The sequence below is a fragment of the Pinus tabuliformis genome, chromosome 3_1, assembly GCF_031772625.1.
Source record: "Pinus tabuliformis cultivar Carrire ecotype Pingquan chromosome 3_1, CPIR1, whole genome shotgun sequence".
NCBI classification, from domain to species: domain Eukaryota; kingdom Viridiplantae; phylum Streptophyta; class Pinopsida; order Pinales; family Pinaceae; genus Pinus; species Pinus tabuliformis.
In genome coordinates, this window is record NC_142301.1 from 866,957,457 (window position 1) to 867,029,545 (window position 72,089).

The following is a 72,089-nucleotide window of genomic DNA, read 5'->3' on the forward strand; positions in this document are numbered from 1 at the left end:
CAGGCGGTGTCTGTATATAAGGGAGCCATTTATTTCTCTTCAGAGCTCGGGGCTTTGCCTTTCTTTCCCATAGTATCCTGCGTTCTACTTTGTATCATTCTCTATTCTCCGTTCCTGCAATTTACAAGTGAAGTGAGAATAATGATAAGGAAAGGTGATGGGAAAGTCTTAAATGCCGAAGACATATAAAATATACCACCTTACGTGAAATGAATTCTTGATAAGCACAAAACCCTATTCCATTAATGGCTGGCAACTAACTCATTAATTAGCATTAAAGCACATAACCAGGTCTCGGTTAATGGAAAATACTTTTTTGAACAATGAGCCCGAAAGATCTACGATGATCGATTTTGCGATTTGCTTCGCAATATTGTAGATTGCAACATTGCAGAATCATGAAATCACTTTCTCGATATATCGCAAACTCACAATATCGCTTTATTGCACTATCGCATTATCGCTTTATTGCATTGCTGCTTTATCACAAAATCAGAATATCGCAATATCGCAGAAGCATGGCACATGAAAATTTTCGTTAATCGGTTTTCTGCGAAATGCGTTTTGTGATATGCACAATCGCATATCAGTAGCTTAAAGTTTTTCAATGTAAGCGGTATTTGATGCATGCGATGCGACATATGTTCGTAGTCCCGTATAGCGATCTCGAAATTTTGGAATTCGGCTTGCAAGGAGGTATCCATAATCCTTTTGCGATGTGATATTTCCTAAGGAATAATCCTACTTTATCATAAAACTTAGGCTTTTTTGATTTTTTCAAGGGTATTCTCCTAAGCTTATGACGGCAAGTTTTATTGAAAAAGGAAATACAAGCACTAATTGATTTTTTTAAATTTTGACTAAGGGTCCCCACTTATTTAGTATTAGTAATAACACTAATTAAGAAGGGGGTTGTTGCTAGCCACAACAATTGGCGATTCAATTGGAAGAACTAGTTATCTCTGCTTTTCTTTTGAATTTTCTAAACTTCCAAAATAGAAAATTTTCCAGGAAATTAAACTTTATTATAGAAAGACAAAGTACATTATGCTTTTACCTATGAATGATATTTTGTTTCTTCTATTTTTAACTTTGGTTATTTACTCCCTCAAGCTAGTCATTGTATCTACATCAGTCATTACTTGGTTTATAAAGATAAAAACAAATCCTTCTCTGTAAATCAGTTTTGAATATGCTCATTTGTCGTAGGTAGAGCCTCTGATGCCAACAGGCGTTTATAGCTTCGACAGGGTTACCTGTTACCCAACACAGATCTTGTATCCTACTTAGAGAAATTTACAACTTTCAAAGAGAAATCCACATCCACACTTATTGGTTTCTTTTTCTTTTTATCCTTAAAGAACAATGTCTTGGTTTGATAGCCAATTTATGACACAGTCATTTACTTGATTTATAGCTTTGCTGAACAAGCTGGCTCATGATGAGACCCCTTGTCTTCTGATTGCAACAATATTGAGTCATTTCCCTATTGTGGTATGTAGTATTGGCAAAGTCAGCAAGCTATAATATCTATGATCATGATAAGCCGGCTCGTGATGAGACCTCTTACTCTTTAAGTTAAAGTGTATCTTTGGATCATTCTCTGAACATCGTAGTTTCCTAGGTGGGGAGGAAGTCATTGTTTCCTTAAGATAGCTCTGGACGACAATGATAGAGTTTTTGGAAAGAGCTTTTCTACAGAGAATTTTCATTTTTGTTATTGATACCTTTCATTTGATTGATACAAAACAATTTCTTACTAAAAGTTGTTTTTTTGTCAAAGTTTATATAGTTGAAACTAGTATCATCTCTAGGCCTAGAGTCTTTAATTGTATCTTTCAATAATAATGATTAATTTTCTAAAATAATTCTATTTATACAAGTGAAAAACAAAATCTAAAAGAGAATTTGTGTCTTTTTCATGAATTCCTAATGTAACCATTTACAACTGGTTTTATTATAAAGCTAAAACAACTACTCTACAAAATAGAAGAATGATCTCCTATGGAAAATATTTTTTTGAGGATCTGACCGTTAACAGGTAAAGAATCTCTTTTTCCTGTTAAATCCTGTAACATAAATGTAGATGGACCTATGACTTCTATGATTTGAAAAGGGCCAAGCCACATTCATTGAAATTTTGTATATTTCCCTTTTTCCTCATGAGCCTTGTCCCATTTTAAAACTAGATCTCCCATCTGAAAATCTTTTCTGGATATTATGTTGGAATCAAAAGATGCTTTTACTAATGCTTGATGACGAGCATGAGTTATTTTGGCCTGTTCTCGTTGTTCTTCTAACTTAATTATTTCCAGTTGCCTTAGTTGTAAGGAAGAAGTTGGTGCTTCATCAATATATTGAACCAAGGCCAAAGAGGGGATTACTAAATGAGTTGGAAGAACCACTTCTTTCCCATAAACTAAATTGAAGGGAGAAGTGCCAATAGAGGCTTTCTACATTATTCGATCTGCCCATCAAGAATATATTAAAGATCTGTGCCAATTTTTGTGATTTTGATCAATGGTTCGCTTAATAATTCTGATTAAGTTTTTATTTGTAGATTCAACTAATCCATTCCCTTGTGGGTAGTAATTGGCAGAGTATTTAAGCTTGAAACCCCTTTTGAGTGCAAATTCAGTCATTGCATTACCAGAAAAATATGATGCATTATCAAACATTAAAGCAGAAGGCAACCCAAACCTGGTGATTATGAACTGATCTATGAACTCGATGATATTTTTAGCATTAGCCGTCTTGAGTGGAACTGCTTCTACCCATTTAGCAAAGTAATCTATTGTTGTAAGTATATATCTATGCTGTTTAGAAGAGTGAGGAACGATCTCACCTATTATGTCCAATCCCCACTGATCGAAAGGCTGCTCAATGTTAACTGGTTGGAGTGGCAAGGATGGTTTCTTTTGTCTCCCAGTAGTGGTTTGACAAACTTGAAATTTCCTCATGTAGTTATGTGAGTCTTTGAATAGTGTGGGCCAGTAATAGCCTGCGCGTAAGATTTTATGAGCAGTAGCGTCTCTAGCATAGTGTCCGCCTGCTAGCCCATCGTGGAGTTCCTGCAAGAATTTTTCAGCTTCAGATTTCTCAAGACATCTAAGGAGAACAGAATCATAATTTATTCTAAAAAGAACATCATTCACGAGCTGATATTGTTTGGCTTTCAACCTTAGAGCTCTTTTCTTGGTATGATCGAGGTTTGAAGGAGTGTATCCATTATTTAAATAATAAATGATATTAGCGTATAATGACTCAACATCGTTTAGGCTTACCTTGTACATTTGTATCTCTGCAGATGGAATTTCAGACATCAGCGATGCTCCGAATAGCATTTAGCAAAAGCCTTGACCTTTTACAATACTTGCTGGTTTGATTTCTACGTCATATTCCTGTAAGGCAGTAACCCAATTGGCTCTTTTCTCACCCACATCTTTCTGTACTAGAAGATTTCTTACCGCCGTAAACGGTACTATGATTTTCGTATGTGTTTTGAGTTAAAAAGGTCTGAAATATTTAATTTCTTTGAAAAAAACATAAGCTTGTTTCTCCACATCTGAATAGTTCAACTCAGCCCCTTGTCAACTGGAACTGAAAAAAGCAATTGGGGCTTCTGCCTTTTCTTGATTTGCTTGAGTGAGTATCGCATCATATGATCTATCAGAGGCAAATGTATATAAAACAAAAGGATCGGAAAAATTTGGAGTTACTAAAGATGGAGCATTAACAATTGCTTGTTTGATCAGATTGAATGCGTCATGTTCATCTTGGCCCCATTTAAAGTTTGAGTTCTTTTTAATCATTGCTTCTAAAGGAGACACGATTCTTGAAAAATATGGAACAAATCTCTTTACAAAGTTAATCTGGCCAAGAAAAGATTGCATGGCTTTCTTGTTGTGAGGTGGGGGTACTGCGGAAATCTCCTTGATTCTGTCAGGATCAATGTGAATTCCAGATTTTGACACTATGAATCCGAGAAGTTTTCCTTCACTTAATGCGAAAAAGGATTTTTCGGGTTAAGTGAAATTCCATATCTTTGACAACGTTGGAAGATTTGTTTTAAATCTCTAAGATGTTTGTTTCATTTCTTGGAATATACAGTTATATCATCCAAATAGATTACTACTGATTTATTAACTAAACCCTTGAATGTGATGTCCATGGCTCTTTGAAATGTGGCACCTGCGTTATTCAGACCAAATGGCATCTTTTGATATGCGTATGTGCCCCATTTAGTTCTGAATGTGGTTTTTAATTGATCATCAGGATGTACCGACACTTGATTGTATCCTGAGAATCCATCCAAGAATGACATTAATTCTGACCCCGTGACTGCTTGCAGTATTTGTTCCATGGGAGGCAAAGGAAAATTATCCTTTTGGCAGGCTTTGTTAAGATTTTGAAAGTCAATGCAGATTCTAATGTCTCCGTTTTTCTTTCTAACAGGGACCATATTGGAAACCCATTTGGAATGTCAAACGGGAAAAATTCTTTTGGCTTACAATAACTTATTGAGTTCAGATTTGATCTGGTTTTCTAGATTGGGATGGATCTTTCTCAACTTTTGTTGGATAGGTTTTTCATCGTCTATCATTGGAATAGTATGTTGGATGATGGAGGTGTCATACATTTTGAGTTCATCGTAATTCCAAGCAAAGATGCTTTTGTATTGTCTCAAGAGACGAATATACACTAATTTTTCTTTGAGAGCTAGACCAAGGCCTAGATTGATGTTCTGTGGTTTGGCATCAGTTCCTAGATTTACTAATTCATAGTTCAAAGTTGAACTTTGGAGTTTTGAATTGGTAGATCTTTTAAACCGATCTTTCAAATCATAAAGGTCTTCTAATTTTACTACTGACTTAGGTATGGCATTGTTAGTGCTATCTTGTTGCAATTGTTGGTCATGTTGGTCTTCGTCAATTATTTGATTGGTGTAGGATCCTTCAGATGTGAGGAAACTCACGATATCAGGATCGTCATTGAAAATCCTCCAATTGGTAATGTTATTAGGAATAGATGGTCTAAAAATTAATTCAATTGAAAATCGATCAGGGCTAAAATCTTCTGAAGGAGTGAGCTTGGAAGCTACGTTGGCTAAGAGGTCTGCACTAGCATTCTGGAGTCTGGGAATTGATGAAATATTAAATGCTATAAAGTGTTCAGTCAGATCTTGAACTAAAGATTGGTAATGTTTTAAATGGTCTGATAAACAATGTATAGTATTACGTACCTGTATGATTACAATTTCAGAATCTCCGAAAACTTGAAGGTGTTTGATGTCTAATATGATTGCTTTGTATAATCCTTGGACTATAGCCTCATATTCTATGGTATTGTTAGTGCAATCAAATTTGAGTCTGCAAGTTAGCATAGTTTTATCTCCCTCTGGACTTATTAACACGCATCCTGCTCTTGCTCCTTCGTTAGACTTAGAACCGTCAAAAAATAATTTCCAAAATAAAGATTTATTTACAGGACTATCTATAAAATTAATACATTTAGAACTTTTTTAGAATCTGTACTCGGATATTCCACAGTTTCCATTTTTTTTTGCTTTGTCGACGTTTCGAGTCTAGACCCAGACTCATCATCAGGACTTGAATTACAAAGGAGAGAGACAGAAGAGATAAATAGGGTTAGGGTTGAGATGTCAAGTGTGAGAGCCGAGATAAAATAGAATGTTCTAAGTAAGGTGAAGTATGAGCATTAAAATTCCCTAGGAAAGAATCTACTGAGTAGTTGCCAATGATGTTATTGCTGTATGCTACTGGTTCATTTCTCCCTCCAGTTTTGTTATTATGTATTTCTGATGTCTTTCCCGAACTTTTATTTGATTTGGTTTACCATTGTAAGGGAGCCACATGTGCGACCAGTCAGTTGCAAAGTATCCATGAAGTTTTTCTGACCAATCTCTGCTAAGAATTAAGCCATAAAATTCCGGAATATCAGCAACTAAACTGTTGATTACTTGACATACCTTTGGGTTGGATGACAGCCTTATTGTAACCTGATTTAATTCGCCAATCACTTCGACTTGTGATCGATCTAATTGAACTGTCCATATAGCTGATTTTTGTGGTTGAACGTTCAATTTTGCACATATTGACTTTGGTAAAATATTCGATGAAGCTCCAGAATCCACTAAGCAATTATGCAAATTTTTATTGAAAATTTCATAAGCAAGAAGAAATGGGGGAGTATGAGATCTCGATATTCCTACAATTAAGGCGATATCGTGTGGATCAACTTTATTCATCGCATTAGTTGGAGGTCTTCCCATGTCATGGGAAGCTTAAGAGATTACAGCGGCGGGCATAGGTGCAACTGGTACAGTATGTAATTCTTTCAAAAGTACCTTTTGCTGGTGTTTTAACTTGCTCAATTCGTAAAAAGTGATATTGGCCCTAGTCTTTTTCATGTCTTCTATGATATTATACTCCATTTCATCTGAAATGATCAACATTTTAGATGGAGTTGATTGGTCTGTTTGTACTGGGATGGTTTGAGTCGCTTTAGGTGACGTTTTCTTGGCTGCGACTTTATCCTTAGTCATCGAGCTTGCGCTCTTTGGCTTAGGTGTAGGTTGAGGAGGATCAAGTTGATTTCTACTGCGAGTACTAACTGGGGATGCCTCTTGATCCTCTTCATCTGGGAGGATGAAATTCCACATACCTTGTAACTCTACAACTTCTTCTTCATGATATGTTCCTCAGTAGCGATTTCCTCTTCTTCTTCTTCAGATTCAACACTTGCAATAGCGTTAGGGGGTTTGGAATCGGTTGAATGGTTTCTTTTAAAAGGTCTGTACGAATTTTTAGAAGAAGTTTCTCCCACTTGTTTCTTAATGTCGACCATCTCGTTAGACATGGTCTTCAAAACTTTTTGTAATCCTTCTAAATCAAATGGATCTTTCGATTGTTTTTTCTTGGGATCTTCCTTGAAAGTAACCTTCTTGGATTTTCATTCTCCTATCACATTTTTCTTTTCTAAGGCTATAATACGTTTCTCTACTGCTATTGCTTCTTTCATATTTTCGGCTAAAGTTGTTTTGTTAGCTCTATCAACAAAGATTGCTATGTTGGATGGTAAAGCAATGATGTACCATTCACTTCGCACTTCTTCGCTAGGCTTGGAAGCAGTAGGAATTTTATTTAAGATTTTATTGAAACGTAAATTAAAATCTTTGATAGGTTCTTTTGACTCGACCCTAAGGTTGGATAGGTTTTTGATCAATGTTGCCATAGACCTATCATCACCAAACTTAATAAGGAATTGTTCTTGGAAGATATTCCAACTAGTGATAGATCCAGATGGTAATGAAAAATACCATGATCCGGCTGTTCCTTGCAGAGTATAAGGGAAAAGTCGAACAACAGTGTCTTTGTTGGTAAATCCATTAAGATTTATAGATAGCATAATGTTATTTATATGTTCTTCCGCTAGCATGCTTGCCTCAGGGTTAAACTTAGGCAACCATTTTTCAGGATGGGCCTGTAATTGACTCAAGGGTGTAGGAATTAAGACTGCCCATGGGTTATTCCATGGAGATTGGGCCATCGTTGATCTATTAGCAGAGGAAAATGTAGAAGATGATCCCTGCGGTTGAGAAGATGAGGATATTATGACTCCAGATGATTGAGAAGGAGATGTGGGAGTACCAGTGGACTGATGGACAATGATCTGAAGTGGAGGAGTGGTTGATTGACTTCACGGTGGAGAGGTTGAGATGGATGATGATGATGAAAGAGTCTCGCTATTGGACCCTTTAGGAGATTTCCTTGCTCTCTTCCTCATGGGTAGAGGTAACTCGGTTGGCTGAACACCAAACTTTTCACTCTTTAATCTGGTAAGAGGGTGAGCAGGGTTATATTGCGAAGTCATGCTGCCTTGAGATTTATCAGATTTTTGAGGAGATATAGAAAATCGTTGAAGTTTGTGAATCAAAGATTCAACTTCAGGAGGTTCAATAGTAGATTGCTCTAAAATGTCAGGGTTTGTAGCAGCGCCTGTTGCTCTAGCAACTTCTGGCTCTGGATTTAAAGATTCTAAATGCAATGGAGAAGTTGGGGGAGACGGTGAGGGAAATTTACTCTCAGAATGGTATTTAGATTTGGACTTGCTTGCCATTCACAGTTCGGGGCCCTCCTTCTAGCGCCAAATATGTTGAAGCCCCGAAAATTGGGTCTACAACAAGGGGGATACCCACCCGGTCCGGACCTTGGTTAGCAGCTCCTTTTCCGTTTGGTATAGTGGGTCCAACTAGGGATATGTGACTAGTTTCCCAATTTATGTGTGTGTGTGTGAAGAATTGATATTTCCCTTCTAAAAGTTCCTAAGTGAGATAATCTAGTTCTAATTCTAATCTAATAACATGCAAATTGTATTCTAATAAGCAGAAATATCTAAGTCTACACTAACCTGGGGTGTAATCCTTCTGTATGCGATCTAAAATGATTTCAGATAACAATTGGTAATAAAGATCATTCAACTGTTATGAGAAAAGAATTTAGTAAAGATGAACCACTTCGTATAAAAAGTTAGACGAAACAGTTGTGAAAGGCGTATCGCATAATAAGCTACTCATACATTAAGCATAAATAAATAGCTATCACTGTACAAAAGTGCCAAATGATAACTCAAGCATTCACGCATCAATATATAAACAACTGAACATGAATATCACTTTTAACACAAAGGCAGAAATAGTTAAGAGATAGAAGTACCATTTATAACTAGTCCTACTCATGAGCTTCAAGTGATAATGATTTATCTCTTCTTCATCCAACATCCACTAAGAGTACAGAAGTGCAACATCAGTAGCAGATATTAAATACAGATATCAATAAATCCTGTTCCATTCATTCATCAAAACCTCCTCAGAGGGTACAAAAGTGCATGTTCTGGGGATAAGTTTTTGATAAATTTCAGGACCCTTCTCTAAATGCATGAGAAGGGTTTAAATACTACTAACTAAATCTAAAAATAACTTATTACAAAAATGTAGGATATGGTTTAAATGACCGTCCTCATTTGAGGCAAAAAATAAAACAAAATTAAAATTAAAACTGAATCTAAAATTAAAATTACTAACTAACTATTTCTGCATCTGCTCCTTGAAATCACACGCGTTCAGCATCTGTTTGAGAAGAGTCAGCTAGCTGACTTCCGATTTTAGCTGTGCTGTGAAAACAAAATCAGCAAGAGCTGGCGCCATCTTCTCGGCAGAATTGATGATACACTTGAGAGTCATGCACTGGCTGTGTGGTTTTACCAAGTACATCCAGTAAGAATCCCAATTCAACTTGGTTAAACTTTGGATTGATTCTGCCTTTTCTTGAGCCTTATATCTCCAGTTTGTTTGTAATTGATGTACTTATGTACATACCATTTTGAAGATATTTCTGACAAATACCACTAGTTTTAGGATTGAAGTTTTACTTTTTACCTCTATCGTTGCTTTCTTACAAATTTTTGGGCTTACAGGTGACCGAGCAATTAGAAGCTTTGGCTAATCACGCATCGGAAACTGCCTCCGTTTCTTGATCTGGGCTTCCTTGGTGCGTTTTTTGCCTTTTGCGCTTTTTCTTTTAGTAGATATAAAGCTCAAAATTTGTGAAAATAATGATTCCTTAAGCTTTTGACCCTGAGTCTTAAACTGTGTATCTCCGATATCAGCACTATCCAATATCCATTTAACCATGTCTATGTATGGGAGAATTTTGGGCCTCGCCGCCATCCTGTGTAAGAACGAGCAAGCTAGATCTATAATGGATGTCTCGGAAGAACCATGTGAGCCTGCAGTAGCCTCAACCTCCATTACTCTGGGATTCGCTTCTTCAAGTAGATTATACATGCCTTCCCAAGTAGAAATACCAGTGTCTCTGTTGCAGGCGGTGTCTGTATACAAGGGAGCCATTTCTTTCTCTTCAGAGCTTGGGGCTTTGCCTTTCTTTCCCATAGTATCCTACGTACTGCTTTGTATCGTTCTCTGCTCTCTGTTCCTGCAATTTACAAGTGAAGTGAAAATAATGATAAGGAAAGGTGATAGGAAAGTCTTAAATGCCGAATATGTATAAAATATACCACCTTACGTGAAATGACTTCTTGATAAGCACAAAACCCTATTCCATTAATTACTGGCAACTAACTCATTTATTAGCATTAAAGCGCATAACTAGGTCTTGGTTTATGGAAAATACTTTTTTGAACAATGAGCCCGAAAGATATTCAATTTTGTGATTTTGCGATTTGTTTCGCAATATCACAGATCGCAACATCGCAGAATCATGACATCACTTGCTCGCTATATCACAAACTCACAATATCGCTTTATCGCACTATCGCATTATCACTTTATCACATTGCTGCTTTATCACAAAATCGGAATATCACAATATCACAAAACCGGAATATTGCAATATCGCAATATCACAGGAGTGTGGCATATGACAATTTTTGTTAATCGGTTTTCTGCGAAATGTGATTTGCGATATGCGCAATCGCATATCAGCAGTTTAAAGCTTTTCAGTGTATGCAGTCTTTGATGCATGCGATGTGACATATGTTCGTAGTCCTGTATAGCGATCTCGCAATTTTGGAATTCGGCTTGCAAGGAGGTATCCATAATCCTTTTGCGACGTGATATTTCCTAAGGAATAATCCTACTTTATCATAAAACTTAGGCTTTTTTGATTTTTTCAAGGGTATTCTCCTAAGCTTATGATGGTAAGTTATATTGAAAAAGGAAATACAAGCACTAATTGATTTTTTAAATTTTGACTAAGGGTCCCCACATATTTAGTATTAGTAATAACACTAAATAAGAAGGGGGGTTGTTGCTAGCCACAACATGTCCATACACACTTGAGAGCACAACAACTAATTTTTAAAAATGCCAAGTGTTTTTTGCTGGACAACGACCTGTGATTTGTAAGGGTTTTTGAATTCAAATTCGACCATTCCCCCCACATTCGGCCCATTAATGCTAGATTGAAGACATATTTTCAAGAATATAAGCCATAAATTTCACCTTAAATGCCTGCCGCCCACTCCATTTGGCCATATTTTGACCATAAAATCATGAACAGTGACTTTAATGGTCACTTTCCGGCGGCCCTGCATGTTAGCGCAACTGTCTTCGCGCTGTCACAGACCCTGACACTTCGCTACTTCATGCAGTCCTGAAATCGCAGCTCCCCAACTTGGGCAGTGTAGTTTATAGTCCCGCGCCTCCTTTCAGCTACCTGGAGCACTAAGACTGTGCTTCTGTCACCTAGTTAGATGGACGGGCCACCTGTGTAGGGCTTCAATCGACTTCCATTCACCTTTCCTGGGAAGGGATCTCCATTCAACTTAACCAGCTGGACTGATCACGCCACCATCGGTAATCTCCTTAATAACATAGGGCCCCAACCAATGCATTTTGAATTTCCCTAGAAATTTATCAAAATTACTATCATTCAACAACACCAAGTCATTCACCTTAAAGGTGCACAACTTAATATGTCGGTCATGCGATGCTTTTTCATGCTGTTTTTTGACCTGCTAGTGAAATCTAGCCAAAAATATTTCTTCTTCAAGCTCATCCAAATACACGAGCCTTTCTTCTAGGGCTTCGCTATCTATCAACCTATGAGTTCTACTATCCACAAATTAGGCACGATGTATTCTATAGGCATTACGACTTTCACACCATAGACAAGCGTAAAAGGGGTTTGTCCCATCAACTTTTTGCATGTTGTTTGATAAGCCCACAATACTGCAGGTATGTGTAGGTCCCAATCACTTCACTGAGCATTGAAAACCTTGGTCATCTCATTTTCAAGCACTTTTTTGAATGCCTCCACTGTCCCGTTAGCCTGTGGGTGATAAGGTGCACTCTTCTAGTGATACACCAGAAATTCCTCCGTTAGTGCGCTCATCGTCTCATTCAGGAAGTGCGTACCACGATCACTCATCAAGATCCTTGGACATCCAAATCATGTCAGAACATTTTTAAATATAAATTTTGCAGCTGTTGCACCTGTGCAATCCTTCACCGGATGCGCTTCTGCCCAACGAGTCCAATACTCCATCGTAGTGATAATGTACCTCGCGCCTGTCTTCCCTTAATGCTGAATGGGTCCTATAAAATCTATTTCCATCTTTTTGAAGGGTTGCAACATTATTTGTGGATTCAAAGGCATGTCATCCCTTCATGGTGGCCTGCCTGTTCTTTGAGATACATCACATGCCTTGCAATATGCTTTTGAATCCTAATGAAGGGTTGGCCACCACAACCCTATGCGTAGAATCTTCTGTGCAGTTTCTCTCCCTGCATAATGTCCTCCTGCGGCACCCACATGAGCGTCCACAAGGATGTTTCTTCTCTCAAACTCCGGTACATATCTTCGCAATATCTCATCAGTCCCCATCTTGTATAGATGCCCAGCAACGACAGAGAAATCTACCGCGTGCACCACTAATTCCTTCTTTTGCTGGACAAAGTATCCTTCTGGTGCAGTTCTTGTTGTTAGGAAGTGTATTATATCCTCGAAATTACCATCCGTGACATGCACTACAAATAGTTGCACATCAGGTAATCCTTCATCCAAGTTAGTGGGTTCCTCCCTTGTCTCGATGCGCGACAGGTGGTTACGTCCCACGTTCAATTGTCCAGGCTTCACAACAACTTCAAAATCATACTCTTGGAACAATAAGAGCCATACACAGATTCACCCCCACAACATAGGTTTATTGACCAGGTACTTCAGTGCGGAGTGATCTGTATACATCTTAAAGTGACCTCTTAACAAGTAGTGTCGATACTTTTGGAGTGCATACACCATAGCTAGCCCCTCGCGCTTAGTGGTGGAATAGTTATTCTTTGCTTTGGATAATTTGTGGCTTGCGAACGCGATAGGGTGGTCCAAGCCTTCTCCACCATCCTGTGTTAGTACTACCCCCAGCGCTATACATGACGTATCAACATGTACATGTAACTCTTTCTTCGAGTTCGGGAAGACTAGAATCGGTGCAGTAACCATCTTTTCTTTCAAGATATCTAGGCTTTTCTTACAATCATCTTTCCAGCAAAATGAGACATCCTTCTTCAACAATTATTCCATCAGCATGGTGATCTAGGCATAGCCTTTGATAAACTTTCTGTAATATCCTGTATGTCCCAAAGTAGTGTGCAATTGTTTCACACTCCTGGGTGCTTCCAAGTTTAGAATCATAGCGATCTTCGCGGGGTCTACCATCAGCCGTTGTCTACAACCCACATGACCCAATAGGTTCCCAAAAGGAATGAAAAATAAACACTTCTTGAGGTTGAGCATGATCTGGTATCTTCGACAGGTATCCAACATCAAGCAAGCTCGCTACATGGCGCTTAACTAGCCCAAATACAGTCCAATCATCAAAATAGACCTCCAGGAACTTATGAATGAATTCGTTGAATGCCGTGACAACCACGCGCAAAAAGATAGCAGGCGCATTCTTCAACCCAAATGACATTAGAGTGTATTGAAAACAACCCCACTTAGTCATGAAGGTTGTCTTGCTCGTATCCTCCGGCATGATTTTTATTTGGTTGTACCCAGAGAACCCATCAGTGAAGAAGTATGCTTCCTGGCCACCTACATTATCCAACACTTCATCCATGAATGGAGTTGGGAAAGGAGCATGCACATAAGCGTCATTCAGTTTTTTGAGATCCACGCATATCCTTATTTCATCCTTCTGCTTCTTCTCTTGCACCACCATAGGGCTTACCCAATCGGATTCTTCCATAGGCTCAATGATTCCTGTTGCTAGCATTTTGTATAGCTCTAAGTGGACCTTCTCCTTGTATTTCAGATTTAGGTGGTAAGGCCTCCTCTTAACTAGCTTCGCATCGGGCTTTAACGTGATCTTCATCACTCCTAGATCTCCGATTATTCCTTTCAAATCTGTAAACTTGGTAGGGAATAAATCTTGATATTCACGAAGTAATTCAACGACCTTGTCCACTATCGCATCATCCCAGTAGTCTGCAATCTTCACGAATTTGGGTTCTGCCTCCGTACCAATGTTCACCTGTTTAGTTCTCATCGGTGCGGTTATATCTGGGTTCTCAATTTGTGGTCCTTAAACTTCACGGTGGCCTTCTATTTCTGGAATGTTAATCTTTTGTGGATCTTCATCCTCCTCTTCAGCAGTTACATTATAACATTCGAATGCGCGACTCAGCTGAGTAGCCCATTCAGGCTACGTCAGGTCTAAAGGATCCTGCGGTATCCTAAAGATGGCTGCCTTCACCTCTTGTAGCACTTCATCAATACTGTCAAACCCATCCTCAAAACTGAATTTCATCATGAATCATTTGCACAGGATATCCCATTCACCTATCCCATGGCAGAGCTCTATTTCTATATACCAATTCATTGGAATAACATCCAGGGTATGGTAGAACAGGTGCACCCACTCAGGGTGGGGCTTTTCTCCATAAGCCTATGTCCATTTGGCCAGATGCATGCGCAAATAATTCTACCCATCATACTTGTCTATTAATTAAATATTAAGTTTCCCAAATCATGCCTTCATCATCCTCCTACATTCGCGCCAATCATCAAAACTTCCCTTGTGCGTACCCCACCATCTTGCGGGCGTAGAGTGCAATGCCCAGTCCAAGGCCTGGAAGCTTTGAATTTTTGGAACGTCCCTTCAAATACATCCAAAATGGTATCTACCTCATTTAGACCATCATAAATAGGTAGATTTCTTACCTCTGACGACACACAGCGCAGTGACTGGGTCATCATGTTGCAATTCAGCGTAGTTACTTCATGTAACCAATTCTGCCAACATTCTATTTCTTCATCGGAGTCTGAAGTGTAGGAACTCTCGCAATCCCATGTAATCCACCCATCTGCGGTGGGAATCACCCAGTCTTGGCCTCACACTGTTATCTTATATATGCATTCCAAATCATCATCACTCTCATAATTGCGGACCGATTCCGTATAACGCGATCCTTCAGCAGGATCCAGGGGTATTATTACGCGCAGTGATTTCTTCTCAAATATCATCTTTTGCTTCTTCAGATTGATTACCCTGTTCATACTAGTAGCCTAGTCAATTCCCAAGAGTGCAGGGTAGGGATTGCTATCATCAACAATCTCTATTACTTCAAAATATGTCAGCACGCTCACTCCCTCAATATCCATGGTCACTCCCTGTAGCCACCCCATGGGTTTTCTGCTGATTCGCCATCCTTAGCTGAATTGAGGCCATTGTAGTGTAGGTCTCCCCATTCGCTCCCATGTTTGCCTCGGTAGAACTTTCGCATCTGACCCCAAATCTAGAATGACTTGATCCATTTCGTATTCTCCGATCTGCGCGGTGAGTCTCATTTCACGCCTCATCCTTGTCTTATGCTTATCGATCTTTCGAAGTATGCATGGTTCACCTGGCGTGGTCCCAATACATCTATTGATGAGTTCTTGTAACCCTTTAATAGCCTTACTGTCATGTAGTAACTTCATATAGGTTTCCAGGAAAGTTGTGAGCATAGAGGGGTCCATCTCTGGCTCAGCCTTATCCTTGCTTTCTAAGGTGGAGGCCTCAACATAGATCTTCTTAGCTTCCATGAAGGCTTCTTGAGCACGCTCAAAGTTGAACTCAACCTCTTTTGCTAGGGCTTTGCGAACCCATGTACTGTATTCCGGCTGTTTCCCCTTGTCATCTCCCGTCGCGATTCCACTCCGGAGCACTATATTTATGTTCGGATCTTCCTCGTCTGGCTCAGACCTCATCATATACAGGTTTTTAGTCGGGGGACGGGGTAGTGCCCCTTTGTCATGTATCCTAGATATCAGCGTAGGACAATCTTTTGTTTCATGATCAAACAATGTGCAATACTTGCATAATCGGTGTGTTGGATTAGTGCAATCGCGGGCATAATGTCCTGGTCCTTCGCAATTGTAGCAAATCAACTATCCGTGACCTCTACCAGGTCCTCCTCCACCTTGGCCTCATCCATGCCCCTAAAATCTTGTCCATGCCATCCCTGCATTCTGGTCAAGGGGCCATGTTTCGCCCTGAACCCGGTAGGCGGGAGTTCTGTTCATCATCAATTCATAGCTCCTGCAAGTATGCTCATCATGTCCTACCGACTTGTAAAAGTTACAGAACAACTGTTGCAGTGTTTGTACATACTTCTGCAACAAGTGGAAGTTATCTATGGTGTGTTTTCTGGCTACCTGGCAGATAGCACACCATAAAGTAGGTGCCACGCTAGGTCTTGCTTGAGCTTCCAGTATTAAAGGCATCGGTCCTCCTCTTGCAAGATAATTTGCAAAGAATGGGCAATAGTCTTTGTCATGACCTTGACTCTTGCATTTCAAGCACCATACCACCTCACATACCTCTGGTCGAATCGTCTTATCTTGCTTCAGATTTTGCATCTCAAGGCACATATTCTGCAGCTACGTGTGGATCTGCTGAACTCCTAGATTAGGATCTTGCATTGGAGACTCATGTAGTCTCATGGCAATCTCCAAGGCCTATGCCTGAGTTGTTATGTTTTGCTGCAACATCCCACTCCTTAAGTGTGGTAGTAGCAAAGCCACAAACCACTCACAATGCTGTCCATCTGTCAAATTCATATTGGCTTAGCGGATTTGACACTTCAATCTTTGATCCAATTCCCACGGTGTCTCTTCTAGTCACATCATGATCTCTTTGAAGCCCACAATTGACCGCGCCTCGGATTTAGGCCTGCTAAATTCCCTATTTAGTGTTGCTTGGATGTCCGCTACTCTAGCATTCGGGTTATCGTTGGAGTACTTAATGTACCAGGTTAGCGTGTGATCCTGCAGAGCACTAACCATGTCACTTTCTTTATGTGATCATCTGTAACACCTTGAGCTTCCCATACAGCCCTTACAATGAACCAGAATTGGTCCGGATCCTCATTTCCCAAGCCTTTGAACAAAGGTAACTTCCCTATGTTTTCCATACTGAATTGCGATGGAGGTGGAGGTGGTATGAGTGAAGTTGGAGGTGATGGTGGTGAAGTCAGAGGTGGTGTGGGTAGAGGTGGTATTCACAGGAATCCTTGCCTTATTAACTGAATAGTGCTTTGCAGAGAAACCTTTGCTATCCCTTCTTCATCCCTTCGTGGAGGTGAAATCAAGGGGCTATACTCTAGACCTTTATTTGCTTTGTTTCTGTAACATTTTCCGCTTCGTGTAGTCCCAAACATTAAGGTAGTTGCATAACCCATTTTTCACACAACAACATTTTAATCCAAGTATTCAGAGATTTTATGTACTTACCTTGTGGTCCTTTGAAGAAGTGTCGCTCTGCCTCGTTATAGTTAACTGAGGTGTTAATTGTGAACTCAGTAAAAAATCCTCCTATGATGCGATCAGGCCAATGATTGACAGCGCGGGTGATCTTATCCTCTGATGCTTCCAACCTTTGTACTAGATTTGGGGCCCACACAATAGGACCATCAAGTTTCCACCTTCCTTGGCTATCTGCTAGCTTTGCGATCCACTCATACAGCTTAGTAGGAAAGGAGTCAAAAAAGATTTCATGGATCTTCGTATACATGTATCAGTCCAACCATTGTTCTTTTGATAGTTGTGGGTTTCTATTTTCTTGTGCCGCGAACTCGTGAATCCTTCTGTCCAACTAGCCTTCGATTTCTTTCTTAGTTGGATTCCAGTGATACAACATCACACATCTATTATGCAGATTTTGGTCCCGACAATAGAACTATTTTTTGGCTTGAGGGGGCCTGACCCAGGTTCAACGTTAGTTAGCCAAACAAATCCCTACACTACCGGCCCTTTCGGCATCAGCCCACGGAGCGCGGACTGAAGTCTCACCCGAAGCAGTATGGGAGGATGTTGGAACCAAGTTTCCACACCCTTGAGATGGATGTAATGTCAGTTTATTCTAGCTATAGCTGCCTTCGTGTAGGTTGCTTAGCACTCTATTCCACCCTTTTGTACCTTTGCGAAAGGGTACAATTGGCTTTCACACAGCGCTAACCTATGGCTTAGGTACTTTCACACTGCTAGGGAAGCAAACTGTGATATCTGTCAAACTAGGCTAAGTGTCTTACTTATCTTATTAACAGATCTTTAGTTAGCTTCACATAAGTAGATGTTCTTACTTGCATTCACTTAACCAACACTATTACATATATTCGCGCATCATATAATCATTATAAATGAAATGCATACCCAACATAACAAGATGCATAAATAGGAAAGAAAGACATAGAATTTGTAGAATACTTCTCTTTATTGATAATTCTAGATAATTATAGAGTCGACCCGGTCTGCACACTCAGCTGCAGGGGTCCGCGCACTCAGCTGCAGACTTCTAGGCCTATGCGCACTCAACTGCAGCACCTATACCTACGCTACAACCTGAACTTAGACTTGTTCTTAGAGTTATCACTTTCTTACATGTTTGATCTTCTTGCTTTTAAACTACTTAGAGCTTAGCTCTATTTATACAATCCTATGGTTCGCGGACCATGGGTAGATCTTCTACAACTTACATTACATTTCTAAAATAAGGGCAGAAAACCCTGTGACTCTTTAACATCTACGCGCTCCACTGCAACAAAATACGGAGTCTTTACACTTGAATTACAAAATTTGACCAAAATATGGGCTTTAAACCCCAAAACTACCCTTGGGGATCCCGCGCCCAAAAATATTCATTATGAATATATTTCTAAAATAAAGAGAGTGAAATGATAACAATAAACAAACCTTGGTGGGAAAAAGAAGAAAGGTCAAATCCTGCAATTGGAGATATGCAGTAACTTTTGAATGTGACTTAAGTCATTATAAGAGACTTAGGGTTTGGACAATTTAGTTATTTTCTTGCTTTTGTTATGAACCAAAAAAATATTTATAAGGAATCAAAATATCTTTGGTATTTCAGATCTGGAACAACTCAAGGGTTTCAAAGAAAACCTTATTAAAAATGATATCAGATTGTTGAACCAAAGCAATCAATACCCAAAGAAATAATTTCAAGGAAAAGTCTCACGGTTCACTATGAAAATAATAACCTATTCATAGTAGATCTTGTACAACCCAGAATATACAATAATGGAACAAGGTTTTAAATATAAGAATTTCTAATGAGCTGATATCAAACCTTGGTTTTCTCATAAGTCCCTCAAACTCAATGCTACCAAATAGAGTGGGAAAAAACCTGAGTTGGAATATCTCTGTAACCAAATCTTAGAAATAAATGATTGATTTCAAGAATTGATATGTGCATAATGTAACTCAAGAAATTACATCACTGAAAGATCCTAAATATATGCAGAAACTCCTTCCCAGATCTGGGTTAAAAATACTCCAAATCACTCATAGTGTATATCTTCAAAATAAACAAAGTTGTTGGAGAGAAATGACATAGTACTAAAACAAGTTATACAAAAATACAATGTTTAATCAATAGACATGCACATCACAATGTTTTATATTCAAAAACAAGCCACACAATACTAGCTAATATAGGTGTGACAAGATGTATTGGTTGGGCCCTAACCAATCAGGTTGCACAATCTTTAAGTAAACATTAAGTTACAAAACATAGAGAAGAATTAACAAAATGTAACAAAAAAAATGAAAAAAGATACCTGCCATTTGCCTCTTTGTATTAATAGAACTCAGTCGAGATACATCATGAGCTACAATAGTCCAACTCCAGTTGATCATAGGGGAATAACCCCCAAAACGTAATTCAACAACATGAGAGTACAAAGAATGGATTTCTGTGCTAGGCTTGAAGCCATAACTCTATTTTTATAATTTATTTTTTTTACATTACAATATGAATACAAAATAAAATAAATGAAGATCCAATCAATTTTCTATTGATGGAAGTGTGTTGTAGTGATATTCCAAACCAAGAAATTGAGATCTAGTGCATGAGAAACTAAAAAATTCCATTTTCTTCAAATTTGGGCAAGATCCTAGAATTTTGGAAAATTGCATTTTTTTTACAAAACTGCCTTAAAAAAAATCATGTATCTTCCTAACAATAGCTATTTTTTGGAATTTTTTTGAGTTTTAAATAATTTTCTATACTGGGAAAAAACCCATATGCTTATATTTTTGGGATTCACCTCCATATGCATGAAAGTCGAGGTCAAAGTTGGAAGTTTGAAAACTGTGCAAATTTTGAGTAGATTTGTTGATTTGCTTCTAGAAACCCACACGTGAAACATGGGTGCATTCCAACTCATGTGTAGGTTCTAAAACATTATTTTGGACAAAAAAATTCCTTGGTTTTATTTGAAAGTGTGCCAAGATGTCGAATCCCCAAATTGGTTGCTCTTTAGTGCAGGAACAAGTCAATGAAAGATAAGTGCACCTTTGATTGTAAAAAGGATCTAGAATAGTTTTGAATAGTTTTCATCTATCAATTTCCTCTATGGAAAGTTCATATGGTCCAGTGGTACCCATATACTTCCATTTTGGTGCAAGCTCTATATGGAGTGAAGGACCTGCATTAGCAACATTTAATGAACATCAATACTAAGAAATGCATATAACGAAGGTATAAAATGCAAACCAAATGTAAATATTCACTATTGCATGAAAATAATGTATAAGTGCAAGATAAAGGTTCATAAACTAGTAAAACAAGGGAATAAGCGAGGCATCATATGGGAAAAAGATGCATTAGATACAACAATTCTGGGGCCTGACATCATCAAGAAGCCATCATCACATCAATCAATGCATCAATAAGAAATCAACACAAGATTTTGTGTGGAAACCCTTACAAGAGAAAAGCACAAATATTTTTCTTCTTCTTCTTCAATATAGTTCATATATTTTGCAAGAATCAACCCGTTGGAGGTACCCACCCCCAAGATATGCAAGCAACTACTTGCGATATGATACAACCTAATTGATGCATTAACCTCGAAAAGTGCAAGAAACTACTTGCTATAGGCCACAACATGATTAAGGAACTAACCTTAGATTTGAGGAAGCTTTTATTTATTTTAGGCTTCAACCTGGTTGAGGCACCAACCTTAGTGGAGGCACCCACCTCCTTCTTCAAATCTGTGTGGACCATGTTTCATATTGTTTCAAACTAGATCCACCTTCTCTTCAATGGAGATATTCAAAATTGTTCATGCTATTACTATCATACTACCATCATCAACTTGTCATATCTTGTCCATACCCTATTTCAACCTACTCATTAATTTGGTCACATAATATACTTCTTGGAACATGTTCTTTCCATATACACATTACACATTACACCTTTTAACCTGCTCATTAGCCTTCAGACCACATAACAATGATTTATCAAAAATACATCATCAAGGATTTTCATTCCTTTATAAATGTTCAAAACTATACACTGATCATCATGCTTCTTTCAAAATCTAATTTGGTTTTGATATGAACATAGAAACCCTCAAAAACCATTAAATTAATTATTCTACAAAATGGGACAATCTAGGCACATTCTACAAAATAACAATTTATCGTAACTACAAAAAGTATAATTGTTCGATAGAATGGAAAAATCATGCACACTAATAACCCACATAAAAATAAAAATTTATTGATGATGACCATACTTGAACCCACAACCATCACTGAACAAACCAAACCATATAACCAACTAACCTAAGAAGTGAGTCATGACCTGTGAGAGAGGCACACTTACATAATTAATATTATAGATCCTGAAAGAAACATGGGTATTGATCCTTCATAATATATACGTATGAGAAAAAAATGTGCCACTACTATAGAGCTCGACCTCAGGCTTGAGCACCGAACATAGTGTATGTAAATGAATGTATGAAGACTCGAACCATCACCAATCATCACATAATAAAATAAACGTGCCATTGCTACAAAGATTATCCGCGGGTTCGATCACCAAACATAGTCTATAAGCAACAAAAAATTCAAACCATCACCAGTATAATGAAACATGCATGCCATTGCTACAAAGCTAGACCGTAGGATATATCACCAAACATAATGTATGTAAACAAATGTATGAAAAATTGAACCATTGTCAATATAACGAAAAACATGTGTCATTAATACTAATCTCAACCTCAAGCTATATCATTGAACACAATGTATGTAAACAAACATTCAAAAGCTCAAATAATCTAACATGCCACCATCATAGAGCTTGACCTTTGGCTTTATCACTGAGATATCATTGTTCAAATCATGTTCTATTGTAGTCATGACATGGGTATATTTATATGATTTAACGTGGAACTGGGGCTTCAAGGGCCAACCTTGAGTCTAAGTAGTGTGTAGTGTGACCTTCATTCAGTATGATGTTGCCTATGAAACCTAGGACTTTAACACTTCTACGACGCTGACGATGTGACTGAACAATGTGACCTTAGTGGTTTTCCTTTTACACAATATGACCATGCCATGCGAATTTAACACTCAACTGTTCTGAAAATATGATCATGTCATGTGACCCTGTCCCGAGGTTCAATGGTTGCTTTCATGATGAAATCAACATGATGTCATCATGCACATGGTAGCCCAAGAGGGGTGCCATGTCACCCATTTTTTTATTGTTTGACCAATAAAAAAAATTTCCATTTATCTCTACCACATGGAAGACCTTGGAGATGCCATGTCACCTACTGATGACATTTACTGATGTCATCACTTTTGACCAATTAGACTGCACCACATGTCAACATCTTATTGATCCAGTGGGGGTTGTTATATGTCATGCATCTTTTTTCATTATCCACTATTTATACTTGTGATCATCATTAGATTGGTTAAAAATTACATGTTGTTTAACCCTGTTAAACAATGTGCAAGTTCACATGCCAAAAGTTGTCAATTAACTTACCAAAGATAGATCTTCCCTCAACATGTGAAACATTTAACAAATTTGGTGACTTTTGGTTTTGCCCAATAGTCTAGGCCCTCAATTAATTTTGATCTTCAAATGACCATAACTTCTCATCTAGGAGGATTCTTTTAGAGTGTGATATACCGTTGGAAATTTATTGTAGAGGACTATCCAACAATATCATTTTTAGAGTCATTAATACATCATAACTTTGAAAAAAACTCAAGGAACTTCATACCTCTTTGAATTCGCTTGATAATTTCATGCAAGAGATCATACTGTCATACTATTTCTTTTGGTCCATGAATGATACCGCTGCTACCTTGGAAATCCCTTTTAACATCAATGACACTTGTTTTCATCAATGACGACACTATGTTCAACAATATACCACTTTTTCATTCATGGAAACACCACCAAAAATTGGTGATCATTGATGGTGTTAGCGCTTGAAATTTCACCTCAGGCTGAGAAAGGTAAACCTCAAGGCAACATCAAACCACTTCGCCTCATAGCTAGCCCTACGGGGTGGGAGAGGGCTCTCTCCGGTCTATCTCGGTGGGATCTTCAATGGAATGAGATGACCAATATGGTAACACTGATTTTAGGCTAGTAAACTGATCAAAAAGGTTGATTTGGGGTTTTTAGAGTTTTTGGTGGCAAATTGAGGAATGGCAATTTTGGGTGCGGGAATAGGACACAGTTTCTGCAGGGAGTTGTTTGGGGCGAGATAGGATACAGTATTGATGCCTTAGATTGAGGTGAATGGATGAGAAAGACAGGTGAGGAGCTAAGTAGAGCAAACAATAACTTTGAATTCTCCTTAAACAGTAGAAAACATTGAAATTAAACAAACTTAAAAGCAGAGCATGACAGTCATGAATTCTACTTTAGCACTTCATTTGTTTAATGTGCAGAAGGAAAATAAAGGAAATGATTCACATAACACACTTAAAAGTACAAAGAGAAACACACCATCAATACATGTGACCACAAGAATCCCAAAAAGGACTGCAAAACCCTGGTCTTCCTTTGTCAAAAATTGCAGAGATACAGTGAATAATACAATGATAGCTTATCCCTCAAGAGTCCAACCATGAAAATGAGCAAGAAAGTACATAATATAGATCATCTAACCTCTTTCCCTGCCTCTATGGGTCGAGCTCACTATCCTAGGAGCTGTTTCAACCACTTCTAAACTAATCACTACAAACTCGACAGTCAAAACAACTTGCCTCTATAAGCTAGAAAACCAATTCATTCATTTAATTTTAACCTTTTTCATGAATGAATCTTCTAGAAGAGGTACATAAGAGTAAAAGTGTCATAAAAGTACATTAATTACATCAAAGAACATAATAATCCACCCCAAAAAGTCAAACAGGGTCAAACTGCGTTTTTCTGAGTTGTACAGTGAAATTTGGAAAAATTTGCCTGACGGGTCGCACACCTCTGCCTGACGGGTCACGCGCTTTTGGGGCCACTTTTGGGGCACTTTCAGGTGTCCAAATTGAGCAAGAGTAGGCTTGTTGGAAAGGTCTGTGAGTCTACTTTCCAACAAAACTGGAATTTCTGAATTGGGTGGTCATTTTCCCCTCCAAAATTGCAATCTCCCAAGACTGCTTTATGTGTCTCAAAAATGTGGCAGAAAGTCAAATTTTGCTTGTTTTTTGACTTTTTGGAGGCCCAAAACTTCATAAAATCTCAAGTCCATTGATGAGCATATGTAAATTCTCTTGAAAAAACTGGAAATGCTGAGTTTTTGCAAAATGGAGTTGCCAGGATGAAGGGTCGCGCGGGGGGTGAGACACGTTAATGGAGAAAACCTGTAAATTGCCTGAAAAAACCAAAATTGACCCAAAATGTTCAAAATTTCTTGGGATTTGTGCTATGGCTGGGCTATTTAGTGCCATGTTCCTTTTGATGTGATGCATTCTCAGCCAGAGGTGGAGTGTTGCTTTCCACTCGATGTGAAGTGTTGTTTTCTACTCGAGGTGAACCACTCTGAATACACCTGTTGACCTCTTTAGATGCCCTATGCAATGGAAACATGTGTTCATATGGAGCTGACACATTTGGGTATGGTCCACCTTGTTGATAGTCATTAGAAACCCCCCGAGTTGCATTGCCCTTCACCAGCCTTGTGTGTAATGTTTGAAAATTTTGTGGCTGCAAGTAAGCATCCTCTACAACCATCTTAGACCGAGAGTCTTCACGTTTTATATCATCCTGTGATATCCTGGTGTATAAAGAAGGATTCTGGGGCCCAATCACAACATCCACTTGAGCTGCCATTGGTTCTCTAATTCTGTTATCATTAGATGCAACACCACCTAGAACTTCACCATCCCTACACGACTTCATGAGACGATAAGCAAACACCAACACGATCAAAACTTCTAGATAGTGGTGTTATATACCATCTAAAATGACACACAACAACTTTGTCTCTTTTGAGGAGATAACCAAGAAATGTCTCAAATTCTAATGATTGTTGCCGATTCTGGCCAGCTGCATGAAAATAAACCCGAGGCAACTTTGATAGTGGAAGCATTGCCGCTGGAGTCATCTCCTTAACATGCAAGGCTACAGGTATCTTCACTAGAGAATTGGAGCATGAAACTTGGTTGATTGGCTTTCCATCTTTGTACAACATAATAAAGGTATTTGACTCATCTTCTTTGGGGACCTTATTCAAATCCATCAACACCATTCTCATCCTCTATTAAGCAAACCTTGCAAAATTTGGCAATTTGTGGCTCCTTGGAAAATTTGCAGGCAGTTTGATATTGAGGGCACTGACGGGTCGCATGCCCCACCCAAGGGGTCGCGCGCCACTGACGGGTCGCACCTGTGTAAATTTTGCATTGGAAAAGGCAGCCTGATGGGTCGCGCGCCAGGCTCAACAGGTCGCATTTTACAAGAGGCTTTTGGAGGCCTTCCCTGTGGTTAAATCGGGTGCAGGATAGCTCGTTGGAAAGGTATTTGAGTCTACTTTCCAACCCAACTAGAATTTTTCAATTTGAAGTTCATTTTATCTGTCAAAAATCAAATCTCCCAAGACTGTTCAAAATGTGCCAAATGAGGCTGCTTCAAGGAAGAGTCCTGTTGCAGTCAACTTTTGAATGCCTTCCTCAACCCAAAATTGAACTCATGATAGCTCATTGGAAAGATATTTGTGACTAGCTATCATTATACCCATCAAAAAAATCATTTGGCCAACCAAGCTAGGAGAAAACTTGATTTTTCCAAGGTCACTACAGAGGTGTCTTTGATTCTCCTGAGGCAACGGTATTCTTGACATTTCTCCCAAACCATGACACCTGTGCAAAACATGAAGGAGGTTTTTCTTCTTTGGCATGTTGTGGAAAAAAAACCTCTCTTAGTTTTCCAAAATTCATCTTTGATTTCTCTAAAAAATCTTTTGAGTGAAACTTATCCCGATGTGTGAAACAAGGAATTCTGTCGAAATGAAGCGAAATGAAGGGGATAGGGGGCTTCTAAATTCTTGAGGAAATTTTTGGGAGTGGGGAGGGATGTTAGGAAGCAGGGGAAAGTGGAATCTCAGAGATTGAGTGAGGGGAAGGGGTCCAAAAGGGAAAAACATAGGCCAAACCTAGAAAATTGCCAGGTTGTAGCTAGAAACTAGGGTTTGTGCGAAAATGAGGAATTTGGGGGATATAAGGGATGGGAAGCATTTGATAGGGTATTTTAAGGATAGGGGAAGATGTATGAACATCTGGATACAAGTGTTGCCGATGACTTGACCGTCCAAGAGAAATTGGCTTTCAAAACCCTAGGAGAGGGAAATGACCTTGCCAAGGCACAACTGAAGCATGAACAAGGTGTAAAATGACTCATTAGACACTGACATGATAATTACAACCCTATGAATGGTGATAGACTCAGCTGAATGATGACATGGACTGCCATTTGGAAAACTTTGAAAAGGGTGAAAACAAACCCTAGACCTAATGCCTAGTGACCAAATTTTGCTTGAAGACTCACTGAAATAACAAAATTTGACCTTGACACTTCAAAATCACTTTGTAAGAGCACATTTGATCACTGGAGGAAGGCTGGAAAGACTGACACTAACATTGGCTCCAATGGGGATGGTAGCTCCTTGGAGGTGCCAAGAACGACAGATCTCTGGGAGAGCAGACCAGTGCTTTCAACCATTGGGCGATGGAGTCAAAAACTAAAACTGATTCAAATGCATGACTGAAAAATGATGACTTGATAACACAAATTGACTCTCACTCAACTAAAAACTGACTCAACACTTAAACACAACCGACAAACTGAAAATGATGCTCAAAGGGGAGCTTATTCATCACAACCTACTCTAACAGTTTCATTCATCACCTGATCAAGTGAAATGAAACAACCAATGCAACCAAGTAAGTATCCCATCTGCTGTTTGAATTCTCCACAAGTGCTTGCTTATGAACAACAAGAGAGAACTACTGAAAGGCAACTCCCATGACAACTTAGAAACAGATCCATTGAATGATATGGGTGCGGGAATAGGACACAGTTTCTGCAGGGAGTTCTTTGGAGCGAGATAGGATACAGTATTGATGCCTTAGATTGAGGTGAATGGATGAGAAAGACAGGCGAGGTGCTAAGGAGAGCAAACAATAACTTTGAATTCTCCTTAAACAGTAGAAAACATTGAGATTAAACAAACTTAAAAGCAGAGCATGACAATCATGAATTCTACTTTAACACTTCATTTGTTTAATGTGCAGAAGGAAAAGAAAGGAAATGATTCACCTAACACACTTACAAGTACAAAGAGAAATACACCATCAATACATGTGACCACAAGAATCCCAAAAAGGACTACAAAACCCTGGTCTTCCTTTGCCAAAAATTGCAGAGATACAATGAAAAATACAATGATAGCTTATCCCTCAAGAGTCCAACCATGAAAATGAGCAAGAACGTACATAATATAGATCATCTAACCTCTTTCCCTGCCTCTATGGGCCGAGCTCACTATCCTAGGAGCTGTTTCAACCACTTCTAAACTAAGCACTACAAACTAGGCAGTCAAAACAACTTGCCTCTATAAGCTAGGAAACCAATTCATTCATTTAATTTTCACCTTTTTCATGAATGAATCTTCTAGAAGAGGTACATAAGAGTAAAAGTGTCATAAAATTACCTTAATTACATCAAAGAGCATAATAATCCACCCCAAAAAGTCAAACAGGGTCAAACTGCGTTTTCTTGAGCTGTACAGTGAAATTTGGAAAAATTTACCTGACGGGTCGCACGCCTTTGGGGCCACTTTTGGGGCACTTCCAGGTGTGACAATTGAGCAAGAGTAGGCTTGTTGGAAAGGTCCGTGAGTCTACTTTCCAACCCAACTAGAATTTCTAAATTTGGTGGTCATTTGCCCCTCCAAAATTGCAATCTCCCAAGACTGCTTTCTGTGTCTCAAAAATGTGGCAGAAAGTCAAATTTTGCTTGTTTTTTGACTTTTTGGAGGCCCAAAACTTCATAAAATCTCAATTCCATTGATGAGCATATGTAACTTCTCATGAAAAAATTGGAAATGCTGAGTTTTTGCAAAATGGAGTTGCCAGGATGAAGGGTCGCGCGGGGGGTGAGACCCGTTAATGGAGAAAACCTGTAAATTGCCTGAAAAAACCAAAATTGACCCAAAATGTTCAAAATTTCTTGGGATTTGTTCTGTGGCCAGGCTATTTAGTGCCATTTTCCTTTTTATGTGATGCATTCTCAGCCAGAGGTGGAGTGTTGCTTTCCACTCGAGGTGAAGTGTTGTTTTCTACTCGAGGTGAACCACTCTGAATACACCTGTTGACCTCTTCAGATGCCCTATGCAATGGAAACATGTGTTCATATGGAGCTAACACATTTGGGTATGGTCCACCTTGTTGATAGTCATTAGAAACCCCCCGAGTTGCATTGCCCTTCACCAGCCTTGTGTGTAATGTTTGAAAATTTTGTGGCTGCAAGTAAGCATCCTCTACAACCATCTTAGACCGAGAGTCTTCACGTTTTATATCATCCTGTGATATCCTGGTGTATAAAGAAGGATTCTGGGGCCCAATCACAGCATCCACTTGAGCTTCCATTGGTTCTCTAATTCTGTTATCATTAGATGCATCACCACCTAGAACTTCACCATCCCTACATGACTTCATGAGACGATAAGCAACACCAACACAATCAAAACTTCCAGATAGTGGTGTTATATACCATCTAAAATGACACACAGCAACTTTGTCTCTTTTGAGGAGATAACCAAGAAATGTCTCAAATTCTAATGATTGTTGCCGATTCTGGCCAGCTGCATGAAAATAAACCCGAGGCAACTTTGATAGTGGAAGCATTGCCGCTGGAGTCATCTCCTTAACATGCAAGGCTACAGGTATCTTCACTAGAGAATTGGAGCATGAAACTTGGCTGATTGGCTTTCCATATTTGTACAACATAATAAAGGTAGTTGACTCATCTTCTTCGGGGACCTTATTCAAATCCATCAACACCATTCTCATCCTCGATTAAGCAAACCTTGCAAAATTTGGCAATTTGTGGCTCCTTGGCAAATTTGCAAGCAGTTTGATATTGAGGGCACTGACGGGTCGCGCGCCACTGACGGGTCGCACCTGTGTAAATTTTGCACTGGAAAAGGCAGCCTGATGGGTCGCGCGCCTCTGACGGCTCGCGCGCCAGGCTCAACGGGTTTCGTTTTGCAGGAGGATTTTGGAGGCCTTCCCGGTGTCGAAATCAGGCATAGGATAGCTGGTTGGAAAGGTATTTTAGTCTAATTTCCAACTCAACTGGAATGTTTGAATTTGGAGTTCATTTGCCCTGTCAAAAATCAAATCTCCCAAGACTTGTCAAAATGTGCCAAATGAGGCTGCTTCAAGGAAGAGTGTTGTTGCAGTCAACTTTTGAATGCCTTCCTCAACCCCAAATTGAGCTCATGATAGCTCATTGGAAAGCTCTTTGTGTCTAGTGATCATTTTACCCATCATGAAAAATCATTTGGCCAACCAAGTTAGGAGAAAACTTGATTTTCCCAAGGTCACTTCAGAGGTGTCTTTGATTCTCCTGAGGCAACGGTATTCTTGACATTTCTCTCAACCCATGACACCTGTGCAAAAAGTGAAGGATTTTTTTATTCTTTGGAAGGTTTTGGACAAAAACCTCTCTCCGTTTCCCAAAATTCATCTTTTATTTCTCTAAAACATCTTTTGAGTGAAACTTATCCCGATGTGTGAAACAAGGAATTCTTTCGAAATGAAGCGAAATGAAGGGGATAGGGGGCTTCTAAATTCTTGAGGAAATCTTTGGGAGTGGTGAGGGATGTTAGAAAGCAGGGGAAAGTGAAATCTCAGAGATTGAGTGAGGGGCAGGGGTCCAAAAGGGAAAAACACAGGCCAAACCTAGAAAATTGCCAGGTTGTAGCTAGAAACTAGGGTTTGTGCGAAAATGAGGAATTTGGGGGATCTAAGGGATGGGAAGCATTTGATAGGGTATTTTAAGGATAGGGGAAGGTGTATAAACATTTGAATACATGTTTTGCCAATGACTTGACCGTCCAAGAGAAATTGGCTTTCAAAACCCTAGGAGAGGGAAATGACCTTGCCAAGGCACAACTGAAGCATGAACAAGGAGTAAAATGACTCATTAGACACTGACATGATAATTAAAACCCTATTAATGGTGATAGACTCAGCTGAATGATGACATGGACTGCCATTTGGACAACTTTGAAAAGAGTGAAAACAAACCCTAGACCTAATGCCTAGTGACCAAATTTTGCTTGAAGACTCACTGAAATAACAAAATTTGACCTTGACACTTCAAAATCACTTTGTAAGAGCACATTTGATCACTGAAGGAAGGCTGGAAAGACTGACACTAACATTGGCTCCAATGGGGATGGTAGCTCCTTGGAGGTGCCAAGAACGACAGATCTCTGGGAGAGCAGACCAGTGCTTTCAACCATTGGGCGATGGAGTCAAAAACTCAAACTGAAATGCATGACTGAAAAATGATGACTTGATAACACAAATTGACTCTCACTCAACTAAAAACTGACTCAACACTTAAACAAAACCGACAAACTAAAAATGATGCTCAAAGGGGAGCTTATTCATCGCAACCTACTCTAACAGTTTCATTCATCACCTGATCAAGTGAAATGAAACAACCAATGCAACCAAGTAAGTATCCCGTCTGCTGTTTGAATTCTCCACAAGTGCTTGCTTATGAACAACAAGAGAGAACTATTGAAAGGCAACTCCCATGACAACTTAGAAACAGATCCATTGAATGATATCGCTTCTCTATCCACCTCCAAAAATACTGCATAAGGATCTTGAAATTCAAGCACACTGGAACTTAGCTCATCCAATAGATTACTTCTCTTCTCCTCATACCATGAATGAAAACTTTGATCTGAGCCTTGTGACGAGACCCCTGCTGAAAATGACAAAGAAACCGGCTGCCGGATCAAATTCATATCAGCACATGTTTCAAGCTCACATGTAGACAATGGAGAAAAACTTTGACTGCAAACCTCATCCAAAACATCAGCTATTGGATCATGAAAAACTTGAAAAGATTGCTGCAATCCCATTTCTATTGGTTCCATTGTGATTACATGATTGCCTACATGTTGCTCATTCTTCACTGAAGATGGACTATGCAAATTTCCCTTCAAATACTGAAATGATTCAAAACAGAATGGTAGGGAACCTTCTTGTATCATTTGATCAAATATGTCAGCTTCCATGCCTTCATCTGCAACTTGAAAACCAATGGCATTTGGGGGCTGCAAATCTGAATATGAGAAGTCTGGAACAAGGTTTTTATTGCCGTCAAGATGGTCTGGATCAAGACTTGTTGACAGCTGATTTCTAAGTTCATGGAAGTTGTCTCTAATGAACTGACATGAATCAAAACAAAAAGGTAAAGATCCTTCACTTACTTTAAACTTTGCTGCACTTTCCTCATCACTGTCATAGCTGATATGTGATGGCTGAACATTGTTTTCAAACTGCTGAAAATGAACTTCCTCCTCCCACAAACTAGCTTCTGATTTGTCTGTAAGATTAGCTTTTGTTTGGAGAACATAATCATCATCATACTGATCATACTGAGGCAAATCATCGATATAAAACATATCATCAAGCATGCAGGTCATATCAACAGTTCTTTCTTCTTCACAAGGATCTATAAAACAATCATTATCAGATCTATGACAACTAGGATAAGAAACAAAATGTTTTGGATCAACAACTTGTTCTTCTTCAATCAGCGAGCCATGAGCTTGAACATCATAATCATTCCTTGTGTTGATCTTGTCCATCATCTTTTCCACTGCACTTACCAAAATGTCAAGCTTCACCTCTAGAGATGTCGATTTTTCCGGATTTATGTTTTTTATCTCTTCTTCCTTCAACCTTGCCCGTCAGATCAGCAGATGCGCCTCTACATTTATTGCACGGTTTTGCATCTCGTGAAGTGTTGCAATATTCCTTTCTCTCAGTTGAAACTCCATTTCTGGGTCAAAGGCACCCAGATAGTGCAAGAGAGCAGATCTAGGAGTAGGCCTTATATCAACTGGCATCGAATAATAAACTTGGTTAAATCTGGCTGAAAACTGTTGTACTGTCTCCCGTGGCAATCTTTTCAGCTGGTTATACTCTTCTACAATCAAGAAAAGGTTCTGCCCAATCATCCACCTATCGAGAAAAACTTTGACAAACTGCTGGAAATCTGAAATGCTCGCATCAGGCAGGGCTTTGAACCAACTCTTCACTTTGGCTTGCAAAGAAAGAGCAAAAAGCCTTATACTAACATCTTCTGCATCAAATTCAAAAAGATCTAGAAAAGTCTCAACATTCTGCACATGTTGCTCAGCGTTGATATTCTTACATTCACCGTCAAACCTCGGCAAGTATAGATCATAGTTTTTGGGGAAAGCATGGAGAATAGAAGGTAAAACAAGAGGTTTATACCGATCTGGAATTTTACAAGGTGTAGGGGTATGTACAACAGGTATAGAATCAGTCTTGGTCTCTTGAGACTCATCAATCTGAAGATGGTCATCACAAAATTCGGAAAAAGGATCCTGATCAAGCTCAAAACCATGCAAATCTTTGGCATTCACAATCTTCAAAGGGAAAGAATCAATTGCAAGCCTGGGATCTTTTCTCAAATACAGTATACTTTGCAAAGCCTTCTTGACATTCTTGGGAAAAGAGAAGAAATAATTTATGACAAAGAACAAAATGTCTTGGATGAAATTCCAACTTGAATACGTGGTCTGTCCATGTTGTCCTTTCATGTTTCTGCTGGTCGGGATCATCCTCCAGTGGAGTCTTTGGATCTGATCTCGAAAATGATTTAGAGTCGCCAAGTGAATGATTTCAGCCTTTCAAGTGTCTGATCATTGTCCACCATCAACAATCAGATCTGAACTTGATACATGTACTGGGGTAAAATGCAATCGAAGTGCTGTATTCACAAGCTCACAGAGATTGACTGAAGCAGCGTTTATCTACTTCTGCTAATGCAAAGCAAAAGCGTTTCGAAGGCTACCTGGCATAACTTCAGGCTCCGTCTAAGACTTATGAGACAAACACATCAACCCACAAACAAGTTTGTTCTCCCCAGTATGGTCGCCAATATGTTAGCGCTTGAAATTTCACCTCAGGCTGAGAAAGGTAAACCTCAAGGCAACATCAAACCACTTCGCCTCGTAGCTAGCCCTACGGGGCGGGTGATGAGCCCCAAAAATGCACAATTATTTGGGCTCATTCAACCTCCTCATTTGGCTTAGTCCACCATTCTCATTTGTTTATTGCATGTTTTTGATTATTTTTATGTTAATAGAGTGAATTTGGTTAGTCATTATGCCAACAAGTCTAATGGGTGCTTTGTGTAGCCTTGTTGGTCAACTTGGAGACAAAATGGAAGGTCTTAATGTGCACTTGGCAGCCAAATTCGTGGGAGAACAAGCTAGAGGATTTGTAGGAAGGTGTGCCCCTCATTTATGGGCCCTTACCTCGAATTCTCCACCATCAGCTCGGAGTTCAAGGGCCACCGAATCAATCAGCTCAAGGGCAGCCAAGCAAGTCAAGTTGGACTGCTGTTAACTACAAGTCTTGGGCAGCCAAGTCCCTAACTTTTAGGAGGATTGTTGGGTCCTCAAATTGTATAAATAAGAAGGCTTGGGGCCTCATTTTGGTTAGCTAGTTAGTAGTCATTTTGTAGCTAGTAGTTAGTCATTCTTGGGATTAGCTAGTTAGTCATTTCGGTTAGCCAATTAGTCTTTTCTTTGTAAGCCAGTTTTGGCATGATATCAGACTTTTGATTATGAATAAAGGCAGCAGATTTTGATCTAATTCTGAGTTTCTAAGATAGCAATAGATCTCCTCGGTGTTGTAATGTTGTGTGCATTTCGTTTCAGCCCTTTGAGTTTTTACTTTCACATGCAATTTGAATTACAGGTTGTTAATTTAGTCTTTTTCATGAGTTTAGATAGGATTTGCTTATGGTGAATTGGTTTCCAGTTGCTTAGGTTAGCAAAGGATAGATATAATCTATTGGAGCTCCAGCAAAAAGGTTGTTAAGGCTCACTGCCATCTCATTTGGGATTGGGGTGCAGTCCATAACTAACCACCAAAAATACGCATTTCTCCACTTGATGATTGCTGCAACACAGTCACGGTTATGTTAGATGCTTCCATGTAATTCACACCTGCACCACACTCCTTTACCACAGCTTCATGCACATTCTTCTTCACGTTTTGGATTGCTGTTCATTTAATTCATAAGCACAGGTAGTCTAGGTTAATGCATTTTCGGTTTGGTGACAGTCACAAGCATTTGTTTCATTTACACTGCTTTCCCTCGTTCCATTACCTTCTCCTCCATCTTGATCACGCATGCAAACACATCTTTGACCTCTGCTCCGCTCTGTTATCTCCCAAAGTCTTTCACTCCTCACGTAGCTTCACTCTTTAGCCCTTTCGTTGACATAGCCCTCTATCTTCCAACCCACTCCCTACACTCACTCCCCATCCTATTCCTCCACTTTTGAGCCATCACCAGCCCTATTCCTACCTTACACATCTCCCCCTACCATTCCATCACTCGTCCATCACTTCAAACACTCACGGTAGGTCATCCTGTAGCAGTTTGTAGACATCCTGTAGAAACCAGAGTATCCTATAGGATCCCCTGCAGACATCCTGTAGGAGGCCACTCACTCGGTTGCTGAGCTTCTGAACATGAGGAACCTCTGTGGATGGATGCTAAGGATCCCTAGGGACCTCTCCTAGCCTCCCCAACCTTTCCCACGCTTTCCTTCCTTCTCCATCCCATCTGCACAACCAAACCCTAGTTAGCACAAAATCACAATCATCCCACACACTTAAAGAAAAAATACAAAAACATGTCTTTTATGATGCAAGTAGCTTAGATCCATGCATTTTCACTTATTAGAGGTAATGACATCATTGGTAGAAGTTTCCTTCACACTCTTTGCATCATAGAGGTTAGACTAGTTAAATTAGGGTTTCCTAGGGTTTCCATGTTTTGATTTGCTTTCAGTTCATTTTTGCCAAGTAGATTAGTCTTCTTTAAGCTAGCTTTCGTCCATCATTTAACAAGCTTCTTCTGAGAGCCTATAGAAGTTGGCTTGAGCCCTAGCGGACTTGTGCCAGCTGACCAAGTGACAGCTGCGACAAGAGCTAGTACTTGTGCATACAGCACCGTCGCTTCCAAGTTTGTACGAACTACCGGGTTGATAAAATTAAGAGACAGGAAGCCCCAGGAGTGTAGCATTATTGCTACAATACTGGAGCTCACCAGCGGGAGAGGGCTCTCTCCGGTCTATCTCGGTGGGATGTTCAATGGAATGAGATGATCAATAGGGTAACACTGATTTTAGGCTAGTAAACTGATCAAAAAGGTTGATTTGGGGTTTTTAGAGTTTTTGGTGGCAAATTGAGGAATGGCAATTTTGGGTGCGGGAATAGGACACAGTTTCTGCAGGGAGTTCTTTGGGGCGAGATAGGATACAATATTGATGCCTTAGATTGAGGTGAATGGATGAGAAAGACAGGTGAGGAGCTAAGGAGAGCAAACAATAACTTTGAATTCTCCTTAAACAGTAGAAAACATTGAAATTAAACAAACTTAAAAGCAAAGCATGACAGTCATGAATTGATCCAGGTGGATATTGGTGGCCACCTGCCAAGTCCACCTGGACCCCCACCATTGTCTTTCTCAGCATTTTCAGTTTCCTTAATTGTAGCACAACTTACTATTTTTAGCAGTTTTTCGGGTCCTGAACTTCCGGAGCCGTTTTGAGGCCCTAAACGACGTTTTTTGGGGAATCCGGGGGCAACACGAGTCCATGGAATGGACTGGTGTTGCCCGTTCCAACAATGATAGTGCTCGGATAGATCTTTCTAATGAGCTATTGTACACGTCAAACAGAGATCATATGCCAAAGTTACGACCCCGGGAAGTTGATGTACCAACTTACCCCCAAACGGGGCCCACAGTTTGGCGTTTCATCTCCTAGGGTTAGGTTTTGGAATGTTAAGGGTTTTTCCATTGTTTCTCAACAATAAATAGGCCTTCGAGCCTCATTGTAACACAGTTCAGAGGCATGTAGCCATCACATCTCTTCTCAGAGATAAGCTACCATCGCCCTAGCTAGTTTATTTCCATTTCTGTCTGTAAGCATATTTCAGTATTTTCCATTAATGAAATGAAGTATTATTTCCGCTGCATCTTTGTGTATATGGTTATCTCTGTAATTTGTTGCGTTCCTGTTTAAATCCGGATCAGTGGTATCAGAGCGGTCTGCTTTTTCTCTGTTTTTCTTTGCATGTCCCCAACAAGGTCGAGATATAAGGAGTTAGGGCTTGAACTGGTTGAACCTTTGCAAGACCAGCCTCGCAAATCCCGACGGCCTCCCATGGCGGACGAGAAGAAAGACGAGGGGGCAGGAGATCCCATCAAAATCTTGCTCGAAGAAGCGCTCGAGCGACAACGGAACGCGATGATGGACAGCTTTGCGCAGATCCTTCAGCGGCTACCCAGAAGCGGCGCATCGGCTTCCAGCAGCTCCTCTGGAAACGCCACACCCTTTAAGGTACAAGTTAATTTTGAAATCCCCATATTCGAGGGTCAGATAGACGCCGATGCCGTAGATAAATGGTTAAATCTGCTAGAGGGTTATTTTTCTGTTCATGAATTTTCGAGTCGGGAAAAGATTGTTTTTGCTCTTCTCAAAGCAGCCCCCCACGTCAAGGACTGGTGGGAAACCTACTGCGAGCAGAAGGATGAAAGTACTGGCTCACTATTTTCAGCCGCACCCACCTGGGATTCGTTCCGGGATGCCATCAAGGAGCAGTACTACCCTGTCGGAAGCTATGAGGATGAATACATAAAGTGGACCACGCTGCGGCAGGGAAGGGACCAAGACGTGCCGGAGTTCACCAATCTTTTCCATACCCTTCGCACAAAGTTGGGTATCAAGGATTCGGAGCAACATTTGATACTCAAATACCGTGGCTGCCTGCACAAGTACATCCAGGAAGAAATACAGTTCCTAAACATCCCCTCGCTCGGCGCAGCATACCGGTATGCCGTCAAGGTCGAGCAGAAGTTTAAACAAAAGAAGCGAGACTTGGGATCTGCGAATCCAAAGCAGGGGAAAGGTGCCCCTAAACCACAGAACAAAGGACAAAGCCAAGGCGGGACAACCCAAGACAACCAGCCGAAGCTGCAAGCAAAGAGCAACGCCGCGAAGCCGAGAAAGGACACTGGAAAATGGTGCGAGTTCCATAAGAGCTCCACTCACAACACAAGTGAGTGTCGGGCCAAGCAGTCACTGGTGGCTGAGCTAAAGGTTTCAGAATCAGATGCATGTTCCGACTCTGAGTCAGAACCCGATAAGGGGTATGAAAAAGGGAAGCAGATCATTGATGCGGATCCCAGCGCCACTGTTGCTACCGCAAAGATCCAGAAAAATGAACCCGAAGATCCAGAGGAGGAGGAGCGTCTCTTCCACTCCCAGATGTGGGTTAAGGGCTCCCCGATACAGTTCATTGTTGATAGCGGGAGTCAAAAGAACCTCATTTCGGCAGAGGTCGTGAAGCGGTTGGGCTTACCGACCACAGCACATCCACAACCATACACCATTGGGTGGCTTCACCAAGGGTGAGATCTTCGCGTGAGCCAGCAGTGTCGCCTTCCATACAACATCAAGCCCTTCACGGATGAGGTATTGTGTGACATTGCTCCCCTTGAAGTTTGTGACGTATTACTAGGACAACCATACTTGTGGAAGCGACATGCTGTGTATGAATCAAGGCCCCGTGCTGTTATTATTACATTGGGAAATAAGTTGTTCAGGATACCAGAGGTAGCACCACCTGTCGCCATCTCTTTGATTACTGCAAAACAATGCAGTAAGATCATTTCCAAAACTAGGAAATTTGTTTTCCTGATGATACGCCCTCAAGGGAAGAAGAAGACAGTGGCCGTGGCCTCCAAACGGGGTCCCTCTGCACGGCAGCTACAGATGGACAAGATTGTGGAGGAGTACGAAGACATCTTCACCTCCCCGGCAGGGGTTCCTCTGCACTGTCAAGTCAAGCACTCCATCGATCTGACCCCAGGTGCGCCGCTACCCAATGGACCAATTTATCGGCGCTCCGTTCTGGAGAACAATGAAATCAAGAGGCAGATTCAAGAGCTCCTGCAGAAAGGTCACATCCGTCCGAGTTCTTCGCCCTGTGGGAGCCCGATAGTGTTGGTACAGAAGAAGGATGGGACGTGGAGACTCTGTATTGACTATCGGGCGCTGAACAAGATCACTGTCCGTAATAGGTACCTGATCTCGCGGATTGATGACCTCCTAGACCAACTAAAGGGGGCGAAATATTTCAGCAAGATCGATCTGAAGTCAGGATATCACCAGGTACCAATTGAACCCTCAGATGTGTGGAAGACTGCCTTCAAATCCAAGGAGGGCCTCTTCGAATGGTTGGTCATGCCTTTCGGATTGACGAATGCTCTTGCAACCTTTATGAGGCTAATGGATGACATCTTGCGCCCATTCACCAACTCCTTTGTAGTAGTATACTTGGATGACATTCTGATCTTCAGCCAGAGTTGGGAAGAGCACCTCCAACACATCCGACAGGTTCTCCAAACACTGCGGCAACACAAGCTATGTGCCAATTTGGAGATATGCACTTTTGGCATGACCGAGGTTCAGTATCTGGGATACATCATTGATGAACAGGGGGTGCATGTCGATCCAGCCAAGGTCCAAGTCATTCGGGATTGGCCCTCTCCAACCACTCTAACAGAGCTCCGCAGCTTTCTAGGTCTTGCCAACTTCTACCGCAGGTTTGTGTTGGGATTTTCTCATATTTCTTGGCCCTTGAGTCAAGTCACCAAGGGTGGAGCGAAAGAAAAATTATTTTGGTCTGAATCTCAACAGAAGGCATTCAGGGAGTTGAAGGATCGCCTCTGCATGACACCAGTGCTCGCGTTACCAGATTTACAACAACCATTTGAGGTCGAGACAGATGCCTCTGACTATGCTATTGGGTCAGTCCTTACTCAACATGGACATCCAGTGGCATATCACAGTGAAACACTTTCAGACACAGTCCGGAAGTACCCCACTTATGATAAAGAGATGTATTCCATTGTACAGGCCTGCCGACAATGGAAGCATTACATTTTGGGGAAGGAAACGGTCATCCACACAGACCACTGACCTCTGCAGTTCATACAAACCCAAGGGAAATTGCAGAATGATCGCCATCAGAAGTGGTCTACATACCTGCAACAGTTTCACTTGAATATCAAGTATAAAAAGGGCAGCACCAATAATGTTGCAGATTTCCTCAGTCGACCACCGATCATGGCGCTAACCACCGTGCTCAACTCTTGCGGGCACGAGACTTCTGATTGGCCACTTCTCTACAAAAGCGACCCAGAATTCGGCCACACATACCAGACACTCTTGGAGGGTCGGCAGGTTGCAGATTTTCACCTCCAAGATGCCCTATTATGCCACCTCGGTCACCTTTGTGTTCCTTCAAGCGAGCGTGCCAAGATGATTTGGGAAGCACACTACAGTCGGGCTGCTGGGCATTTCGGGGTCGAGAAAACAGTGGCAGTACTGCAAAACTATTTCTATTGGCCGAATCTTCGACAGGATGTTGGGAAGTACATCCGATCATGTACTGCCTGTGCCATTGCCAAACCGACCATTAAGAAGCAAGGCCTCTATACCCCGTTGCCTACCCCTAGTCGACCTTGGGAATCCATCTCCATGGATTACATGTCAGGCCTTCCTTCCACTAAGCATGGAAATGACTGTGTTTTTGTGGTCGTCGACAGGTTCTCAAAGATGGCCATTATGATGGCCTGCAAGAAGAATATCACAGCAGAAGCCACTGCTAAACTCTTCTTTGAACGAGTGTGGGTGCACTTTGGGATCCCACAGTCTATCATCTCAGATCGGGACAATCGGTTTCTCAGCACCTTTTGGTCCAGTCTCTGGTCAATGCTGGACACCAAACTCACGAAGTCCACAGCCTTCCATCCTCAAACTGATGGCCAGACAGAGGTTGTCAATAGGATGATTGTGCACATTCTGCGCATGTATAACTCAAAGCATCCACGCACATGGGACGAGAGCCTCCCCTACGTTCAGCATAACTACAACCGAGCTCTTCACAGCTCCACTGGCCATAGCCCTTTTCAGGTGGGTTTGGCATTCCAGCCACTATGTCCCATTGATGTGGCCATGCCACTTGTAGCTACTCACATGAATTCAGCTCATGTCCAGTCCGAAACAGATAAGGCCACCAGCTTCATTGAGCGCATCCAACATATTCGCCAGCAGGTCCATGACATTCTTGAGAAATCAAATGCCAAGTACAAGCAGCGACATGATCAACATCGGGTGCCACACAAGTTTTAGGTGGGCGACAAAGTCTGGTTGCATTTGCAAAAGGAACGCCTTACTGGAGCCTATCGTAAATCGAGACCACTCCGATATGGTCCTTACACCATTACTAAGGCTATGGGAGACAATGCATTTGAGCTCAGCATTCCCCCATTCCTTGGCCTGCACCTAGTATTCAATGTGGACCGCCTTTGGCCATACTTTCCACCATTGCTAGACACATCCGACATTGCAGAACAGCTCAAACCCACAGAATTAAATCCAGATTGCATGGAACAAGCTGCAACTGATCGGATCATGGACACACAGATCAAGAACACTCGCCAATAGAATATCCAACTGTATCAAGTTGTCAAAGCGGGCCAACTCCTTCAGCAGGGCAAGTGGCTCACCAGGGAACAAGTTCAGCAGAAGTTTCCTCATCTCATGGAGGAGCTCAACGCAATGGGGACCATTGCTTCCTAAGGGGGGAGGAATGATCCAGGTGGATATTGGTGGCCACCTGCCAAGTCCACCTGGACCCCCACCATTGTCTTTCTCAGCATTTTCAGTTTCCTTAATTGTAGCACAACTTACTATTTTTAGCAGTTTTTCTGGTCCTGAACTTCCGGAGCCGTTTTGAGGCCCTAAACGACGTTTTTTGGGGAATCCGGGGGCAACACGAGTCCATGAAATGGACTGGTGTTGCCCGTTCCAACAATGATAGTGCTCGGATAGATATTTCTAATGAGCTATTGTACGCGTCAAACGGAGATCATATGCCAAAGTTACGACCCCGGGAAGTTGATGTACCAACTTACCCCCAAACGGGGCCCACAGTTTGGCGTTTCATCTCCTAGGGTTAGGTTTTGGAATGTTAAGGGTTTTTCCATTGTTTCTCAACAATAAATAGGCCTTCGAGCCTCATTGTAACACAGTTCAGAGGCATGTAGCCATCACATCTCTTCTCAAAGATAAGCTACCATCGCCCTAGCTAGTTTATTTCCATTTCTGTCTGTAAGCATATTTCAGTATTTTCCATTAATGAAATGAAGTATTATTTCCGCTGCATCTTTGTGTATATGGTTATCTCTGTAATTTGTTGCGTTCTTGTTTAAATCCGGATCATGAATTCTACTTTAACACTTCATTTGTTTAATGTGCAGAAGGAAAAGAAAGGAAATGATTCACATAACACACTTACAAGTACAAAGAGAAACACACCATCAATACATGTGACCACAAGAATCCCAAAAAGGACTGCAAAACCCTGGTCTTCCTTTGCCAAAAATTGCAGAGATACAGTGAATAATACAATGATAGCTTATCCCTCAAGAGTCCAACCATGAAAATGAGCAAGAAAGTACATAATATAGATCATCTAACCTCTTTCCCTGCCTCTATGGGTCGAGCTCACTATCCTAGGAGCTGTTTCAACCACTTCTAAACTAAGCACTACAAACTAGGCAGTCAAAACAACTTGCCTCTATAAGCTAGGAAACCAATTCATTCATTTAATTTTCACCTTTTTCATGAATGAATCTTCTAGAAGAGGTACATAAGAGTAAAAGTGTCATAAAAGTACATTAATTACATCAAAGAGCATAATAATCCACCCCAAAAAGTCAAACAGGGTCAAACTGCGTTTTTCGGAGCTGTACAGTGAAATTTGGAAAACTTTGCCTCACGGGTCGCGCGCCTCTGCCTGACGGGTCGCGCGCCTTTGGGGCCACTTTTGGGGCACTTCTAGGTGTCAAAATTGAGCAAGAGTAGGCTTGTTGGAAAGGTCTGTGAGTCTACTTTCCAACCCAACTGGAATTTCTGAATTTGGTGGTCATTTGCCCCTCCAAAATTGCAATCTCTCAAGACTGTTTTCTGTGTTTCAAAAATGTGGCAGAAAGTCAAATTTTGCTTGTTTTTTGACTTTTTGGAGGCCCAAAACTTCATAAAATCTCAAGTCCATTGATGAGCATATGTAACTTCTCATGAAAAAACTGGAAATGCTGAGTTTTTGCAAAATGGAGTTTCCAGGATGAAGGGTCGCGCGGGGGGTGAGACCCGTTAATGGAGAAAACCTGTAAATTGCCTGAAAAAACCAAAATTGACCCAAAATGTTCAAAATTTCTTGGGATTTGTGCTGTGGTTGGGCTATTTAGTGCCATGTTCCTTTTGATGTGATGCATTCTCAGCCAGAGGTGGAGTGTTGCTTTCCACTCGAGGTGAAGTGTTGTTTTCTACTCGAGGTGAACCACTCTGAATACACTTGTTGACCTCTTCAGATGCCCTATGCAATGGAAACATGTGTTCATATGGAGCTGACACATTTGGGTATGATCCACCTTGTTGATAGTCATTAGAAACCCCCCGAGTTGCATTGCCCTTCACCAGCCTTGTGTGTAATGTTTGAAAATTTTGTGGTTGCAAGTAAGCATCCTCTACAACCATCTTAGACAGACAGTCTTCACGTTTTATATTATCTTGTGATATCCTGGTGTATAAAGAAGGATTCTGGGGCCCAATCACAGCATCCACTTGAGCTTCCATTGGTTCTCTAATTCTGTTATCATTAGATGCATCACCACCTAGAACTTCACCATCCCTACATGACTTCATGAGACGATAAGCAACACCAACACAATCAAAACTTCCAGATAGTGGTGTTATATACCATCTAAAATGACACACAACAACTTTGTCTCTTTTGAGGAGATAACCAAGAAATGTCTCAAATTCTAATGATTGTTGCCGATTCTGGCCAGCTGCATGAAAATAAACCCGAGGCAACTTTGATAGTGGAAGCATTGCCGCTGGAGTCATCTCCTTAACATGAAAGGCTACAGGTATCTTCACTAGAGAATTGGAGCATGAAACTTGGCTGATTGGCTTTCCATATTTGTACAACATAATAAAGGTAGTTGACTCATCTTCTTCGGGGACCTTATTCAAATCCATCAACACCATTCTCATCCTCGATTAAGCAAACCTTGCAAAATTTGGCAATTTGTGGCTCCTTGGCAAATTTGCAGGCAGTTTGATATTGAGGGCACTGACGGGTCGCGCGCCTCACCCAACGGGTCGCGTGCCACTGACGGGTCGCACCTGTGTAAATTTTGCACTGGAAAAGGCAGCCTGATGGGTCGCGCGCCTCTGACGGGTCACGTTTTTCAGGAGGCTTTTGGAGGCCTTCATGGTGTCAAAATCGGGCGGAGGATAGCTCGTTGGAAAGGTATTTGAGTCTACTTTCAATCCAACTGGAATTTTTAAAATTGGAGTTCATTTTCCCTGTAAAAAATCAAATCTCCCAAGACTGGTCAAAATGTGCCAAATGAGGCTGCTTCAAGGAAGAGTGCTGTTGCAGTCAACTTTTGAATGCCTTCCTCAACCCCAAATTGAGCTCATGATAGCTCATTGGAAAACTATTTATGTCTAGTTATTATTTTACCCATCAAGAAAATCATTTGGCCAACCAAGCTAGGAGAAAACTTGATTTTCCCAAGGTCACTTCAGAGGTGTCTTTGATTCTCCTGAGGCAACGGTATTCTTGACATTTCTCTCAAACCATGACACCTGTTAAAAACGTGAAGGAGGTTTTTCTTTTTTGGCATGTTGTGGACAAAAACCTCTCTCAGTTTCCCAAAATTCATCTTTGATTTCTCTAAAACACTTTTTGAGTGAAACTTATCCCGATGTATGAAACAAGGAATTCTGTCGAAATGAAGCGAATTGAAGGGGATAGGTGGCTTCTAAATTCTTTAGGAAATTTTTGGTAGTGGGGAGGGATGTTAGGAAGCAGGGGAAAGTGGAATCTCAGAGATTGAGTGAGGGGAAGGGGTCCAAAAGGGAAAAACACAGGCCAAACCTAGAAAATTGCCAGGTTGTAGCTAGAAACTAGGGTTTGTGCGAAAATGAGGAATTTGGGGGATCTAAGGGATGGGAAGCATTTGATAGGGTATTTTAAGGATAGGGGAAGGTGTATGAACATCTGGATACAAGTTTTGCTGATGACTTGACCGTCCAAGAGAAATTGGCTTTCAAAACCCTAGGAGAGGGAAATGACCTTGCCAAGGCACAACTGAAGCATGAACAAGGTGTAAAATGACTCATTAGACACTGACATGATAATTACAACCCTATGAATGGTGATAGATTCAGCTGAATGATGACATGGACTGCCATTTGGACAACTTTTAAAAGAGTGAAAACAAACCCTAGACCTAATGCCTAGTGACCAAATTTTGCTTGAAGACTCACTGAAATAACACAATTTGACCTTGACACTTCAAAATCACTTTGTAAGAGCACATTTGATCACTGGAGGAAGGCTGGAAAGACTAACAATAATAGATGGAAATAAGCCAATCTCTCCTTGACATTCATCAGACCAAACTTTACCAAAAATCCCTCAGAAATAATGTATAGGACTCTCACTATCTAACTGTGAAGATATTTGTTTCTTTCTCCTTTAAAGTATTGCTTGTTAATGTCTACATTCTCTCCTCCAATTTTTCCTACTCAATGTTTGTTAGTGTATCCTCGTCAATATCTACATCAATGTCTACATGCTCTACCCCTTTAACATCAATGGAAAAGGGACATGATTATCTATGAATGCTTCCATAACTGTGTGTAGACCTGATCCTGTGATAAGTGAAGTATCCCCGTGAGACCATACTCTTGTTATTTATCTATAAGTTCCCGTTAATACTCTTCAACTATTCCTAAAATTTCTTGTGGAACTGATAGAGTCCCCCCTTGAGATCATATTGCTAATGCTTCTCCAACTATTCTTATACTGTTTCGAGGCTTATGTGGATGAGTTTTGAAGAGTAAAAAATTAGAGATGAATCCACAATAGACATTTTGTATCAATGTTTCGAGTCACAATCAGGACCCATCATTAGGATTATAAGTTTATGAGAGAAGGATAGGAAAAAAAATAAAGAATTAATAGATACCAAAAAGAAAACAAAAGATAAATGAAAGGAGGAAAAAAGTCAGCTCCAAAACAACAAATAAAATACTAGAAAATAGGATAATAGAAACTAAAATTAAAAAAATAAAGAAAGGAAAAATAACTAAGTCAAACGAAATAAGAAGAAATTAAATAAATAAATAAAAAGTAGAAATGAAATAAAATAAAATAAAACAAAACAAAATAATAAAATACAATCAAAATAAAATATAATGAAATAAGTTATTAATACAAACTAAAATAAAAGAATAAAATAATAAAGAAGAGAAGAGAAAAAAAAGAAAGAAAGAAGGATAACATAAAATGAAAAATAAAATGAATGAAAAAATAATAAAATATGTATAAGAAAATACAAAAAAAATATAAAAGGATACAAGGAAAAATAAAACTAAAAAGAATAAGAACAAGTTAAGATAAAAGAGGAGGATAAATAATAGAAAAAGAGAAAGAAGAAAAATAAATAGGATAAACAAATAAAATAAAATAAAATAGTAATAATGAAATTTAATGAATGAATAAAGAAGGAACAAAGTAAAAAAATAAAATAAATTAAATCAGAAGGAGGAGGAGATAGAAGAGAGGGAAGGGAAGACAAAAATTTTGAAAGAAAAGGGGATAGGAGAGAAAGGAAGAAGAGAGGATAATAGAAAAGAGGGAAAAGAGTAAAGGAGGGAAATGAGGAAAAGAGGAAGGTGGAGGATGTGAGAGGGGAAGGAAGGAATAGTACAAGAAAGGAAAGGTTGAGTTTAATTCTTCAAGATTAGAGGGAGCCAAATTTTACTAACTTCAATTCCCCCATCTCTATTGAGATTGTTGGGGTGTTTTATGATATCAAGATCTTCTCCGAAATAGTGATCCTCTTTTGTGATTATCTTAGTCTCTTCAAGGCATAAGTGATATATAGTCTTAGATGAATTCTCAACAAGAGAAGGGGAGTGCATTCTTTCCTTCTTTATATCAACACCATGTTCCTTCAATCTTATCTTAAATGACCGACTAGTTTCTCCAATGTAGCATAATCCACAGGAACAATTAATTTTGTAGACACCTTTGAAATGCAATGAGTCAACACTATCTTTCACATACCTCATTTTGTGACAGATGGTCTCAAGGGGTTTAAATGATGTTATAATTCTATTTCTTTTGAGTACTTTGGTGATCTTGTTAGTAGTACCACATATATATGGGAGAAATTCCTTCCCATTAAGGGTTGGGGAATTAAGGGAAGGGGATTTCATTCTGGCTCTTTTGATGGCTCTACTAATGTCCTTGTAACTATAGCCTATCTCATGGAAAACCTTAATAAGGTGGTCAATTTCTTGTTGAAGATGATCCTTGTCAGATAATCTTAATGCCCTAGTGATAAGTGTATTGAGGATCCCCATCTTTTGAGCAAGATGATGGTGAGACTTAGCATGGAGATAACTATCAGTGTGAATCTTCTTTCTGTATATTTGATGCCCAATGCTTCCATCATATTTTTTAGTGAGAAGAACATCTAGGAAGGGAATGGAATGGTTGTTCTCAAGTTCCATAGTGAATTTAATGTCCTTAGAAATTCCATTAAGATGTTCCAAAAATTTGTTAAGTTCAGATTCTCCATGGGGCCAATTCACATTAGTGTCATCAACGTACCTTTTCCATTGTTTTGGTTTCAAAGGGTAGGTGTTGATGGCCTTCTTTTCAAACATTTCCATAAATAGATTGAAAACAATGGGTGATAACAGAGTACCCATTTCCACTTCAGTGGTTTGTTCAAAGAATTCCCCTTGAAAACTGAAAAATGTAGATCTAAGACATATCTCAGTAAGTCTAGTAGTTTGAGGGTCCATCACGCCTTTGACAACCTCTATTACTTCATCAAGAGGAATTTTGGTAAACAACGAAACCATGTCAAAACTCACCATTAGATCATTGGGTTCCCATGAGTCATCTTTAATCAAATCAACGAAATGTTTTGAATCCTTAATATAGGAACTTGTGTTGCCAACAAGAGGACTAAGAATACCAATGACATATTTAGCCAACATATAGGTGGGAGAACCAATGGTATTCACAATGGGTCTCAAGGGAATTCCTTCTTTATGTATTTTTGGAAGGCCATAAATTCTTGGGGTAATCTCACTGCATGGTGTTAATATCTTCTTAAGATTATCATCAATATTAGATTCTTTGATTGCTTGCTTCACTTCATTAATAATTCTATGGATGGGATTATATTGAAACCTTTTGTAACAACCACTATTGTAGAGGTGGTCCTTCATTTTGTGGTCACAAAAAGATAGAAATGATAGATCAATGCCTTAGAAATAAGCCTCTTCGAGGGGGCAACCTCCTTTACATTACAAAAATGAAAAATTCTTAGATGATTCAAATGACAAAACCTACTTTCTATATACAGGAGTCTAAGGGGTCACAATATAACCAAAGCCGACCTAACAATAATAATATAAAGGCACAAGAATAACAATATGGGGACAATAGGGGCACAACAATAACAATAACGGATACATTGAAAATAGTAATTGGGGATCACTAGTATTATAGGGACCTAACATGCCCCTCTCCTTTAAAAAAGTGTTGACCTCAATGCTTGAGTAGTTCTAGATTCTTCTGTATAAAATTCTCATCCTCCCATGTGGAATCTTCTACAGGTAAGTTCTTCCACTTGATGAGATACTCTGAAATTGATTGATTTTGTGGCTTTCAAGTTCTTGTTTCTTTGACTACTTCAGGTTCTAATATGATTTTTACTTCCTCATGAAGTTCTGGAAATATTGTTTGAACTGGAAGCTTGTCGCCTATAACCTTCTTTAAGCATGAAACATGGAAAAGTGGGTGCACTCGGGAAGCTGCAGGAAGCTCCAATTTGTATGCCATAGTACCTATCTTTTGCAACACCTTGTATGAACCATAATACTTTGGTGATAATTTATTATCCTTCTTAGCTTTCTTGAGGGACATTTGTTTATATGGTTGTAGCCATAGGAATACCCAATCACCTACATCAAAAATTCTTTCACTGCGATGTTGATCCGCCTGCTGTTTCATTCTATTCTGTACCAAGTTGAGGTTATCCTTTAAGAGTTGGAGAACTTGTTGCTAATGCTCGATGTGATCTTCCACTTCTTGAACCTTAGAATTTTCTCTTAAATATGATGTGATGGATGGTGGAAGATATCCATAAAGTGCCATAAATGGGGTCATTTTTGTTGCAGTATGGAAGGAAGTTTTATACCACCATTTAGCCAGAGGAAACCATTTGACCCATCGTGTCTGTTTATCAGATACAAAGAAACGAAGATATCCTTCCAAAAATTTGTTTACTATCTTAGTTTTCCCATCAGATTGAGGATAATACGATGAGCTATGAGCTAACTGAGTACCAAGACAAGAAAATATTTATGTCCAAAAATTTCCAGTGAAAATGGGATCTCTGTCACTTAAAATAATCTTTGGGTTTCCATGTAGCTTTTGAATTGTTTCCATAAATGCAGTAGAAACTGTACTCACTTTAAATGTATGAGACAATGCACAAAAGTGTGCATACTTGGTAATTCTGTCAACTACCACCATGATAACACTCTTTCCTTTGGACTTGCATAACCTATGATAAAATCCATTGAAACCTCCTCCCAACATTGGCTTGGAATGGATAAAGGTTGTAATAGTCCTGGGGTCATAATTGTTTGAAATTTATTTTGTTGGTAAACCAAACATTCCACCAAAAACCTTTTAATATCTGATTTAATTCCATCCCCAAAAAAATCCTTCTTAACCCTGTGGTAGGTTTTTAGAAATCCCGAGTGCCCTCCTAAGGGAGAGGTGTTCAATTCCATAAGAATATTTTTGTTTGAGTTGTGAATTCTTACATAGGTATAACCGATCCTTGTACCATAACGAATAATTTTTCTAGCTAAATGTATCAGATGTACTGGGATCTTGTTGTATCTTTTGAATGCGTGCCCACACTTCCTCTTCATTCTTCCATTTATCCCTTGCTTCATTTATCCAATCTGGTTGGATAATAGAAATGGCGCAAAAAAATGCTTCCACATCCTCATCCTTTCTTGAGAGTGCATCTACCACAACATTTTGCTTCCCTTTTTTATAGATGATTTCAAAGTCATAACCCAACATCTTTGTGACCCATTTTTGTTGCTATTTTGAAGATAATCTTTGTTCTAAAAATTATTTAAGACTATCATGATCTGTTTTTACCTTGAAGTGTCTTCCCATTAGGGAGGGTTGCAATTTCTTAAGTGCATGTAGTATTGCCAATATTTCCTTCTCATAAATAGCTTTGTATAAACACTTTCCTTTTATTGGATGACTTTCGAAAGCAATGGGTCTTTCTTCTTGCATTAAAACAACACCAGTTCCATTTTCTGAGGCATAACATTCCATAATAAAGGTTTTTGTGAAGTCTGGTGTAGCTAAGACTGGTGCTTGGCACATTTCCTCTTTAAGATGTTCAAAGGCCTTCATTGCTTTTGGAGTCCATGAAAATGCATTTTTCTTCAATAATGTTGTGAGAGGTGCTTCTATTCTCCCATAATTCTTAACAAACTTGCGATAATACCCTGTCAACTTGAGAAATCCACGTAGATGCTTTATGGATGTGGGAATTTTCCATTCCTTAATGGCTTTAATTTTTCTAAGGTCTACCTTAACACCTTCATGAGATACAGTATGACTCAGATATTCCACCTCTTGTACTCCAAAGAAAAATTTGGATATTTTTGCATATAATTGTTTCTCCTCCAATAGTTTGAGCATCATGTCAACATGTTGGACATGATCCTTCCAAGACTCACTGTAGATTAGTATATCATCAAAAAATACTAACATAAATTTTCTAAGGAAGGGTTTGAAAATGGAATTCATCAAACCTTGAAATGTAAAAGGTGCATTAGTAAGGCCAAAAGGCATGACCAAAAATTGATAATGACCCTCATTAGCTCTAAATGTTGTTTTTGGAATGTCTTTGGTCTTCATTTTGATTTGATGATATCCTAAACGAAGATAAAACTTGGTGAAGTAAATTGATCCAGGCAATTCATCCAATAATTCATCAATGATAGGAATGGGAAATTTATCTTTAATAGTGAGCTTATTGATCTCCCTATAATTTGGACACATGCACCATGATCCATCCTTCTTGTGAAACAATACTACTGGAGTAGAGAAAGAACTTTGACTTGGTTGAATTACACCAGCCTCTAGCATTTCTGCAACCATATGTTCAGTTACACTCTTTTGGACACAGGGATATATGTAGGGCTTGATGTTAGGAGGAACACTTTCTGGAATCAAATTAATAGCATGATCATGATCATGAATAGGTGGAAGGCCTTTGGGAGTCTCAAATACCTTGGAATGATTGTCCAAGACTTTTTGGAGATCTGGAGAAATGGATGATTTCAATGTGGGAACCTATAGTGAACATAATTGTGCAATTATGCCTAGTTGTTCTTTATTTAGAAGCTTTGTCATTCCGTTAGAGTTGATTATCTTTCCCGGTTTCCCTGTGATACCCCTTAATTCAACTTCCTTTCCTTCGGAAGAGAATTTCATGAAAAGTGCTTGAAAATTAAAAGCTATTGTAGCCAAGGATTGTAGCCTTTGGACTCCTAGTACAACATCAATACCACCCATTAGAATGGAAAGAATTGGGCTATTCAATACTTATTCTCCCATGGATTGCTTGATATTATGGCACTTTCCTGAGTAATTTATGGTTCCTCCACTTGCAACCATCACTTGACACTCTGGTGCTGGATATACGAAGCAATTCAATTCCTTGGTTATCTTACAATGAATAAAATTATGGGTACTTCCCAAATCAATCAAAACTATATCCTTTTTCTTCTTGATATGCCCTTCTATCTTGATAGTTTTAGGAGTGGTTATTCTAGCCAATGCATTACAAGATATGGTCAGATTCATTTCTTCTTTTTCTTCATGAGTCATGCTAGAGCTTTCAGGTTGCTTACTAGGTGTTTCCATTTTCTTTCTTCAGGGCATCAATTACTGATAATAATGCTTCACTATGTCCTTTGAATTCCTTCAAACTAATTTTTCAAACCAAGCTTATGCAAAAATTAAAAAAAAACTACACACCCTTTTTCACTTTGTAGGAGCTCGATATTGAATCTGATGTATCTCTGTAATTTTGGATCTCCAAGGTCTGAAATTTATTCCTACAATAACCCTCTAAGTAATATTTCTAACCCCACAAGTCTAATCAAGATTGGATTCTCCAATGAAGAGTTATGCCAAATATCCCACAATGACCTGAGTATAGACTAGTTCAGTAGAGAAAACTTGTACGATGTACCGTGGGTCATTGTTTCAACCTTAGGTTCTAAAAATGATATCCAAAAAACTACAGTCCATCCTCTTTCTGTAACTTCTTACGAAACTTCAATCTGATGGTCAGAGCAAAAGTTATGACGATTTTCCCAAGGTCACCTATTTGGAATGTAATTCGGGGGTCTGCAAAAACCCTAACTTCCTCAGATTATACGTTCGAAAATATAGCGAGTCAAGATCTGAAATTCGGGCCCAAGGTTCAACGAGATTTCATCTCAAATGTCTTTTTTTTTTTTTTTTTAATTTTGAAACGTCTCAGAAAAAAATTATAGTGAAAATTAAACAAAGACTTATTTGGAGTAGCGAAATCCTAGAATCCAAAGCACTGATACCAAATGTTATGAAACCAACTCACAAAAAGATAGAAAAGATAGATCAAAACCTTATAAATAAGCCTCTTCAAGGGGGCAGCCTCCTTTACATTACACAAATGAACAATTCTTAGATGATTCAAATAGAAAAACCTCCTTTATATATATAGGAGTCTAAGGGGTCACAATATAACCAAATTCGACCTAACAATAATAATATAAAGGCACCATAATAACAATATGGGGACAATAGGGGCAGAACAATAACAATAAGCGATACAATGAAAATAGTAATGGGGGAATCACTAGTATTATAGGGACCTAACAGGTTATCAATAACATTGTCATTGGCAAGCGAAGGAATATTGATAGCATTCCTATCAATAATATCTGAATGATGGTGGATAACATAGTCAAAGGGCTGAATTTTACAATTATAAACCTCCTTCGATACACTACAATTATCCTAGGCGTTTATACGATTAACATCTATTAGTGCTACGTCGAGGGTACTAACCGTAGCATTCAAGGGATTTTCGACTTCAATGCTGGTTGTCTTGGCATCATAGATGGCATACGTGCTGTTCTTATACTGTCCTATGGAGCTGATAGAGCCTCCTCTTGATAATATTCTCACATTTATTCTTGTATTTTCTTGCATACCTGACAAAGTCTCCCCCAAAGGCCATGTTTCCAATGCTTCTCCAAATGATCCTGTACTTTCCTATGGACTTGATAGAGTCTCCTTCTGAGATAAGGCTTCGAATGCTTCTCCAACTGTACTTAGTATTTCTTGTCATCATTGTCTACATTTTTTAATTAGCCCTAAACTATCCTATGGATATGATGGAGTGTCCTCCTAACACCATGCTTCCTGTTGCTTTTCTTCCAACTGTACCTAACATTTCTTGATAGTGTCTCCCCTTGCAGACATGCTTCATATGACAATATAAATATTCCTCTTACACTACTTTACATATGAGATATCATCATCAAGCCATACTTTACAATGCAAATGAAAATATCCTATTGTTGTTGTTTATGTGCTACCTTCATACCAATAACTTCTTCCTGCAATTGATCATTCTTTTTATATAATATTTCTTCTTCAATTTATGATTCAACAAGTTATGATATTGAAGAATCCTTCACCAAGGGATTAGATTTGAGGAGACAAATATAACAATGTTTCTTCCTGTATCCTCCATCTTGTAGAGTTGATACTCAAATTAATAGAAATTCCCTCTCTCTTGTGCCATCTCAAGTTGTGTTTGCAGTCTCGTGTTGTATTCCCTTCATTGTGGCATATGTAAAATTCAATGTTGGGCTTCAAAAATGGTGAAAATGACCAATGTGTTCTTCTAATTTGGTTCATATGCCTAAATCTAGGCACCTGATCATATCCTTTGTACCTGATCATATCATAGGTTCTGCAATCCTTATGCTTTGTGACCAAATTTTGTACATTAAAAACAATAACCAAAGAACTTATTTTGATACCTAGAGGTATAGGGTGATCTTCATCTTTTGAAGTTGTTTCTTGGAGGAGCCTCATTCATCCACTTATTTCCAATGCCTGCTTCATTGCTTCTTGTGGATCCTTTATTAATATTTTATGTCATGGGAGGTTCCATTCTTTCATTCAAGTTCACTTTTTGTGAATTAGATGTACCTTGTTGATTCTTGGCATGAACATGCTTTGGATGATTCATTCCTTACTTAGGATCTTCATTGTTGCTGGATAAAATGAATGTTTGATCAAGCTTCTTGGGATGATATTCATTTCATGTGCTTGGAAGTGTTAGAAATTATTTAATGGAGCAATGAAATACACAAAATATTGTGGAAACACAAATACAGAAATGCATAAAGCAAGAGAGAACAAATATACGTGGTTCACCCAATTTGTGCTACATCCATGGAGAAACAACTAGTCCTTCCTTTTATATTATCCAACAAAATGAAGAGATACAACCATCCACTATAATTTCCTCTTCGCTCTCACATAGTCTCTCTCTCTCTCTCAGAATAATAATCCATAACCACAATATAATTCCCTCATATAAACTGAAGGGGTGCGTTCTAGAGAAAAAACCTTAAATTAACATAACTTCTACGGTCAAATCATTTGCCTAATGAAAGACCTAGATTGAATATGAAATTACAATATTTTACAAGGAAATTTTCATCTATTTTTAGCTTTGGGGGCACTACCCCCTAATCCCTCCCGGGGGGGTTGGGGGGGCTCATAAAAGTCGTCGTTTCCCCCCCAGAATCCCTTGATGGTGATTAAATGGGTGATGTTTCCACCTTGTTAGGAACATTGATCCAACACGACTGAAACAAAAACCTCTAAATATTCAAGAAGATAATGAGGCTCCACACCCAACAATCTCCCACTTGGAGACTGATTATAGCAACTCCACTGCTACTTCACTTGCTAGACAATGCTTCCACTTTAGACCTAACTATTTCTAATCTTCATCATCATACTTGAAGGTCAATTGAAACTAAGCAGTATCTCAGTTTCTCCCTAGTTACAACTTTTATTTACATGTATGCAGCATTCTGGCTAGTGTGTATATTATCCAGCTTCAACTGTCCAACTTCCAACACTGACCATATGAAATGATACTTGAGCTGTATATGTTTAGTATTGGAATGAAATGTTGAGTTATTTTTAAGATGAATGGCACTTTGGCTATCATTGTACAACCTGGCCATCTTGTGCTTCTTGCCCAATTCATCCATAAATCTTTGTAACCAAATTATTGCTTTACTAGACTCTGTAGCAACAACATACTCTGCTTCCATTGTTAAAAGTGCAACAATGTTTTGCAATTTTGAAACCCAATTGATAGTTGTTCCACCTACAGTAAACACATACCCTGTGGTGCTCCTCCTGTTATCTCTATCACCTGCTATATGTGCATCAACATATCCCTGTAGAGCAATGTTTCAACCACCAAAGCATAATTCTTGATTTGTGGTACCTCTCAAATACTCGAGAATCCAATTTTTCCATCCAATGCTATTTTCCTTGATTGTTCATATACCTTCTTACAACTCCCATTACATGTGAAATATCAAGCCTTGTGCATACCATTGCATAAATTAAGCTTCCAACTGTTTATGCATATGGGACTTTACACATATTGTCCATCTCTTCATGTATCTTGGGACATATTTCCTTAGTTTGAAATGGCTAGCCAAAGGTGTATTGACTGGTTTTTCATTCAGCATATTAAATATTTGCAACACCTTTTCTATGTACCCATGCTGAGACAATGTTAATTTGAGATTTTTTTTGTCTCTAGCTATTCTCATACCAAGGATTTGTTTTGCAACATCAAAATCCTTCATTGCAAATGCATTTTCCAAATTTCCTTTAAGAACATTTATTTCTTGCATGTTAGACCCCGCAACAAACATGTCATCTACATACAATAACAATATAATATAGCTGCCATCATTTTTCCCTTTAAGATAAACACAATGGTCAAAGTGACATCTAGTATAACCTTGTTCAGGCATAAACCTGTCAAATTTAGATACCACTGTCTTGGATACTATTTTAAGACATACAAGCTCTTCTTCAATTTTCACACTAACTTCTCCTTCCCTTTGACCTCATACCCTTGTGGCTGCTGCATATATTTTTCCTTCTCCAAATCCCCATGGAGAAAGGTTGTATTTACATCCAATTGCTCAGGATGAAAATATTCTACTACCACTAGACTTAAAACAATTTTGATTGAATTCATTTTAACAAGAAGAGAAAAAATTTCATCAAAGTCTATACCTTTGATTTTTGCAAACCCCTTCTTCCATGGCTTGATCCCACTTCTTCCTAGTTTCTACCTACATTTCTTCTTCATATATTTCCGGTTCACTAGAATCAATTAACAATACATAAGATACTAAAGGAGAGTAAGGTTCATGGGGTCTACTTATCCTGGTATATCGTTTAACACCACTTTCAGGTGTTTGAGGTGCTTGTTGCAGATGTGGTTGTTGTCGCTGCTGATCATTATGATTTCCAGGAACCTTTACTTTTTCTGTGATCTCATCAAGCATGTTGTATTCTTTGTTTTTTTTCTTGTTTCTTTCCCTGCATTTGATCCTTATACAAGACCTTTTCATTGAATATTACATCTCTGCTCCTAATGATTTTGTGATTTTCATAATCATATAAGCAATAACCAAAATCATTTATACCATACCCAATAAAGGCACATTTCTTTGATTTTTCCTTAATATTTGTTTTATTTTCTTTATTTGTGTGGACAAAGGCTTCATAACCGAAAATCGTTAAAAATGAGTAGTTTACCTTTTTACCTATTCATGACTCCTTTGGAATACCACCATCTAGAGAACTTGAAGGCCCACTTTTTATTAGATAAACAACAATATCTACAACATTTGCCCAAATTTGTAAGGGATATCCTGCATGCAATCTCATGCACCTTGCATGCTCCATGATTGTCCTGTTCATCCTTTCAGACACACCATTTTCCTATGGTGTTCCTAGAACCATCTTCTCTCTATGAATTCCATTCTCTAAACAACAATTATTAAACTCTTTGCTGCAGTATTAACTTCCATTTTATGATCTAAGACACTTCAACTTCTTTCCTGTCTCATTCTCAACCAAGGCTTTCCATTTTTTGAAAGTATCAAATACATTAGATTTATTTTGAATATAATAAATCCAGGTTTTTCTAGTTGCATCATCAATAAAAGTAACATAATAGCGAGAGCCACTGAGATATATACTTGAGAAGGTCCCCATACATTTGTATGCACAAGCTCTAATTTTTTTCTCTTCTTTTCGTTCCCAACTTTGACAAATCTAACTCTCTTATGTTTTCCATAAACACAATTTTCATAGAAATCCAAATCAACATGCTTCAAACCTAGAAACATTTCTTGAGTGAAGAATCAACATCCCCTTCTCACTCATGTTATCGATCCTATGATGCCACAATGTTGTATCTGCTCCTGTAGAGGTTAAAGAATTAACAAAATAAGAAATACCATTTCATAAATATAATGTACCAACCTTTTTTACTTTTTTCTATTACCAAGGTTCCTTTAGTGACATTCCAGGTTTTGTCTGTGAATTTAGTTACACAACCTTCACAACCTAACTGCCCTGTTGAAATTAGATTTTTCTTCAAATCTGGAATATGAATTATCTCCTTCAGTAATCATTGGTTTCCATTTGTTGATTTATAAAAACCTTACCCATTCCAATTATTTTATAACATTTATCATCATCGAAATGAACTTGTCCAATATCTCCTTGAACATAGTCATAAAAATGTTTCCTATCAGGTGTGGCATGGAATGGGGCCCTTGAATCTACCACCTAGGCATAAATAATATTATCTAATGAAAGAATAAAAGCATCTTGCAACATATCACATGTTACATTCACTTCATTATTGCTCTCTTATTGTCCATATTCTTATTTTCCCTTCCAAGATTTACAATCTTTATTTAGGTGCCCTTTCTTCCCACATTTCCAACACACTATCCATGATCTAGATTTGGATATGCATTTTCTTGACTTACTACTTTTTCCTAGGATCCTTCCTCTTTCCATTTTTCTTCCTCTAGTCTCTGTAGTCAAATTATTACCTGATATCTAACCAGAGATTTTTCATCACATTTCCTTGCTAGGATGGCACCAACAACATCATCAAACTTTAAAGTACTACATCTAGAGACATAGTTACTAATATCCATAACCAGGCCATTCCAACTTTATATCAATGAGCACAAAAATAACATAGCCCTGACTTCATCATAAAAATTTACCCGTACAGAACTTAATTGGTTGGTAACCATATTAAACTCATTTAAATGATCAAAAATAGATCCACCTTCCAACATCTTCATATTAAATAGATGCTTCATAAGAAATACCTTATTTGAGGTGGAGGATTTTTCATATAGTTTGGCCAATGTCATCATTAAAACTTCAGTTGTTGTTTACTTTGAAATGTTGAATCCCATCGATGCTACCAGACACAACCATATTTTTCCTAGTGCCTTTCTATTGAGAATCTCACATTCTGCATTCGTCATATTCGTCATCTTCTTTGATTTTCCACTCAATGGTAGGTATAGATATTTCTAATACAAATAATCTTCCATCTACATCTTCCATAGCTAGTAGTTTTGGTAGTTAAATTTCTCCAACCTAAATCTACCATTTTCCGCCATTACTCCACTCAAACTAGGAACCCTTCTCTCCAACGAGTTTATCATCCAAATAGACTTTCAACTCTGATACCGGTTGTTATAAATTATTTAACAAAGCAATGAAATACATAAAATATTGCAGAAACACAAATACATAAACACATAAAATGAGAGAGACACATATATACGTGGTGTAACCAATTTGGGCTACATCCATAGAGAAACAACTAGTGCTTCCTTTTATATTATCTAGCAAAATGAAGAGATACAACCTATGGCAGATCCACTGTAATTTCCTCTTCACTCTCACACAGTTTCCTCTCTCTCTCTCACTCAGAATAATAATCTACAGTCGCAATACAATTCCCTCATATAAACCAAGGGGGTACCTTCTAGGGAAAACAACCCTAAATTAACATAACTTCTATTGTCAGATCATCTACCTAATGAAAGACCCAAATTTTCTATGAAATTCAAATATTTTACAAGGCAATTTTCATCTATTTATCTTTGGGGGCACTGCCCTGTCGATGATTAAACAAGCAACGTTGTCGTCCCGTTAGGAACATGGATCCAACACGATTGAAATAAAAACCTTTGAACAATGAAGAAGATAATTAGGCTCTAAACCCAACAGGAAGAGCCTTTTTCTTGGATGTATCACAATTTTCATGATAACCTAGACCTATTTTGATGAGAGGAGAACTTTACATGATAAGAATATGATTTAGAGATTCAGTGTCTTTGTGAAGCTTTAGGTTGTGTTTGAGCTATTCTAGTTCTTTTTTCAAAAGAACAACTTCCTTTTCTATCCTTTCACAAAGTTGTTTCTTCTCATTCAGTTGTTATGAAAAAACACTTTTTTCCTTTTCACTTCATCTAGTTCAACCATGAGAGAAATAATGGTCTCCTCATTTAGATATTTGTCTTGAAGTTGCTGCATTAGTTGAACTTTACTCTTTTTAAGGGATTTTGTTTCCTTTCATTCACTTCTAAGTTCTCCTTCATACTCTATTTTTTATTCAGGTTCTTCTATTTCAACGAAGAACAATATATCACCTCTTTTTTCACCGGTCATTCTTTTATTTCTTTCATAGTCACTTTATTCTTTTGAATATAAATTCTTATTCTTGTAGTTTAGTTTCTTCTTTTGATTCTTAGACTTGAATTTCGATTCATCATCACTATCATTCATTTTTTCATAAGAACATTTGGAAGCTTATGACCTATTCTTCCACATTTAAAACCTTTGAAAGGAAGCTTACCTTTGAACTTTCTAGTTCCTCCTTTCAACTTTCTGACAAACTTGGTTTCTTCTTCATCAAAATTGGAATATGCTTGATTTTCATGCCTTTTCTCTTCTTTAGCTACTTTGAACACTACTTATTTCATTCCAGATTTGTCCTCCTTTATCCTTAGTTCATATGTTGAGAGTATTCTGTGAATTATATCCGTAGTCATTTTATCTACATCTATCATTTCTTCAAGGGATGATACTTTTGGATTGAATCTTGATGGAAGTAATCTCAATATTTTTTGAATAACATCTACATTAAGATTTCTTGACCATTAGCACTAAAACCTTGAAGGGAAATGGAGTAGTCTAAGGGACTACATTGCAAAGAAAGAGTTTCCTTTACTTGGGTTTTGTAGGCAAAAGAGGAAAGAGGGCTAGAATTTGAGATTTCCTTGGGTTATTTAGTTGCTCTTTAAAATACCAACAGACCTTTAAACATTAAATTGTCAACCCGAAACTCATCTAGTTATTTCAAGGTTGTCCACACTGTATGTGCAAATAATATGTAGAAATTTTGAATAATATGACACTTATTCACAAAGATTATCCTGATTAGACACTATTGCGGAATGCATGCATAATACATAACCTCCTCTACGTTGATCATCAATTTAGCAGCATTAAAAACAATGGAACATCAATCTCATGCGCACATTAACATAATATGTAACCCGGGGAAAGCATACAGCTGAAAACCCCACACTATCTGTATATTATAATGATTGAGAACATGTAACAATACATAGTACAATACTCCTCACAAGTACTCAGTACTACCTCCACCTGTTACACAAAAACTAGCTCAGATCTGAATCAATCACAGGTTCAAATCTCCTCCACTGTCTGCCTGCCTCCACAGCGCAATCTTGCATGAGAATAATGATGAATGGCTGAAGAAAAATCATATTTTCTTGGCTGAACCATGCAATCTTCATTGGCATTACTCAATCCCACTGATTGTGCAAGATCTCATGCACAACTATAGTCACAACTGATAGCAATCTCAACCTCTAACACTTGTCTCCACTGAACTGTCCATGCACTGAGTTAACTGATGTATTCTTTAGTTGATTTATGAGTTAATAATTAGTGAATTAATTAATAATTAATTCACATCACTCATCACTAGTGTATTCTGCAGTTAGACTAAATACAAATAGTTCAACTAAGTCAAACTAAACACAACTCCATCAACTCCTCAATCAACTCCACCAAACTCAATCACTTGAGTTCTAACTGAAGTCCATCATGCAATAACTCAACTGACCCATAAGAAAAGCGTATTTCCTTCTGGCACCTGCATGTGCCACATCTATATCTCAAACTGAATTGCTCCAAGAGGATAAGATAATGTTTATAGTCCAAATATTATTAAGAGCTAATAATATTCGATTGTTCTATTTTTAGCCTGGCAGTCTAAAAATAGACTCCGCCCATATATCTAAAAATAGAAGTCCATATATTTTAACCAACATGACCAATCATCCACAAATATCATCCTGCAACTCATAGACCATGATCCATATGTCTAAAAATAGACATAGTCTAAAAATAGACTTTGTGCCAAAAATAGCATGCGGGCCCACTTAGTGAAGGTGACTCCTTTCCACTAAGCTCCATCATCTTGTTGCATTTTCAACGCTCCCTCTCAACAAGATATGGATTATTTGCAACCCCTATCCTGCAACTCTGGAATGTTCTGCATGCAACACATTTGCCTGGTCCACTTGCTCCAACAACACTTGGAACAAAAACACTCCCAACTGACCACTCTGTTGGGCTAGGAACATACCCTGATGCTGAAGCTCTACCTGCTACTGACAAGTGCTCCCTCTCTGAGATCTGTGCTACTGCAACATCTCCATGCATCTCGCACCATTGCACACTTCTCTGTGCCACCTAGCACTATGCAAAACACTTGTGCCTCTAGCATTACTGCAGCATGCTAGCTATGCGCTGTCTTGGGATTCCCTGCACTGTTGCTCTCTCTGCCGCTCCATCCGCATCTGTCGTTACCCAATTAGTCAGTCCCTGCTACTCCACATCGGGGCTCCTGTAGCAAGGTCTCATCCAAGAGGTTGGGTACCTCAAGGATTTTGCCCCTCCTCCTTGGGACGATCACTCTATATCGCCACACCTCCTACCTGGAGGTATGGCTCCATTTGATCCCTCAGCCTAATTGGCTTGAAGTTTCCCCCTACTGGAGGTCTCTGCATGAGTAGATGTCTCTACTCGATCTCCTCTCAGCTTCCCTTGTTGTGGCTGCTCCACAATCTCCTGAAGTTGTTGCACCAATCGTGGCTCCTCCACAATTGTCTGAGACTTCTTCTAGCTCTGCATGTTGAGAGGTAATATACGCTCCCTCTCAACCACCAAGTCTCCATCATTTGCCTCGCTGCTCAAGGATTTGCATGCATCTTGAACCTCAAGAGCATAAAGGTTCTTGACCCGTGAACCAATCTGCTTCACCTGTCTAGTGATGATGTGTCTAAGGAAAACCTTTCCCTTACTGAAGACTACATCATAGCCTTCGTCTTCCAGCATCGCGATCGACACCAAGTTTCTCTTCAGTCCTGGTACATACTTGACATTAGTCAAGGTAAGGCGAGCTCCATGCTCCCTTTGAAAAATAACCGTGCCTACACTTGAGACACTATACTTCTCATCATTACCCATCGCTATGAGTATTTGGAGACCTTTCTCCTCCAAAGTACTGAACAAACTCTTGTCACTGGTCATGTGGAAAGAAGCTCAATTGTCAAGAAACCAACCACTTCCCACCATGGATGAAGCCATACATGCAAAGAGTGTGAAATCCAACTCAAACTGTGAAGCAAGTGCCTCACCTTCAGATCCTTCCCCAGATCCCTTCTTGGATTTCCTCCGTAGACAATTTGCAGCATAATGGACCACCTCATGACAACGAAAGCATCGCACTTTCGATTTGTCAACCTTCTTCCCATCATTGGAAGAAATGGATTCGGAAAGAGAACCCTTCTCCTTCCCCTTATTTTCTTTGGTAGCCAAAGCGCAATTTTCTTCATCAGATGCCTTTGATGAAGATCCGTCCATGGTATTCCGCCTGATCTCCTCTTGCACAAGATCAAACCAAAGTCTCTCCCATCCTGGAAATTTCTCCTGACCATTAACAGAGTCCTGATAGGAATGAAAACTCTTCGGAAGACCAAGGAGAGCCAAGCTCACCAAGTCCTCATCATCAACAGTCACCCCCACACTTCCCAGCTAATCCCGGCATTGGGTGAACTTCGTGAGATACCTGGGCATACTGTCTCCATTCTCACACTTAATTTTTCTGAGTTTATCCTTGAGCACCAACTTCCTTTGGTTGCTCTTGCTTTGGAATAAATCTGTCAACGCTTTCCACATCAAGTATGGAGAAGCCTTTCCATGCAGGCTGGACACAATGTGATCCTTCACGCCCTCCAACAGAATCCTTCGACACTTTGCTGTCTTCTTTTGCCAAACCTCAACGTGAGAAGCATCAGTAGGCTTTGGGACCTCAGCCTCTATGAACTCTTTCAGCCCATTGTCATCTAACACCGCCTCCATCCTGTCTTTCCATGCAATATAATTTGAGCTACCTTCAAGAGCATACTCCAATTGTAATCCGTTGAAAGACATTTCAACTTTGACACCAAGAAAACACTGTTGCAAATTCGAATTCCACCAGCTCAAAACTCAACTGCTTCTGATCTAAAATTCATGAGAACAAAGTATTTCTCGTACATAGATTGACTGTATGGGATTTTACCGGATATCTCACCTTCCAAAGGAAGGATGAATCCAGAGGCTACCTGGCCTGATTACAGACTCTGCCTGAAGAAATAGAATGTAATCACTTTCTGAATAATAGATCTGATGATCAACTCTGCTCCGATACCATGTATAAATTTTGAATAATATGATACTTATTCACAGAGATTATCCTAATTATACACTATTGTGGAATGCATGCTATAATACATAACCTCCTCTACGTTGATCATCAATTTAGTAGCATTAAAAACAATGAAACATCAATTGCATGCGCACATTAACACAATATGTAACCCGGGGAAAGCATACAGCTGAAAACCCCACACTATCTGTATATTATAATGATTGATAACATGTAACAATACATAGTACACTACTCCTCACAAGTACTCAGTACTATCTCCACCCGTTACACACAAACTAGCTCAGATCTGAATCAATCATAGGTTCAAATCTCCTCCACTATTTGCCTACCTCCACTACGTAATCCTGCATGAGAATAATGATGAATGGCTGAAGCAAACTCATATTTTCTTGGCTGAACCATGCAATCCTCATTGGCATTACTTAATCCCACTGATTGTGCAAGATCTCATGCACAACTATAGTCACAACTGATAGAAATCTCAACCTCTAACACCTGTCTCCACTGAACTGTCCATGCACTAAGTTAACTGATGTATTCTTTAGTTGATTTATGAGTTAATAATTAGTGAATTAATTGATAATTAATTCACATCACTCATCACTAGTGTATTCTGCAGTTAGTCTAAATACAACTAGTTCAACTAAGTCAAACTGAACACAACTCCATCAACTCCTTAATCAACTCCACCAAACTCAATCACTTGAGTTCTAACTGAAGTCCATCATGCAATAGCTCAACTGAACCATAACAAAAGCGTATTTCCTTTTGGCAGCTGCATGTGCCACATCCGTAGCTCAAACTGAAGTGCTCCAAGAGGATAAGATAATGTTTATAGTCCAAATATTATTAAGAGCTAATAATATTCAACTGTTCTATTTTTAGCCTGGTAGTCTAAAAATAGACTCTGCCCATATGTCTAAAAATAGAAGTCCATCTATTTTTACCAACATGACCAATCATCCACAAATAGCATCCTGCAACTCATAGACCATGATCCATATGTCTAAAAATGGACATAGTCTAAAAATAGACTTTGCGCCAAAAATAGCCTGCTGGCCCACCTAGTGAAGGCAAATCCTTTCCACTAAGCTTCATCATCTTGTTGCATTTTCAACATAATAATGTTTTTGTAACCTAGTCTGTCTAGTCTTATTGAAAGGTAAATGCATGAAAACACAAGAAACAACTAGAATTTCTTAAAAGAACAACATTACACATAAATTCATAAATTCAAACAATAAAAAAGACTATTTAAGATAATCAAAACATTCAACCTTCTAAAACAAATTCTGTTAAGCACTCATTGTTTCCTAGGAAACTTCATCTATAGGAAAGAAACAACATGCTTGACTAGAAAGAAATTTGCTAAAAGAAATATCACACCTTGCTCTTAACAGTTCTTTATCAATCATAAGAAGTGATAAAAAGAATAACGCTTCAGAAAATCAACTATTAGAAATCTATTTCTAATGATATTTACTCAAACTGCTATAGAAACTAGCGTTATAATGAACAATTTAGTAATCAATGATCAATTCTGGAAGGAAACCAAATAGTTGCATAACAGGGATGAGAAAGATGAATTTTAAATTTAATGATAAAAAGAGGGCAATAGTCACTCAAGGATTGAGCCCACGATTATTGGAATTCAATTGCCTTACAACGAAATCAGTGCAGGAATTAAAGCTAAACTATGTAACTCTCCATTATAATAATCAACAACAAATATAACCAAGTCTATAATTAAAAATAAAGGAGCGATCCTGAGAATCTAAATATTCTCAGGATGCTCAATTTGAGTTACAAAATCTCTTAAGTTCCCCCGGAATAGATGGAAACAATCTCGTTCACAGCTGGTCTTTACAAGATGAATGTTAATATTTCTTATACAGTTCAAAACTAACTCGAGCAGCTCCGTGTAACTCGCTCTTGTCTAGCTATCCAAGGAACAACATATGCTTATCAAAATCCCTGTCAGTTATCATTTCAAATTGTAAGTGTAACTCATCTTTTCATGGTTAAATCAATTCATTTAGAGAATAAAATGATGAAACACTTTATTAACTACTTTCTAAAGTTCACATGACACAAATTACCATATTATATACATAAAAGACTCAGAGAACTAATGAAAGGATAACGAAACAAAGTAAGAAAATGTCTCAAACCTGGAGCTCAACAGAGGGGAGAAAGAAATATGAAAAGAAGGAGTCATGTCCTAAGGAGGCTTAGCTATATAGGTGGTCATGTTCTGATTCAAGTTTAATATGGAAAACATTAATGTCTCATGTTCATCAACCTTTCAATCATTCGACGACCAAGAGGAAGAGAGAATCATTTCCCAAATATTTTGTATAATGATTTCATTTAATACTAAAAATATTTTTTATTTTCCCTAAATATTTGTGCATTCCTTTCCTTCCACAAATTCCATAAGACAAATCCAATGGCCAGGATCCAAGCTCTGTTAACTATAGAGTTTTTAAATGCAACCCAATTCCATTGAGTTATTGACTCTAGTATGTTGTCTCTATGCCTATTGTCAATACCAAATATGAGTGGCAGGTGTTAGCTACCTATACCAATAGGTTTCATATTTCATGATTGGCTATAGAAGTTCCAAATATGCTCTGCTTTGATCATGCAAAGATCACATATTTCCAAAGGAGTACAAGGTATGTAAATAGCTTAATGCGTCCCAATTTTGATGGATGGTCCAACAGTCTAATCTGGATCATTCCATGGTTTAAATTTGCAGTTGTAGATTAGAGAAAGAAGTCTGTCCAAACTGTTTAATCTTGGCAGACAAGTAGTTCAGGTAGAGAAGAAAAGGCTACCAACAGCTTAATCTGGGGCCTTGGAAGAAATAAGGGTAGAAGTAGATAGAAAAAACAAAAGAAAAAGCCAAATAAAAGAAAAGGGAAGTAAGGGTCTGCAAGTCCAAGTGCACCCTCCAAGAAGAAATAAAAAATGCTAGGCAAAGTAGCTGGGTAAGTAGATGGGGTTGCAGAAGTGGTATTCATTCCAGATTGAATCTTGCTGGTTTAAATAAGAAAAGCAAGGCAAAGGAGCATGTCTAATTCCCCAAATTCCCCTTCCACTCTTATTACTAACATCCCTTCATCCATGGAGATTGATGAGAAATTTCTAAGGTTTTATGATGGTTCTTGTTGATTTAAAAGCCACATTTCCTGTGTAAAATTCTTTTCATTTTGATCTACTCCCTAAACTAAGTAAGTTTCAAACAAACTTAGTGGTTTCCCCTTCATTTACCCTTTCATACATCTTAACCCCTAACTCTGCTATCTAAATCCCCTATGTCCCCCTTTCCCTACTATAATAACACTATGGTGTATAAATCCCAGCACTATGTACATATCATCCTCTTGGCACTATAGCCAAATAAATGGTCAAGGGAGACTTTAGTCCATCTGGGACTGTGGTCAACCCTATCTTGGAGCTTCTCTAACCTCTGGTTATGAGCAGCAACCTCTTCCCTCAGCCCTCACCATCCCTCTGCTAAAAAACACAAAAAACCCCTTTTTTCCCTTGCTAAAATCACTCCTATAAACCCCTTTCTCTTATAAAACCCTTGAAAAACCCGAAAAATCCCCAAAACACATGAAAAACCCACTATCCCAAGGTTCCCCACCCGAAATATTAAATTGAATATTATAATAGACCAGCGGCCCCCCCCCCCAAACCTGCACGATCCGTCGGAGGGCCCGCCAGCCGTCGATCTTCCGCCACCCATGATCCAACGGTGGGCGGTCATTTCTGTTCCCCGACCTGCCGACCTTTAGCGTCTGGGGAAAATGGTTTTCAGCCCCGTACAGGGACGCGTGTCAAACGCTGGGGTTGTTCGGAGCCCCCCTCCCCAATACCACTCATCAGCAAAGGCGGTGCGGGGAACCCACTTACCACCATTCCGATACCGCCGTCCCTTATGTCATCGTGGCGTCATCCTGACGTAGCACCTTTCGCCCACCCCCGTGCCATGTGATCCTCCACACATTCCTGCCACCTTATTCACCCGCCACCATGTCCTGCCACCCTGGCTCACACATCAGCAGCCACGTCACCTCCGTACCCGGGCCCCGCCATGACGTCATGATGACGTCATCGGCGGAAAAGCGCCAAATGCATACTTTTTCCAAATTTAACGTTATAAACGACCAAATGAGCCGTTTTGGGTCATTTTCACGCGCAAAAGAAGTAGCCGTTGTCAACCAGCTGCCGTGAAATTTGTCCCTAGCCATCAAATTCAACATTTCGACCGCTACAAGTCCAGAATTCGACGGCATTAAACCTCCACAGCCCGGCCCGCAAGCTTCCAAGCTAGTTTTTCCAGGTATTTCACCAGTTTTCCCCACTTTTGCCCATGCATTCCAATTCTCTGTAAATTCACCATTAAAAAACTGGTAAAAATCCTAAATTCAGCTCTGCTTGTTACCTAAAGTAAGCCCAAGCAACCTGCACCACCCCTGAACTATAATTCGACATTAGAGCGGTCATTCCACGGGCTGAAACCATAAAATTGTCCTCGAGGGGCTCAGCATTGTTCCCTTTTGCCGAGTACAGGCCAGCTGCATTTTTACCAAAAGAAACCTCATTACCTCTGCAACTTACCCTTGGCAGTTCACGTCCCTGAGAGGTTACAGCAAACTGCAGAAACCAGCTTGCATTTTCACTGAGAAAAAACACTTCAGACTTGGTCTGTATTGGTCCTATTACTCAAGCTTTTGAAAAGACTTTGTAAACAATTGCCATCACCTTATTTCAAATCAAGTTTTACAATGGCTGCTTCTGCATCCTCATCCCTCAGTGTAGCTCCATTGAATCCAACAAATAGAGAGCTGGAGGCCTTGCCATTGGTTGACAAGGACTGTCTTATTGAAGACTTTGAGGGCAACAGGGACTTCTTGCAGACCTTCAGTCAGTTGAGAGAGGACTATAAGGATGGTCATTGTACACATGGGATATGGGAGTCAAACCTACCATACTATTGTCTCCCAGCTGTAAATATCTTCCCTGAAATCATTCACCTATGTGCTGAAAACTATAATGTGCAGCATAGAACTGTTAGCACTCCATCTGGAAGGATCCTTTTCTACATTAATGCTGAGTCTATCAACAAAATGTTACATTTTGATCAGACAGAATTGCTAATCCCGTTTTCCATGAAGTATTTGCTAGAGACTGGTGAAAAGATGACCAGTGAGGAGATTCAAAAGGTCACCAGAGATTTCATGAGACCTGAGTGCCAGCCTACAGAGCCACCTCCCTACCTGGGTATCCATTTCAATGATATAGGCAGGCTTTTACTGGACATGATTGCCTATGTGCTGGGATACAAAAACAGTGAGCATGTGGACAAAACAATGCTGGTATTGCTATCTGCATATAGCCCACGCCAACCCCCTGCCAGGAAATATAACTTTGCTAAATTCATTGCCAATAAGATTCATGATCAGCTGAGCAAGGTGGACAGGCAGGGGGTCTTCAGGTACTCAGCCTATATTTACCACCTATTCATGTACTACCACTCTGAAGCCTTCCCATGCTACATCAGAAGGCTGGATCACAAAGGGGAAAGAAGATCTGTTATCTTCTAGACCTCTGTCTTTCATAAGGTCACAAACTCACCCTATACCTACTGTGAATTTGTTGACCAATTTGTATACCCAGTCTCTTGCCTGTTGATGAAGTCCCCTCCTCCCAGAGTATCAAATGAGATAAAGAAAGCCCTGCAGCTTTCTAGAAAATATAAAATAGGTGACTGGTACCTATATGAGAACCATACTGTCATTAGGATCTATGGCTGTGAGCTCTGTCCATACAGGCTCCCAAAATATGTACCTATGAGGTTATTTGCCTTGGAATATTACAGGCAGTTGATTCAGTCAGACCTCACCCATTTCCACAGCGCCAAAAAGAAGGCCCACCTCAAGTTCAAACACGAGTTGGGCCCCTTCATCATGAACAAAAAGGAAGGGTGGGAAGAGGCAGACCTAATCCTCAAGGATAAATACAAGTTATCCTATAGTTTTCGGTGGGTCCATTATGACCCTCAAGGTTTCATCACTGCTAGAAGAAACAAGTATAGGCTTATAGGCATTAAACATTGCCAGTACTCTCACATTGAAAAATATGCCAACCTGCAAGAATGGCAGATGGACACTCTAGTTGAAAATCTAACTGAGGAAGAGAGAATGCTAAAGAGTAGGAGGGAGCTTGAAAAGACTATTGACCTAGACTATGTGCAACAGGTACCTTTCAGACCGCCTTATTCAATAGGAGAAGGGACCTCGGCTACAAAGACTGCACCACAGGCACCTTCTACATCAGCACCAGTGTTAGATAAAGGCAAGGGTATAATGGGTACAGAAGAGGAGGTAACAAAAGAAAAGCCTTCCCCTGAAGCAGAGCAGCAAACAGGGCAGCAACAAGAACAACAGCAAGGGCAAAATGTCCCTCCACAGACTCAGCTACCAGCAGCTCCAACACTGCAAATTCCACCTACACAAAAAGAGCTAGTAACTGCCCCAATCTTACAGACCCCAGCACATGAGGAAAGGGGAACTAAAAGAGATAGAGAAGAGTCCACTCCTCTCAGTGGATCCTCCCACCAGCCAGAAGCCAAAAGGCAAAGAGCAGACTCCCTAGAGGTAGAAGACATTACTGATGATGTCTTGGAGAGTGAAAGAAAAGACAAGGAGGGCAGTCAACACACAGGTACAAGCTCCTTTCAGCAGGAGCAAACTTTACAACACGGCCTAGAGGTGTCCTCCTCTTCCCAGCTGACCAAGAAGCCCAAAAGCACCAAGGCTTCTTTCAAACAGATAAAAGCTCAGAATGAGCTGCTAAGGGACGAGGTCTACAAGCAATTCGTAGATGCAACACCAGCCCAGCAAGAGAGACTATTGTCGGTATATGACATTCAGCAGGAGAAATTGCTCCTGAGCCACTACAAGCCAATGGGGCCGGAGCCCAAGACACCTGCAGATTTCATAAAGACAAGGGTGGAGGTCCTAGCCAGGGATATACATCCCATGGACCAGATTGAACTCCACAAGCAAACTGGAGAGATGGTCTATGCAACCCTAGTAGAGAAGGCCACCTTGGCCCATGAGCTGAAGGAGTCCCTAAAAAACACCAACACCCAGTTGGATTTTGAGAGATTGTCATCCCAAGCCAAAGACAACAGAATAAAGTCCCTGGAGGAGATCATCATCGATCTAGGACATGATCCTAGTGATCCAACAGGTGTAAAGGCCCTCATGAAGAAAAAGGTTGATGACTTGAACGCATTAAAGAAGAGGTTGAAGCTGCAGCCCACAGAGCACCCTCAAACAGCAGAACTTCAAAAGCAAAAATGGGCTGAGGACCAGCTAGACCTCCTAATGCAGCAAGACCAAAGGATTAGGGAACTGGAGAAAGAGCTGGAAGGAATATTACAGGAAAAACAAGCAGATTCCACTTCCCAAGCTCCTCCAACTACATCAACAACAGCAGCAACTTCAGGGGCAGCAGTGCCCCCTACAGCAGAAGCAGCAGGAACAGCAGCAGCCCCAGATGCCAGTCCAAGCATAGAAGAATTGACCAAGGCCGTCAAAGCAATGGAGCTCCAAGCAGACGAAATAAAGAAGGCCAAGGAAAAATTGGCAGAACTGGACTCCAAATATACCAACTCCAAAATGACTGTAGCAGAACAAGGCAGAGAAATAAAGGCCCAAAGAGACAAGATAAAGGCCTTAGAAAAGGAGCTGAATCTAGAGACAGCTATGGCTGACATAAAGAGAATCCTATGGGCTAAAATTGGCCAATCCATCAAACAACAGTGGAGGTCAATAAAAATAATGCATGAGCAGATGGATTTGATGGGCCAAGCACAAGCGGAAATTCAGAAGGCCAAGACAGTACTAGGAAACAAAACAGAACAGGCAAACAGGATGATAGACTTCCTGAATAGACAGGAAAGGGAAGAATTGGCAGCCATAGGCATTCCCAAGAGAACAGAAGCTGTCCTCTCTGCCAAGAAGGCACTAACTCTAAGAAACTATATACAAACAGTAGAGAGGAAATTTTTTGAAATGCAAGCAGATGTGGAGGAATACAAG